The sequence below is a fragment of the Ursus arctos genome, unplaced genomic scaffold, assembly GCF_023065955.2.
Source record: "Ursus arctos isolate Adak ecotype North America unplaced genomic scaffold, UrsArc2.0 scaffold_31, whole genome shotgun sequence".
NCBI classification, from domain to species: domain Eukaryota; kingdom Metazoa; phylum Chordata; class Mammalia; order Carnivora; family Ursidae; genus Ursus; species Ursus arctos.
The window spans coordinates 8,746,945-8,819,033 of record NW_026622997.1 but is presented as its reverse complement, the minus strand read 5'-3'; the positions used below and the strand labels follow the sequence as shown (position 1 = coordinate 8,819,033).

General features: G+C 38.1%; 2 protein-coding genes and 1 long non-coding RNA gene across 13 annotated transcripts; 2 read left to right on the top strand and 1 right to left on the bottom strand.

The window, feature by feature from the left end:
• The first annotated feature begins 2,462 nt into the window (after positions 1-2,462).
• Positions 2,463-9,674, top strand: FAM217A (family with sequence similarity 217 member A). Its single transcript, XM_026511142.2, has 6 exons — positions 2,463-2,786; positions 4,633-4,717; positions 4,882-4,895; positions 5,498-5,572; positions 5,659-5,726; positions 8,165-9,674. The coding sequence occupies exons 1-6, from the start codon at positions 2,673-2,675 to the stop codon at positions 9,381-9,383; spliced, it is 1,575 nt and encodes a 524-aa protein (XP_026366927.2). The 5' UTR covers positions 2,463-2,672; the 3' UTR covers positions 9,384-9,674.
• Positions 9,675-13,354: 3,680 nt separating this feature from the next.
• On the bottom strand, positions 13,355-50,977 carry PRPF4B (pre-mRNA processing factor 4B). Of its 11 annotated transcripts, none has more exons than XR_008956698.1 (21): positions 50,778-50,977; positions 41,985-43,184; positions 39,071-39,247; positions 34,973-35,128; positions 33,505-33,586; positions 31,919-32,129; positions 28,483-28,556; positions 26,860-26,950; positions 26,061-26,208; positions 24,999-25,136; positions 24,228-24,381; positions 21,243-21,357; positions 20,496-20,647; positions 19,054-19,140; positions 17,716-17,993; positions 17,252-17,386; positions 16,698-16,743; positions 16,092-16,177; positions 15,699-15,834; positions 15,263-15,308; positions 13,355-13,532 (listed from the first exon to the last, which is right to left on the bottom strand). XR_008956698.1 is itself a non-coding variant. In XM_026511410.4 (15 exons), exons 1-15 carry the CDS (start codon positions 50,912-50,914, stop codon positions 17,790-17,792), a joined length of 3,126 nt encoding a protein of 1,041 aa, XP_026367195.1. In that variant the 5' UTR covers positions 50,915-50,977; the 3' UTR covers positions 16,493-17,789. The 11 variants fall into 11 exon arrangements, 2 of the variants coding, with proteins under 2 accessions (XP_026367195.1, XP_044244662.1); XR_008956700.1 differs by having other exon boundaries at positions 15,762-15,834; XR_008956696.1 differs by having other exon boundaries at positions 17,252-17,993.
• A 46-nt stretch (positions 50,978-51,023) lies between these two features.
• On the top strand, positions 51,024-62,574 carry LOC125283569 (uncharacterized). The gene is made up of 3 exons (XR_007191469.2): positions 51,024-51,072; positions 53,528-54,173; positions 58,536-62,574. It is a non-coding gene; the product is annotated as an uncharacterized LOC125283569 (long non-coding RNA).
• The last annotated feature ends 9,515 nt before the right edge of the window (positions 62,575-72,089 follow it).

Here is a 72,089-nt window from a genome sequence, read left to right as displayed (position 1 = left end):
TCAGAGAAGATGATTTGTGAGCTAGATTTGTATGGATAGGACTTAACTAGGTGGGTAAAAGGAGGAGGGAGGAAAAAAAGGAGGAGCTATTATAGGAAAAGAAAAATGATGTATGTCCTGGAGGAGACAGAGTGTTTAGAAAAATTGCAAAATATCTGAGGCGTTGGACATATAGCCACTGAAAATGATACGCAGACACTTAAAGCCTGGCTCCTTCTTTGGGAATAGGAGGGCATTAGAGCAGACCTGTGTTTTTTATCAGCAGAATGGAAAACAATCTGAATGAGGAGAGCGCCTAGGGGGGAGACCTCCAAGGAGGCCTATGCTAATCTTATAATCATTCTCCTATATTTACTGTGCTCCTACTATGTGCCTAGCACAGTTTTTTAAAACGATTTTATTTGTCAAAGAGACAGCACAAGCAGGGGGAGTTGCAGGCAGAGGGAGAAGCAGGCTCCCCAATGAGCAAGGAGCCTCATGCAGGACCCTGGGATCATGACCTGAGCCGAAGGCAAATGCTTAGCCGACTGAGCCACCCTTTATTATAAAGAATATCTCTGACATTTTTTGTATTCGTTTACTTACTTATACACATATATCAGTCATAAAACCTATTTACTTATGTTATATATGTATGTACATAATAATGTGTATATAATAATATATCCATATTATATATGTGTATATATATTCCTTCCCCTCCCACCCCACACACTTATTTCAGGGAACTGAAGTAAGAGATAGGCATTTGGAAGGCAAAATTGGCCTCCTATCATCTACATGTATCCCAGATAGAAAAAAAAAATCAGCTTTTGTTCTTATTGTCACACCAATAACTGATCTGGAACGGCCGGAGCTGGGCTTGCTTTCCGCTGGGATACTTCCTTCTTCCATTTTAATCATTTAAGTATTGGTACTATAAGCACAGCTAGAACTGTACATATATCCGTGCAAGTGCATACGGCTAGCTCTGTCTAGCGCGCTACACGCCCAAGCGCCTGGCTTTATTCGAACAGGTGCCAGGGACCCGCTGGGCGCCACGCAGAGCTCTCGGCTCGGGGTCAGGGTCAGGGTCAGGGCCAGCGCCAGGGCGGGAGAAGGCCTGGGAAGGCCCAGCGGCCGTGACCCCTGCCCGTGCGGAGCCCCCGGGCGGCCCCTGCACCCGCGATGGCCGAGTGGGCCGGGCCGCCGCTGAGGAGGCGCGGAGGGGCTCAGGGGCCCGGGCTCCGGCGGCCCGGCCCACTCTGCGAGCCTGGCGGCCTGGCGACCCCCGAATACCGGTGGCCCCGGTGGAACGCGAGGCCGTCGGGGGCGCCCGCGCTCTATGGTAGTTGCCGGGCGACCCGGCCGCGGGGGAGGCCCGCGGAGCCGCAGCCCCAGCCGAGGCTGGCCTCCCTGGGCCCGGCCTGGGTCCCCGCGGCCCGCAGGCGGCCCAGCGCCGCAGAGGCCGTGCTCCCGGCCGCCCGCCGCCCGCTGCCCTCCCTGTCCTCTCGCTGCAGGAAGGCCGAGTCCGAGGGGGCGCCCGTCAAGCCGTTCGCCCCGCACGCGGAGGGGCAGGGGCCTCGGGGCGGCAGCGCCCTCGGAGACGACGCCGAGGACGACACGTGGGCCTGCGGCGCCGTGGGGTAAGAGGCCGGGGCCCGGGGCGCCCCCGCGAGTCCCCCCTGCCCTGCGCTCCCGAGCTGCCCGGGCCCCGGAGGGAGGGGAAGGAGGGGTTGCTCGTCCGCGGGCTTTGGGCCGCCCACCTGCACCCCCCTGCTCCCCTGCCCCGAGGCTGCTTTCCCAACGCTTTGTCCCGAAGGCTCCCTTGTCCTCGGCCCCTCCTCCAGGTGCGGCGGCCTTTTCCAGGCGCCCTGCTCCGTGGCGCACACGGGGGTGTCCCCCAGGCAGCGCCACCTATCCAGCAAACTCCTTCCTCCTTCATTGTTGCATCCCAGGCCCGGCATAGAACAGGTGGAGCGATACCTACTGATTCCAAACTTCCCTGAACTGTATTTTCTATTCGGGATACACTTTGCCCTCTAGGAGGCAATACATTGTAAACGATTCGCAAATATACTGATTCCTGAGGTGGTTTTCATTTGTGATTCCGGATAGCCCTCCCTTAACCCAATGCTTGTTTTACCTGTTATCTGATAGTTCTCTGATACTTCTACCTTAAACAGTAGTGGGCTTAGATACCATGATAATTTGGCGTGGAAAGTAGCGCTTGGCCCGTTGGGCCTTTTAGTGTCCCTGAAACACCTATGGGGTGCCTGCGCTGCCTGTAAGGTTGACCCTGCTTTCAAACGGAGCACCTGTTTTGAATAGTGAAAAGCAGAGTTTATGGCCCTGCTTTATAAATTCCAGATAATTCATCATGTTTTTTCTAATTTGTGTTTTTCATCTTTGTCTGATAATGTCTCTGTTCTCACCAAAGACCTTAAGTTCCTAATCTTCCATCAGTCAGATCTTAACAATTTGCTTTTCTTAGTGCTTTTTTGTTGTTGTCGTTGTTGTTGTTTGGGTTTTTGGGGCTGGCTTGCCCCTTGTTTCTGGTTGATTTCATATTGTTAGCCCTCCTCTGCCCTCACAGTCCCGTTCTCCTGTGCTCCAAGCCTTGTTGGACCTCTTTTAGACAAGGAGCCAAAGCTCAAGCTTTTAAAACAATCGTTGTTGTACCTTACCCATAAATGTGCCTATCCCACAACCTATATAGGATTTTAAGGAAACAGAGGAGCAAACTGGGGAGAAGAAATGGTGAGAACAGTGGTACCAACCCACGAGCGTCCAACATCTCCCATGAGGTAAGGCTGATGCATTCCCTTGAGCGTTCGGGCGTCTCCCCTGGCCAAGACCTCACTCGCACTGAATCTGACTGCCCAGATCCCTGCTGCTCTCTCTCTCTTTTTGAGCATTTTGAACTGAGTTTTCCTCTTGGCACATTTGGAATATCAGATGGGAAGTTTTTTCTTTCTTTGAACAAAGGAAACATTAACCAGCTTCTCTCCAAATCTCAAAGCGGTTCTTACTGCAACTGGAGCTCCTGAAAGGTGCGACCTTGCTCCCTCCGGCTGTGCTCACCTCTTTTATTCTCTCACACACAGTCTGTGGAAAACGTTGGTAAGGCAGGGGGGACATCAGAAAGCGTAATCAATTCCCAAGCTGTAAGGAGTTTGCAATCTAGCAGACTACGTGTGTAGTTGATAGCCTCCCTCACCAGTCGACAGATTTGGTTATATTAATCTTATTATATGATCTCAACTGCAGTTTTCATCAGCTTGCCTTTACATGTCCCTGTAAGGGGATTTCTGTCACGTTATTTTGTATGTTAGCGGACCAGGGTCAGAGAGCTGAAAGAAGCCTGGTAAATCTGTCAGGGATGTTTTAGAAATATAAATAACTGAGACTTACCTTCATCCCACGGAGTCAGATCTTGTAATTTTTTTCAAGTGTTATTTTTTAACGATGTATTTATTTTATTTTAGAGAGAGAGCGCGCCCAAGTCGGGGGAGGGCCAGAGGGAGAGAGAATCTTGACCGGACTCCCCATTGTGTGCGGAGCCCAAACCAGGGTTCGATCCCACAGCCCTGAGATCTTGACCTGAACCGAAATCAAGGGTCAGATGCTTAACTGACTGAGCCACCCAGGCGCCCCTCAAGTATCATTTTTAAAACGCTCCCCAGGTGATTCTCGCGTAGAGACTAGACCTAATTACGTGTCATCTCGGGGAGCGGGGAATTAACCTCCAGAGACGGATAATCTGCAGCCTACCTTCCAATGTTCAACTACCCTTCCCAGCAGGACATACTTTTCTTGTGGGCCAGTTAAATCCTCATAGTGTATTTAAGCTTATTCTCCCTGCGCCTCCTTTAGTTTGGGGGATAATACTTAACATTTTATTTGTGTGCTGCTTAGAATTTAACTTACAAAGGATTTTCTCTTTTGAGACAGAAAACAACCGAGTTTGCTCTTAAAAAAAATTACTTCTTTTTTTTTTTTTTTTAAATAAACTCCTCACCTCTTCACTTTCCCTATTCCAGGATAAATTCTTACAATCTTCTCCTGCACGCATCCCACATTTTTTCCCCACAGCATTCAGCACAACGTCTGGAACATACACACTCAGTACATATCAGTACCTTTCCCTATCCATTTTTTGGCTCGCTTTTGAATATTTCCTGAGTGTGTTTCAATGTTTGGAGTCTAGAATGAGTAGTGGGGTAGGTCAGTGTTGAGTACGATGTGAAGATTAGGGAATTTTTATAGGCTATCACTTCTGGTGTTCAGCTCCAGAAAATTGGGCGAATGTGCCATTGGGTACCAGGGACACACTGAACTGGATATCTTATTATATTTTTAAAATCAATTTTGAAAACCTGTGTGTCATTATTTTTAACAAAATGAGAACGAAACTCTAAATTATTGTGAAAGCCTTTCTGTCTCCTAATCGGTGTTACCAAGCTGATAATAGTTTGATAAGAGAACACGGCATTCTTCTCAAAAATGCTGGTTGTGTCCTTATAGGAAGGAGGGTGGGTCATGAAACTCTGTGCCTTTCTCGTACTTCAGCCACAGACATGAAAAAGTATGTACTTGAACTTTTAAAGTTTTCTTAATGTTAAGTTTATCCTAAAACAAATATTGTTTTAGAACTTGTCTCACTGGAATTTGGATTCAGAAGTACCTGCTCCCGAAAATAAAAATCTCCCACCTGGAAAGGATAGTGCAGCAGGTGGTAAGAAATCCTAGATGTGTGTGTTTATCTTTATAAATATTGCAAATTTATGTTCATTCATATTTATAATATGAATAACCACTCATATTAAAGGGGGCTTGTTTTTAATACAACCAGTTTTATGTAACTATTAATTGTCATTTTTTCCACATACGTTCTTTCAGGCAAAATTAACAAGGTAAGGATAAATGTTTCGTTTTAAATAATTCACAAAACGTTATTTTAAAATTATATGCACGTTCATTAAAAAAAATTCTTTCTTTAAAAATTCCAATTTCATTTCTGTAGAGTTCTTCAAACAAGTCAAAGCCTTTTCTGTTCTACAGGGCTGCAAACTGGTCATTGAGTTAATATTTTATTGTATATTTTTTCAATACAACCATACCAGAAATGGAAATTAACATTGTAGTGACTACTGTGTTTTGTAGTCATCGCCAAAAAGATATATTGAGGCAGTTAAAATGGTTAATATTTTGTTTTGAAGTAGTGAGGAAATTAACCTTTCACCTACTTTTTTTTAATCAAAATATAAAACACTTAACTGTTAGTAAGATGATCTTAGTAATAGTCGAGGCTCATTTGTTGACGCTGTTGGTATTTGTAACCGATTTTGCTAGTCCCTGCTAAAGGCAGTAAAAACAAATGATATCTGTATGTATAAAAGGGAGTATTATATGCCTTTACTATATATTTCTCAGTTAGAACAAGAACTATACATTCTTAGAACAATAACAGGGAATAGAGATGTATTGTGTTTAAAAGTCTTCTGCTGCTTTATAGAACCATTTGGAAATTCCAGTACAGCAACTGATGCTAGAACTAAATTTGTCGGAGCACGCTCACAAAAGAACACAGGTGAATTTTATTCATCATATTCAAAGTATTTTTTTTTTTAACGCATGCAGTTACTAAAATGTTGTCCATGGTTTTTCTGTTATCAGAATAGTAAACAAGGGATATTTCAGCTATGGAGTTATCCTCTTAACGAAGGAAGTACCATGGAGAACAGGTGAGAGAACATTTATTTTCATAAGCCCCTAAATTAGTGAAATACATTTAAATACAAATGAGTTAACAACTCGTCTGAAATACAAGGAGAAAAAACAACTGGAAGAAAAAGTATTGTGTGCCACTTGTGGGAAATTATGGAAATTCACCCTAAAATAGGAAGTGGCTGGCATACACCACAGAGATCATCAGTATATGAAGAATTCAGAGTTTCCTGTGCCCTTACAGTGAGAGTTTCCATGGAAAGAGTTGGGCTTCTTGTCAAAGGGAAAAGGAACTGTAATAGAAAAATAATAGTCCATGGGGTAGGAATGATTTCTGTCCCTTGTGTATATTAATTCATTTAACCATCACAACAATCTTATAAGGCATTGTTGTCAGCATCCCTGTTTTACAGATGAGGACGTTGAGTCAGGGTGACAAAGTATGTAACTTGCCCAAAGTCCCACAATGAATGAATGGTGGGACCAGATTCATGGTCTTAAGCTCAACAGTGTGCTGCTTCTCAGGCCTTACTTGGGTTTAAATGCTTATGTTTTGGTTCTTAAACTTTAGTGTGTGTTAGAATCAGCTGGAACGCTTCTCACAAACACAGGTCACTACTACGTGAAGTTTCCATTTATTGGACACCGTGTCACTTCTACACACAGTGTGTTGTTTCACGGAAATCCCGAGTTCTGGATCAGAACTAGAATTAGTTGCTCAGTTTTGTGCCCACGTTTGACGGTAGGGTGGCTTACTGATAGCCGTCTCCCAGTCAGAGGACTTGACCTCGGTGAGGCTCAGGACAAAACTGACCCTAATGCTGAAATTCGAGGCGTGAATCCAAGAAGTGCTACAGGGACCGTAGTGACTAATGTCCCAAGGGAATGTCAGTGTGAGGGGCATAGGAAGGGCTACTTTTACTACAACAAAAACTCTGCTGGGAACAAGGATTTCAAGGTAAGAGGTCAAAGGAAATGAATTGAATTTTATCGTACTAACACACAACAAACGTAAACTGAGTCAGTGGAGGGCAGTGGCTGGGATTGCCAACGTGGGGTGCCACTCCGCAGGTTTAAATCCCAGCCCCACCACTTACTGGATGTGTGACCTTAACCATGCTGTGCCTCAGTTCCCTTACCCATAAAAGGTAGAAAATGAAAGTGCCTATCTTATGAGGTCGTTGTGAGGACTAACCAGAATAATGTGTTTGATAGGTATTTGTTACTAATACTGGGGAAGCCTAAGTCTGTTGCAGTATTAGAGGTCCAGTATCGGTGAAATATTCTATTACTGAAATTTTTCTCCTCGGTATGCCATCAAGAAGCAAAGAGAATAAAAGTGATACCTTTCATTTAGTGTTGAACATTTTATAAAGTACGTTCATGTAATCATCTGGCTTCTCAGGCTACCCCAAAGTCGGTACTGTCATTACCATTCTGCACACTGGTGGCAAAGGAGTTCAAACGTAGGTCCTCACCCCCAGATTCCATGCTATTTTCACTAAACAACATGGATTGTGTCTCTTATCAATTGTAGATTTAAAGTGACTTTTCCCTGGTTTTACAAAGACAAGTGAGTTTAATATTTAGCTAAATCAATAATTTTTTACGTTTTCTATAGAAATAAAAGTATTTTTCAAAATCCTTCAAGAATACTTCATTCTCTTTACTGTAAACTGGCATTAAAGGAAGCAAGAAGATAATGAGACTGTATATGTTAATTAATGCTTCAGCTCCTCCAATGTCAGTATTTCTAATAAGCTTTAAAAAAAACAAAGTATAAACTCAGTATTCTATGGCGTGGCTCTTTTGCAGTTTTCATTCTAATACACTACCTAGAAGTATTACTCATAAAATGAAAGACCATCGGATGAAAATTATTATGGGATAATTTTTTTAATTGTATACTTTCTTTCTTTTTACTATGGGATAATATTTGGTAAACATTGTTTTGCTTCCTTTTATATTAACATAATTTTTTAAAACCACAATGGCTGAAGTAGAAAGCTTTATTGAGTAACCTAATTATATTCTATCAGTTTCCTTTTATCTAATCTTGGGTCCATAAATGTTTCACTATAATTTCAGTTTGAGTTGGAGAGCCCCCTTCTCAGACATCATCACTCATGTACAATATATTCATAGGCAAATAGATATAATTAGCCATTTTTAACCTAGCAGCCATTCATAGACACAGCTAGCCGTTTGTGGGTAGAATGATCTAGTCACCTGTGCATGCCCAAGGGGGTGTCCAGTTAATATTCTAATCTATACTTTAAAAAATGTATATAGTTTTATATAATTGAGCATATTTGGAAATGAACATATATCTGTTACAGATAGATACACGTAGGCCATTAGAAAGTCTTTGATAATTTTGCTTATTGATTATCACTTTAACAGCATTTTAATTCTAGTCGACAAACCATTCACTAATCAAATCATTTTTTTAAAGGGATTTCAAGAAGTCTGCAGTGGAAACTGGCTTTAATGTAAACACGAATCCCATGAGGCTCTTCACTCTGAACCACTCACTGACAAGTGCTTCGGTTGATAAGCAAGTTGGTTCTCACCCTGGACTACAGATGCCATCGGGTCTCTGCTGGCCCTATGCTGATGGAGACTTTTTTAAGGACAGAAATGAGCCTTATATTAATTTATGTTCAGCTGTGGAAAACAATAATGGTGAAACGTTATCTGCCCCAAATTGGAATCTGAAATATGGAAACAGCAGTGTGGAAGAAAACTTAACAGATGAAAGTGATTTATCAGAAAATGAAAAAGCAAATGATAGTTTGCTTAGCTATTTTAAAAAGATGGACCTGAACTTAAAGCCAGAAACAATAGAAAATGTTGAGGAATCTTTCACAGAGGAACCAAGTGAAGTATTTCCATATCCTGATTTTCTCCCTTCTCCTTTCAATACTCTGGACCTGCACAAATTAGCCCTCTCAAAATCTGAAAACTGGAAAGCAACCGTGGAACCTCCAGAAAGCTCTATCGAACATTTGATAACTCGTTTACTGGAAATGGAAAGATTACAACATATGACTGTACAAAAAGAGAGGCCCAGACTACAAACTACCTTCTGTGCTCCAGCAGCTGCTGAACGACCCTTTTCCTCCAAAGCTATCCCCAAAATGAGACAGCCAAAACTTTCAGACTCTTTGAGTCTTCAGACAACTTGTGTAGATAAAAGTCGCGAAAAAAGAAAAAGCAGTTCTGGATCTTGCAAGCTGGAACAAAACGCTTCAAAATGGAATTGGAGCAATGCTGGCAGCACATACAGATGGACTTCTAGACCACCGTCTCTAAAAAGTCCATCCACCACCAAACAATTGATTACAACTTGTGATGACACTAGGAACCTCAAAAGCTCCATTTTAAATCCATGCCAAGAACTCTCAGCCAAGCCCACTACTTCCCAGACAACTCAATCGTTGGTTAAAATGGTCTCAACAAGATGTCTGCCACCAAGGTCCCCAATACCAGTTTCACCTATACCTCTGTCTTTTCCCGAAAATCAGAGAGAAGACATTAAGGCACCAAGGACCAAAAAGAAACCTTATCAAAAAAACATAGAATTGAACAAACCATTCTATATTCAGAAGTTAAACTGCTTGTCACCTTCCTTTGTAGGGAAGGATAAGTGTTCATCCATTGACCAAAAATAACTTCTGTCTCCTACATCTCAATGTGAGCAAATCTATTTCCAAGAAGCTTGGCTAAGATACGGTTCATCATGCTGAGACACAGGTTTTACACACATGTGATGTGATGTGGAGTGGAACTTGTGAGTGGCACTGCTGAGATGTCTATATCTAAATCCAGGGGTTTCCATCCTGACGTATTTGACAATCTTTTGCATGTCGTGTTTCAAAAGAATGTTTCACTTAGTAAACTATTCAAAAGATTATTCTTTTGTTGTGTTTCCCAGTAGAATTCCATCATCAGTAAATGCTGTAATCGACCGATCGCTGGTGTATTTTGTGTTCTGTTACAGTCTTAAGACTATATTACCTCTGTTAGCAAATTAATTTTTTTAGTTCTTCCCACTCTGGTACCTTTTTTTCTTTCCTTTACTATCTCTAAAATCTCCTTTGTCATCTTCCCCTATCTTTTGAGTATTTGCTTGACCATTCAAAGCTAAAATACTTGTGATTTTGTTGAATTAATATGCAAGATCCTCCAGATCGTCTAGTGAATCTTAAGAATTTTTCCTTTCCTGGGTCCTTTTTGTCATCTCCATGAAAGTGAGATCAGTTCTCTTGGGGCCTGATGGTAGATGTAGGCATGAAACAACCCTCTTCCATGCAGACCTAACGGTTTTAGAATGTCAAAGGAAAAAATGAGAAAAGGTTGCTGTCCATAGAGCAGCTAAAATCTCATGTGAATGTAACATTTTCCCAAAGTTCTCTGTTGCTGCAAGCCTTAACCCCAGTTAGTTGAAACGCGAACAGCTAAAGCTGCTTAACTCATTTAAAAAAAAAAAAGTGTGTGTGCGTGTAGGGGAGCCTATCTGACTGACACACCTTACTGCACCTAAGAATCAGGGAAACAAAAAAGTTGAGTCCGGGGTTCTGTCGCAGACCCCTGGACACGGAACACGAGAGTAGGGCTCAGGGACCTGCATTGTAACAAACGTCCCAGGGGATTTTAAAGCAGGTGGTTCTTGGATCGCACTTGGAAAAACATTGTCGAGGAAAGAGTTGATGTAAGATGCATAGCTCAGAGTTTGGATGTTCGGCGGAGGGGATAGTGTACTTTGGTTTCAGTGGATGGTTGGTGAATTCAACTGAGTTTTTCTTAAACATTAAAAAAAAAAATAACACAATGAAAACTTAAAGCGTTGCCCAAACGAAAACGAGAAGTAAAAGCCCAGCCCCCTGCCAAGGCATGGTCAATATTGTGTATTGTCTTCCCTGCCACAAGCAAGATGAAATATTCGAGATGGGGATGGGGGAAATCAATTAAAAGACAATTCAAATACATGTTGAAGAGAGCAACTGTGACTTCAGTTTCCTCTATTTTTAGTAAAAGAATAAGGCTCAAAGAATTTTCTTAGCAGCAGAGGTCAAAGAGAATAGGCTTAGTTTTTAGATAAATTTCAAAGAATTTTCTGGAACTGCATCAACACGGCAATAGAATAAACAACTTAGCTGTTCAGGATAACTTATCATAGAACAGAATTTTACCTAAATCCCATACAGTTGGTATCATTATACAAAGTGGTAGAACATTCCTTTCACAGAACAGAATGTAAAAATGGACTCACGCTTTCACTCCATCCCAGCTTATAATGGTCTCTTGTTTCCCCTGTCAACCACCTTTCCTCTCATTCTTAACAATTCTAACTTGAGTCCTGAGCCTTATTTGGCAGCCCTTGTACCCATTCTCATTTCTACCTTCCTTACCTGCTTGATTTTATCCCCTCACCTTTAGGGTTGTAATGATGTAATTTTTATCTGTAAAAGCTTCAGGAAAGGGACATGCCTGTTCTGTTCACTCTGTCCTGAACAATCATTGCCTGGCACGTAGATACCCTCAAAGTATTCGACGAAGGAAAGGACGTGGCCCAGCCTTGGGACGTTATGTGACACAGCAGCGACAAGCACTGGCCCCACAGCCGGGCTCTGCCACTTAACGGATCTGCACCTCAGGCGGGTGCCTTAACCTCGGTTCTTCACTTTCCTAATGTGTCAGGTGGGCAGACGATCTTTTCTCTCATATACTCATGTCAGGATTGAGTCAAGTGCCTGGCAAATTACAAAAATAGATCAGGGGGAAACAGGAATGACACAGGAGGGCACACTGGATGGAATGAGCTGCCTCTCCTTGTAAGGCATGTGCCCGGCGCCAGGAACATGCCATGGAGTGATGAAGACACAAGCCCTGGTCTCCAGGAAGACCAGGAGTGGGAGTGGACATGGGAGATGGGAAACGATGCAGGAAGGAGTATTTTAGAGGTAGAGTTAATAGAAGATCCGCGTGTCAGCAGTTCCAAGAAACAGATGCCTGTATGGAAGGACCGCTTTGTGGGGTGGGAGGAGACAGATTCTGGGCTTTGATGTCTTCGAGAGAGGTAGGGCAAATTTCTTACTGGAAGCATAACCATGCTACTTTATTTAGGATGCCATTAGACCTAAAAAAGGAGCTAGTTACTGAAACACCTATCAGAGTTCTCAATTAGTCCCAAATTGCTTTAAATATAACTATGTAAAAAATGCATTAGCAGCAATGCTGACTTCAATTATGACGCAAAGGTACTTATTTTAACGTTATGATCATTAGTAAAAATAGTCGAAATTTTTTATTTAAATGGAGTCCCTAAAATGAGGCCAGAAGCAGCACATACATAGGAAGTATATGTAGCCATCTTAAGTTCATCTTGTAAAGTGATGGGAGTAAAACAGGCAGTATTTGGCTAAGAGAAAAACTTATCACTGGGGGTGGGCACTGTAGTTACCAACAAACTCGAAAGACTTGGCTATCTTTCAAACCTGTTGGAAGCAAACTTCTACCACTATTTTTGAAGAAACACTTGGCAGCTCTAACAGACACATATAAATTGAAGTAATTCTGTTCAGAAAATTTTAGTTGAATTTGGCTTTCTGGCTTGCTCATAAACTCCCCATGTTTTGGCTGTCCAGTACTGACACCTTTTCTTAGCTCCTTTTTGGATCTTACCCAAGGCAGATTCTTTCTCATAAAAGAAAGCACACGTAGAAAAGTTCTCTTCAAAATTTGCCATAACCCCCTCCTAAACCCAATGCACCCTGCATACTACCTTCCCTAATAAACAGGATCTCACGACCCTGGTCAGTTGCTTTAGACAGAGGAATATGTAGGTCTTAACACTCTGTCAGCCCAAGTAGAGAACTACAACTGGGGCCTTTGCAAGGCAGCTGTCCAGAGCCACTGCCGTTATTTCTTACAAAAGCCAGGACTCGACCACTACGTGAAGGTAGCACCTGCTAGGTCAGGTGTATCCCACACGGCTGGACACTGGCCCTGCCTCCTCCAGTCCTGCTTTGCATTAAAGATTCCCTCAATCTCCCCATCCCTCAAGTATTTTACAGTTTTTTAAGTGAGAACACTTCCTTAAAAGAAAATGAGGTGTGGACAGACTAAGGATGTAGTCCAATATTTGTCAGGCTTCCCCATCTACAATGAACCAATTGATTTCAATCATTACAGAAAAGGGAGTTATGGGAGTTATCTCATTACTTATGATGTTTCTATTATTAGGATAACCAAATCAGAAATACACATACGACAACAGGAACACCCCACCCTTGGGCATGCGCTCTGCACTTAGTTGCTAGGAAGCACTTTGATGTTTCTGTAAGGACGATCATGGAAACTGGTTGTTTCCATGCAGCAGGTTCCGCTTCTCTCTACACCTTTCTCCTTCACCAAGATTCACAAACACACATCAGGTATCTTCTGAGAAGTTTTAACATAAATATCTAACTTTAGTCTGGCAGCTGCCAATCATATTTGGGCACGGAATACCTTTCAAAGCACTTCTATGAACACCAGTGAAATAGCATCTAAGAAACTTTAGGTAGGAAATGGGTGTTTTAACTTAAAACTAAATGTAAAATAGCAAACTCCAGAAAGGAAAAATCAGGAAACAATACGGTAACAAGAGGCATATTTTATTAAGTTTTCCCAATAACTGGAAACATTACTGCTAAATTGCAAGTTACAATTCAAATGATACCATGAGTAACTGGGATACATATTGAGTATTTTCAGAGACCAGCTTCCAAATCTTGATCACTAAATGGAAAGATTCTTCAGAAGAACAGTCCCTTACCCTACATACAGAAGGAGAAAAAAAAAAAAAAATTAAAGATGCCATGATGATACCTATCAAATAACTGGAAAACATTTTAAAAGTCAATTTAGTGTACATTATTGACATGTAAAAAAACACAAATGAATTTGTAGTAAACATTTCCATAAAGAAGACATTCCATCTAGGAGGATGATAAAACTCATGTTGAATATATGCTTGAACTAGGATACTACAAGAAACTTTCTATGAAGCCCAATTTCTAATGATGTCATCATAACTAATCAAAGGAAATTACTTGAGTATATACTTCTTTCCTATCTCCAACATTTAAAAGGGTATTCTTTAACTACTTGGCCTAAATTTGAAGATATGGGATTCCTCTGTTTCATTCCAGAGATTGTATTTTTACCTAGCCATCTAGCGTTACAAAATGATGACAAAGAACAGGTAAAGCATAGGAGGAATGCAAATATGAAACAGACCTGAGAACACTACATTTCTCTGCCTCTACCACATACCATAAAACATACATTTTTTGTATTGTAGAAATGTCCTGAGTATTTGTTTTGGAGAAAAAAGCTGGTTATTGTAATAGTAAAAAAAATCAACTTATTTTGAAAGTAGTGGAGTGGAATGAATTATATACTGGGGAATAAACAGGATGCAACTAATAAGGACTAGGGGACGAATATGAATACTGGGAAGGTCTTTTTTGGGGGGGGGGTCTTTAAAATTTATGACAAGATGCTCCCCTCCTTCAAAACCTCGATACTTCACAACCTGATGTCTGATACTTTCAAGAATAAGGTCCATATAGAGAACAGGGTCTACAGTGTATCTGTTTTCCAGATCTCACCTACCCTGATTACAGAAAGAACTATGACCTTTTTGAGGGTTATGTCCTAAGACTTAGGAATGCTGACATCTGACAACCACGTGGTATTTTGAAGTATAATAAAACAAATACTTCATCAGAGATTAACTTATTTGAAAACTATACAGCTACTTTGAAATATGAATGCAGGCTAAAGAAATTCACTAAATTATGACCATCATCTAACAGAGGTCTTACAAAGTTCCAAATTTCTGCCTCAGCAAAATTACTAATTCAAATAAAATCATGTATATGTATATAAAGAATGTTTACAGGGTTCCTTTCCAGTAGACAAATCTAGAATTCTAAATTTGGGAACAAAATCTACTTCTCTCACTTAAGAAGAAAAACTGACTGTGGGTCTAAATATTCTGCCTATCTTAAGACCATGACTGGAGCACTTGCAAAAACAGTTACTAAAAGGGAAAGTCGGGGAATAGAGTATTAAAGGAGTTGAATAAAAGTGTTCTTAAAGTTTCCCTTTCTAGTCTTTTGCATCTGCAAGGAGATAAGATACCTAAAGACTACTTTTTGATGTGTGTAATTTTGGTGGTTTCTATTTTCCTAGTAACCCCTAGGAACCAATTTTGATGGCCATGTGTTATGTGGAATCTCACCATTCAAGAATCTTTCATAGTATCACTAAATTTGACCACTGTTTATACTGGGGGAGGGGAGGCAGGAAGCATGATAAAACAAGCACTTTTACAAACAGCACAATAGCACTACTACTCTAAGTGCCAAACATTAACAAAATCCAAATCATAATGCTGAAAACTAAAAGTAGACAAAAAATTAAATGGAGAATTCCTTTTTTTTTCTTTTTCTTTCTTTCTTTCTTTTTTTTTTTTTTAAATCTTTTATAGGACAGAAACCTTAGCTCATGTCTTCTGGCTGTCATCATCTTCCACTGAACTGCACCTAAAACACAAAGAACAAGTAACAAGCAACTTTGTTTTTTAAATAATAGGTAATAGTTTTGAAGGCATAAGATGAACTGTTTCTAGTGGAAGTTAACTTACTTATTAAATAATTATACAAAATGAAGCCATGAAAATCACCAGAAGCATCAAAATGTAAACTATTTTGAGTGAAAATAACTACAAAAGACTTGAATATGCAGCATATTATCACCAAAATAAAGTAAGTCATGGTGGGAAAATCACTACCCATTTTGGTAAGGTAGACAAGCTGCACCTGTGATGCCTTATTTAAAAGGCTTCACTCTACCTGAAGATGGAAACCACCTTTTATTTATTTTTAGTAAGTCTAAATCATGAAGGGACGGGTGTAGACTCAAAGTTGGCTTACTATATCATCTATCACCTTCCTGGCTGTAGTTCATTTCATGTCTTTAAATGGAGCAAAACCCACCAGAAGAATGCTGCTATTCTGATTTTCCATTCTTGAACGCACCAAAATGTGCATGCTTGTTGTAATTAGGTGCCTGGGTGAATAAAAAAATCCCATTTACAATTTAAAAATCTTATTTAAACCCCCAAAATCTGGTTATTTTCCACAATGCTCAGGAAGATAAGCATTAATTTTACCACCCAAACAGAAAAGATGTACATACATTTCTGAAAATTCTCTCCTACCATGTTAAAAATACAAATTCCTTTGTGTTGCAAAACCAAGCTGATTTACATGATTTTGTTTTAAATCGTTGCTAAATGTTTATCTACACATGCTGTCAGAAATAACCTTGTTAAGAAGGTGAAGCTGGTGTCTCAGCAAATCAGACCCCTTGGAGAAGGCGGTGAGTGGCCTGTGCCCCGTTTTCCTTTTCTCTTTCCGCACCATCAAAAGGAAAAGTGAGAAAATAGCAGAAACATTAGTTAAATCCTGAATTACACCCTGCAACCTACAGGAATTATCTCACTACACTGAAAGCTGACACTATTTGTAGGATTTTTTTTTTTTTGATGAAATAGTTAGGATCCTGACTATTAATAAAATAATCAACTTGTGGCCAAGCTTACAGCTTTAACAAATAAATCTTTCAAAGACTTAAAGGAAGAAATGAAAGGTTGCTTTTTAACTATTTATGGTTTACCTGACTTACCAGCACTGAAGACAAAAACTTTTAAAAATGGCTACAAATGCCTTGTTCACAAAAGACTTTATTATCTAGTGATGCATACTGAGAACATACAGAAATCTGCATGGTCCACTTCACATGCAGGAGCACAATCTTCACTTTACAGTAAGTGAGTGTCAACTGTTTTATGCAATAGACAACACTTTAAAGTCACATTCTTAAAGAAAAGCTTCATTTACAAAAGAAATAAAAGGTAAAGAAGCAATTACCGCTTTTAAAAAGCAGCTGCTTTGTTCAAGAGTGGAAGGTTTATGCCTGTATTGAAAGACAACATGATCACAAATAATGAAAACAATGAACAAATGAAAAACACTTTTACCATAAAGCAGTACACTTTCAAAATGACATACAAATAGTTAAAAATTTCATTATGTTGTCTAACTTTTAAATATGAGGACTTTCAGAATTAGGCCTCAACATGTGTAATTAGTAAAGGAAAACTATGCCTTTTTTCTACGTCACTACGAACTGTATTTAACAAAATGTATATAAAGTCTATAGCAAGTTGATTTTAAAAAATTAAAGTTAATAAGAAACAGTACACTGAAGGCGCTCTATCCATCAAGCGCACACTCTTCCAATTTTAAATGTGATGAACACAACAGAAACTGTAACTATGCCACAGTTGCAATGCCAAAAAATAAAACAAGATCAGTTATCACACATGCAGGGAATTCCGCCACAAAGCTAATATCCCTCATTTGTCAACTGTTCCAATAAAATAACATCTTAAAACACCAGTGATGTTGATGGTTTAGCTTACCTTCAGTGTACTGAATGTTGTACACAACCTGCTTTAAAAGAGGAGACCATCCCTGCAGGCAGGCTCAAGAAGGAACAGACCCCTTTCGGCACTGACTACACCAAGGGCATGCTGCTGTGGCCTGCACACACACACCTAGGAAAACGTGAATATAAACAGCATTTATGCTGGCCATTTTATCTGAAGACCAAAATGAAGCCAAGTTTGCTAAAAATAAATCAACCACCCAGTCTTACTACTCATTTTATAACAGATGCTTTTGTCTTTTATGTGAACTGCAACCATATACATTAGCACTGTAATTTTGTGCAGTCTTGGCAATTAAAACAGTTCTACAGTGAAATTTCACATAAGACACAAAACAGATTAACTAACATTTCTAAAAGAAATATCACCCTTGGTGTTAATTCAAATATATCATGCTTCCTCAAATTTGCTGGAGAAATATTTATAAGTTTATATACATTAATAAACTGCTGTGAAATTTCTTCAGTCTTTGTATTTAATTACTCAAACCCTTGGAGCTTCTTCATCTCATTTAAATTTTTTCCTGGATGAAGGCATGCTGTAGGGCCTGGTTGATGCTAATTCGTTTAGCTGGGTCCAACATTAGGATCTGGTCCAACAAGTCCTTTAGCTGGTGTACTTTTTTACGTTGGTCTTCAGGAAGTCGCTGGCACCCAATCAAGTCAGCCAACAGGTCCTTGGTTGGATTAATGGTGCTCATGACAGTAACTTTCTCCTAAAAATAATTTTTAAAAACGTGTACGTCTACATGAGTTACTAAGCATATGTACCTTAAATCAGACTGCCTGGTTTATCAGAACTTCTAATATATATATCACATATATATATCATCATCTACTCATTTCAAACTTCTACAAGGCTTCCTCTATTCTCCACATCTTTTTAAGAAGCAACCAAAAAACTTGAATTAAAAAAAAAAAAAACAACCCCAAGTTAGCTATGATAGTTTTTAAAAAACATACTGTAAGTTTGTAAAAAGATCAAAATGCTAACAGAAAGGAAGTCTACGAAAATCCCCACACTGTTAAGTAAGTAATAATAATTCACAGTAAGCACTTATTGTTTGAACTGTCCTCTCCCTACCCCGAAATCGTGACAGACAGACATGGAAGTGTTTGTTGTTAAGTGCTCTGACGAAGTTAGGAACAGACAATATAATGGGGCAAAAACAGAGAAGTCCTTACTTCAACCTGGAGGATTTGGAAAGGCTCATATAGAATGTGTATTTCCCCTGAGGCCTGAAGTTGGATAAATTATTTTTAGGGGATGAGGAAGTAGAGGAGGCAAATAAGGTCAGGATGGTCTGTGAACAAAGGCAGAGAGGTATGACACAGCACGCCCTTCAGCTGACTGCCAAGTGTGGACGGAGGGGGTTTACAGAGTACCATGAGGGGGTGTGCAAACTGCTCAAGACGGCAGAGTTCAGAGAGGAACCCAACGAATAGAGAATAACATGATCAGATTTGTTTTCAAAAAGATCACTCTGGTAAGCAGTCCAGAAGCTGGATGGGAGGCCAGAGAAAGAAAATGATCTAAAGAACAGAGGAAGAGGGCCTAAGCATGACCTATGATAAAAATAGACTCATTATACTAGACAAACATTTTTAAATCCTTTCCTCTTTCTCATAACCTCATTGTGTTTTATTCAGGAATTGGCCACCAGGAAAAAGGAATTATTTTTAGTGTTTTAACTATTCACACCTCCTAGTACCACCCAGTATTCAGCTCATTCACAATAAGACAATCATTTAACGTAGCAGTTAAAAGAGACTTACCCTCTCTGTTACTTTGTCAACTTCTATATACATGAAGTTGAGGTTTTGATCAAAATGTTGGTCTTTGAATACGCCTTTCCGAATCATCTGGCAATAAAGCAAAATAAAACTTGGGTTTTGAACTATTATGAAACAGTCTGGCCTACCAACAATTTAACATAACAAGTCACAAATAAGACTTATTTAGTCAGTCTCTCTGGGTTTGTCTTCTCGTTTAAGGAATCTCTTAGATTCCTTGCTCTGGAGAGCTCAACATCTTTGAAAAAGCTAATATAAACGCTGTGCCTGAAACTACTTAATAACTTGAAATCATATTTTCCCAGGCAGTGACTTAACCAATGATAATATCACGTTGTGCTTTTACTATTCAAAATTGAGACTCAAAGACAAAATCATTTGTTCTTAGACAGGAAAAATAATACACATTTGGGACCTTTTCTCTTGGCAGTTTAAGAGACCCGACGACATTTTACAAATTACGTTCCAATAGCCCTGAAATGATACAGGTCAGATCTCATTAAAACAAGTACCAACAAGTACCGATTTCTGTGTAACTTATTCTAAAGAAGTCCAACATGAAAGAATTTGGACAGTACCTAAAAAACATAATGGCTTCTGACCTATAAGGTGAGAAATCTGTAATCTCTCAGAAATTCAGCAAATAAGCGGAAATCATCAAAGTTTAAGATACGGCCCTCAGGTTTATAAATGCCTAAAGTTTCTGCTTCATTTCTGAAACTAATTATTGTAGCTGAAGCATTAAGGGTGAGTTTTATGTTAGAAAGAGGTCAATTTTAAGTGAGTTTTTCTTGGTACCTTCCTTTCCCAAACAACTTCCAATCTTTAATAAACTGATGGCCATCAAGTTCCTTTTCCAGTATTCACCCGTCATTCTCTGACAACTGAGCCCTTCTTCATATCTGAACTAACCTGACCTGCATCTTTTTTCATTCCACCTCTCAAGCATGTTTGGTGCTGTTACCAATAACGGTGTGCTCCCAAGGCTGCTTCTCTGCCCATCATTAAAGGATAATAAATGGAACAAGGGAAGAACAAAGATATGAAACAGTCATATATACAAGTATGGTGCTTAACAAATTTATGCTGATCAATCCCTTTTCCTAAATTCCAATTCTATTCTAAATTATAGGCCCCTACCCTCCTGCTTAATTTAAGAGAATAAAGAAAAGCAAAGAGGGACATCAGAGGGGAACAGGAAAATGGAGTTCTTTTATTCACTTCTGATAGCTCTTGGCTGGTTGGAACCACTGTTTTTAAACAGCAGAAATGAAAAAGAGCTAAGGAATCACAGTAGCCATATACCTGCCTTTCTGAAATGGTTTTATAGCCACTAGTGATGAGTGAAGTGTCAGTAATCCACTGGTCTACTGTAAACTATGGCTAAGACCTTGAAAAAAAACCAGCTCACGTTAATGTCCTACCTTATTCGGCATCTTTCCTTTGAGATCCATGGCGAGCTTCAACATATGGTTATTGGTTTTGCCAGGAAATAAAATTTTTCCAGTGTAGAGTTCATATAAGGTACAACCTACAGACCACATATCTATACCATAATCATAGCTTTTACCTATAACTGAAAACAAAATGGAAGCTTAATACAGGATGACAGAAACAATCAACTACTTATTCTCGTTAATAGGGGATTAATTTAGCTTGGCCTACATAACTGCAATCTTAATTCCTCACTTTGGCATTAGCTTCAGGTTTTTTCCCCATTAATTCTTAACAGACTCTTAAACTTAAAAACCTTAAAAAAATGAGGGAATGCGGAAGGAACTGAAGGAGGGGGCAAAAGGAAATGTGTACGTCTTTTCTCATTTCACCTTTGGTGGAGGTGCTAACCAGCCTCAACCAAGGCAACAGGAAGAGCAAAAACAAAGGCCCCATACAATCCATAAATGTGATAATCAGACCTTGAGTAATCAAGAGCAGTCTTCTAAAGCCGAGGATTTTCCACAACTGTTTTGCTACTCTTGCCAGACATGATCAAGACTCCTGTCACAACTACCACCATTCCACCTGAGGAGGATGAACTTGCTACGGTTCCCTTCCTCATCAATGACCTCGTGCAGCTGCTGAAGTGCGATGGAAAACGGTACTTAGACATTAAATATGCTGTTTCCACTGCATAGGATGGCCCAGGTCAAAGAACATTTGAAGAAACTTACTGATTTCAGGAGCACGATAAAATCTACTGACAAGATAAGGTGTTATGTCATTATCCGCAACATGTGAAGCTGACCCAAAATCGCAGAGCTTTAAAATAGTTTTTGATTCATTAACCTGCAAAACATTTTATCATGGAAGTTTAATTCATGCCAGAAATAATTAAAACAAGTAATCAGATAAAAATAATTGGCTTTGAGAAGTTACTTCCAATACTGAAAACAAAGTTACCCATTTTATAATTCCTTTTCTAATTATAACTCAATTTCCTAATTATAAAAAATTAAGAGCTATCAAATATTTGATTATAATTAGTAAAAGAACTTTTTTCAGTGAGGAAATATGGGATAATACCAAGTACATTTAATTTTAACCAATGCTACTTTGAAAAGGGAGGGGTAGTAAGAGAAAAATCTCTTTGAAGCAAAGCATCTTCTAAAAAATCCCCAGAATACCTGAATAATGTCAAGTTACTATTTAAAGGAACATGAAGACAACTCATTAATAAGGGATCAGACCTAGATTAACTTTCAGTTGACTGATATTAACTTTCAGTTGCCAGAAAATTATGATAGCAATGAAAGCAGAGGATGATTCAGACCGAATCTGGACAAAAACAGAATGAAAACATTCTTCATCCGAAGCTGCTAGACCATCCCAAATTTAGCATTCACCTCAAGTCTAAAAAATATTAAATCCCTTAAATATAAAGAAGGTATTAGTCAACAAAATGTTAAATATATTTGGCACAACTGATAAATATGAACTCTATATTAGTTATTTGTTTCTTTTTTCCTTTGTAAATACTTCAACATACACAGTAACAGTGACATCTGCTGAGAAAGGCTGGAGTTGCTCCCATGGCTGCTGCCACTCATGAGTCAGAAGCATGTTCAGGATTAACAAGTGAAGATAATTCATATTCCAGAGTCCCTTCCCCCCTTCAAAAGAGACACACACAAATTCCGAGTTGGGACTTGAACTTGGCCTATAGTTCCCACCCCAAAGTAACATAATACTTTAAATAAATAGTCCTAGGAACTTTCTACTGGGATATCATAAAGCTTGGTCAGTGTTACCAATTGGCCCATTACAGATGATATCCACAGAATTAAGCTATTAATGGAAATGATTATTTTACACTGCCATATCCATAACCATTCTCTTCACCTGGGGGGATCAGGAAAATCAGGATCTTCAAATGCAAAAGTATTTCTGAAGCTTCTTAAAGTCTGAACTGCACTTAGCTACTTAAGATGCAGTTTAAAACCCAGAGAAATCCCAAAACAATTTTAAAATGAGAACCTATCAGTAAGACTCGGGCTGGCTAAAATGCCTTCAACAGTCATAGGGTATCCACACTTATGCGCACTTCTCCAGTTTGGCTACACAACGTCTGTCCTCCATGAGGAACGTGGTACTCCTACCACACTGATGGTTGAGATCCTGGGCTAAAAGCTTTGGATTTTCATTCACAAACAGCTTGCTCTAGTTTCTGATGTCTACTTCCTCCTTTCTCAGGAAGGAGACAACAGCCAATGTCTGAAGTCCATGTGTAAACCTACACTACAGTAGCAGGAACTCAACGAAAATGAAGTTTTAAAGACAAGAGCTCCTAAGACACTGGTAAATGTCTTATTCTTTAACTTCTACGGTGGTTACACAGATGTTCACTGCATAGTTATCATTAAATTTTACATATTTTATACATTCTTTGATACAGATGGTGTATTTCACAATTTAAAAAAGAGAAACAAAACTGAGGTAAAAATTAACTATGAAGTTGACAAGTCTACAATTCATTCCTAACATGAAGTCTATAATTCATTTATTTCACTGTAATTACTTAGCTCCTCTAACCCCAGGTTATATAACATATGTAACACATTGTAAAGTCAAAACCTATTACGATGGAATGTCTCATCATTAACGTGGTTGTCTGGAAGGAAATACTTTAAGATATTAAAAAAGAAGAAAAATCTGAACCAAGAGCTAAGCTACTGATGAGGAGTCCTTAACAAACTTTAATGAGATCATAATCTTCTAAAAGTGTAGAATATAGGGTACCTGGGTGCCTCAAGTCAGTTAAGCATCTGCCTTTGGCTCAGGTCATGATCTCAGGGTCCTGGGATCAAGCCCCGAGTTGAGCTCCCTGCTCAATGGAGAGTCTGCTTCTCCCTCTCCCTCTGCCCCTCCCCCCTTGCTTATGCTCTCTCTCACGGTCTTCAATAAATAAAATCTTAAAAAAAGAAAAAAAGTGTAGAATGTTACTAGTAGACAAGCTAGGAATTCCCCAAGCTGTGAACACACTCCCAACTCTGAATACCTCAGAACAGGGGTGAAGAAATAGGGCCAGGGAAGGAAGCGTTGTGTGCATTTATCGCTCCCCTATGAGAACGTATTACTTCTAAATTTAAATAACACAAACAAACCCTATGAAAGCTGCGTATTACCTACCCAGAAGTCTTTAGTTAAGAGATGAAGAACGTGGAAGGAAAGCCTTTCAACGTAACACCTAATCACAACTGAGCTCTGCTGTCTTTGGGTCCCTCCCGAGCACCTAAAAAACACTACTCCATACATCTATTTAAGAGATAGTTCCTTTAAATGTCTCCTAGCCTGTCAGACCACAAATCAGAGAACAAAGAGCTGTAAACACTATTTCGAAACAGCAACATGCGCATTTTTTCTGTTTAAATACCAGAGGAAGCCCAGTGTTAATACATTAAGGCACTCTTGGGATTTGTGTGTACTCTAAATCCATCAATCTAAAGGAAAAAATTAAGACAATAACCTATTCTCTCTTTCTTCATACTTTAAAATTTCATGGACCAACTTCCAAAAAAGTAAACACTGGTTAAGTCCTTTGTAATGGGTAATTAATATGCTGAGTTATTACGACATCATTTCTAGAATAATACAGTGGTTATCACATTACTGGTAAGAACTTATATGGATGTGCAAGGCACCCTGATTGTTTGACTTACCAGGATATTGTCTGGCTTGATATCTGCATGAAGGATATTGCATCTTTTAAGGAGTTTTAATGCCAAGAATAACTGCTGACTGTAGGATCTTACAGCTTTAATATGAAGACCAACATCCTTACCATATTTTTTTAACACCTCTCGTAAATTCATACTTTTAGGAGAGAGAAAAAAAAAGCCCACAAAATTAGGGGTTACAATGCAAAATGGAAATAAAAAAGGTAAAAACATGTTCAAGCATAAAGTAAAATCAAATCCAAAATATTAACTAAAAGGAAAGTATCTGTTCGTGAGCACCCCCAGATGTTTAATAAATTATTCTACATGGAAATGAGAGCACAGGAACATGAGTATATAAGACAGTTTTCCAATAAAACTCAATTTTCAAAATAAATGGAAGGGAAGACATACAATGGTAAAATTCCTATTGATTTTAGAATGGGTTTACATTTGAAAGCCCAAAACTGAAGCCATACTTTTGAAGATCAAAACTGTATTTCTACTCCATTACTCTCATTTCATTTTATTACACTGTGATTCTTCCTGGAAGTATTTAACTTTCAGAGAATCTCTGTTGAGCCGAAGGCTATATGAGGTTAGTGTCTGACATGGGATGTGGTTAATCACTGTCTTTACATTAATGATTGTCACGAAGCTAGTTCTGAATCAAAGTAAAAAACAAAACCAGAGCTAACCGGAAAAAATTAACACACAGAAATTTGTCATGGTGTTTATCTAAATTTTTAGTAATGTACAAGTTTGACAGCATACCTTAGAGGTTCAAATACGAGACAGAGATGCTGTTTGTGGTAAAAGTGTCTGAAAAGTCGCAAACAATGAAATTTGTCATCAGGATCAGCATCATTGAGTTTTTTCAGGAATTCTAGTTCTTTTAAGCCAGTTTTCTGCCTGAAAAGAAAAAGAAAATTAGTTCAAAACTGAATAGAGAAATTTAAGAAAACTAAACAATATTTACTAGTTCCAGTCTGATGTATCATATATGATAACTAGTTTGGATTTTTAAATTACTAATGATAAATCTGCTGAGGAATGACAAATCTGTATGTAACTCACACAATACATTATATTTAGTCAAATATTGTTTCCATGGAGCTTATTTCCACAATTAACAGAAAGAAACACTGGAGGAACAAACACACTTTGCTTGAAGGGAATGCAATCTTGCACATTTTCTTTTTTCTTTCCAGGGAGGGGGGAGGGGCAGAGGGAGCGGGAGAATCCTAAGCAGATTCCACGCCCAGCGCTGGCTGACCCAGACATAGGGCTCAATCTCACAACCCTGAGATCATGACCTGAGCCGGAATCAAGAGTTGGACGCTTAACTGAGCCACGTGGGTGCCCCCAATCTTGTACATTTTTATTTCAAAAACGTCTTGATGTAAATCGGATTTTAACAAAAATGGAACCACACTACATGGATGTCTTACCAAATATTAACATTTGGTTTTCCTCTAAAATTCTAGTTACAATTTGTCAATAGGTCATATTTTTAAAATGGCTTTGAAATATTTTCTAAGCCTAGGGCAGCTGAAGATGTTAATATACATCTGTAACAGTTCCTTCCAGTGTTTTAAAGCCGATGGCAAGTTGACTTTAACATCAGCTCAGTGTGTGGTATAGACTGTGCTTATTAAAACCTATGGGTATGGCAATTACCTCTATTACATAAAAGGAAAAAAGGCAACAGATTCGCTACCAGCCTTCTGTGATTTTATAACTGCAATACTTTTACAGATTGTGTTACTTTTTAAAAATGTTCATTTGTGAATACCTGTGTTTTTAGGTTTCATTACATAAGTCTTCTGAACTTACATGAGTTCATTGTTTCTGATGATTTTTACAGCCACTTCTTGGTTGGCTCTTGCATTATCTCTGGCTCGTACAACATTACTGAAGACACCCTGGCCAGTGTAGCCATACACATTGTAACGCTTATCTAGGACTTCACCTATGTTCACACCTAAAAAAGTAAATTAAGAAATGGGAATTCTGACTATAATTAATACTCACTTAACAAAATGATGAGATACACGTAATAAAGCAAAAGAAACACGGTGCAGTCACGTAAAAAAATGTGTCAAATCTCTACTGTGTGCCTGGTTCTCTAGACGCCACGGAGTATCAAAGACGAGCTTCCATCAGTCATTCTTTCATAATGTGGTTCAAGCTGCATGCCCACTTCCTATCAACTGCTGAGGATTTTAACATTGAGTAGGGAAGAAATGTGCTCACTGAAGTGTTTCCAACTGTAGTCCTGCATGACAAATACTGCATGACTGGCATCCCAAGTTCCTTGTATGTCGTTTTTCTTGGTTTCAGATCAAGACGAGCAAGTGACGTTCCCCCTTCCTCCTGGAGGATTATCTCATGGCTGAAAACAACTTTGAATAGATTTAAGTTGCACATCAAGTCTTTACCTCACTTCTTTCACGAAGCTCCTGAGCTGCTTACTAGAATACAACATGGGTTCATGCAGCTATTAGATGTGCCACACATTTTAAGTGATGGCACTGTGATGTGACTTTCAGAGATCTCCAACGTGTGACTGCATCAAGCAACATCCACAAGATGTTGTAATGAACTCTAAAATTAATCAGAACTGTGAACTTACGATAATAGCCTTCTGCATCTGTCCAGTTATCCCTGAGGTTGGGATTCTCTTTGAAATCTTTTCCAATGCCAGCAGCCCGAAGACGAGCACTCTGAAATGAAGGAGGCAACAAGACAGCCACTGACTTACTAATCAGGCAGACATTTAAAGCACTTCCTTTAAAGCCAAAATGGGGAAAACCAGCTATAATTTAATAAAAACATTTTAGCCAAATTAAGTCAACTCTTATTGTCACCTTTGTAAATGCAATACAGCTGGAAACATGATTACCAAAGGCTCATACCACAATAATGCTCAGAAAAAAAATTAACAAAGTTATCTTCAAAAACTCTTAAGAATATGACTAGGGGATTATAAATGAAAACAAAAACTCAAAACCAGATTTGATTTTCTATAGCTATTAACAGACAAAGGAGGACAAAAATTACAGATGGGCACTCAGTTAACAGTGTTCAATTCTCTCTCCTACCAATTTTCACTTTTACTGCTTTGTCCATGGAACACCCTTTAATTTCTCTTCTTATATACGTTGCACTAACAGTTTGTGTGGGAAATTAAGAGTATTTGGCACTTCTGAAGAGTACGACACCTCGCTTTCCATGATACCTGGAAGACCCTTCACTATTGTCCAAGCAAATGACAGGTGCTGATACTTTCACTGGCTTAATCATCATTTCATCCTCTCTTAACCTAGCTTTGTTTTCCTCTTCCTGTTGCAAAATACAGATACATTACTTAAGCCAATGACCAATGTCTTCAGGGTCCTGGACACAGACTGCTTAATTTTACTCTATTTTTATGTTTACCCCTCCGCTTTCCCTTGCCAAAGCCTCCTTATTTCTCATGTTCTCTTGAATTTATAATGAAAATGGTCTCATACTTTTAAACATGTTTTTAAGACTTTTTCAAGAAAAGTCACTAATAGCTAAAAAACGAAAATTTCTTAACCTCTTCCTTGTAATTAACATTCCCAACTCTTCGGTGAATGATCCAAGTCCTAAGTTCTCAATCACCCACAATATCGAAGCCCTAAGTGGACTCTGTCCTAATATGGACCTGGAAATTATCATCATCTTGTTTCAACTCACTAAGCACCACCGCCCCGGTGTGTAAATCCAAAAAAATGTTTCAAAAAAATAACTACATGTTTAAGTCATTTGGTGTTTAACTTTTTTGAAGCTCTCAGCTTGTTCTGCCATACTTGTTTTTAAAATCTTGACCTAATTTTAGACTCAGAGAAATGTTGCAACACTAGTACAAAGAGTTTCCAGATACCCTTCACTCAGACTATCCAAATATTACCATTTACTCATTTGCTCTATCCTTTTCTCTCTCTCTATACAACACAGACATAATTTTGTATATATATATATATATATTTTTTTTTAAATAAATATTTTATTTATTTGACACAGAGAGAGGAGGAGAGAGCAAGGACAAGCAGGGGGAGCAACAGGCAGGGGAGAAGCAGCCTCCCACTGAGGAAGGAGCCCGATGTGGGGCTTGATCCCAGGACCCTGGGATCATGACCTGAGCCAAAGGGAGATGCTTAACTGACTGAGCCACCCAGGCGCCCCTATATATATTTTAACAGTTATGTTTTTATGACTTAAAATTACTTACATCAAAATAGGCAGCAAACATATCATCAGATTCTGTAAACATATCAGGTGCCAAGAGCTTTTTCTGAGATGAACCTTAATGGAAATTAACAGTAATATTTGAAAAACGAAGGGATACAAATTAAAACACAAATAAGTCATCAATGTAATATCACTAGCAATTAAACTTGCACATGAGTTTTTCATTAATACCCAACTTAAAGTCACTTTGTAACACTTAAGATATATAAAGCTATACATTTTTTAAAAAAAGGATGCATTTTAGAAAGTTGGAAGACCTAACGTCAGTACTTTCTCCATTGTTAAATTAATACGCTACCTTTAAATACCGATTATGTATTAAAATAAAAAGTGCCTCTTTAAAAAATTCTATTTCCAAATTGCAACTTAAATCTCAAAAGATTACTAGCCCCACTATAGATCTAGATCTCTATGTATTTCTCCCCTAAAAAGTCCAATAACCTCAGAAATAAAAGGAGTTCCTTAAAGAAAGAAAGAAAAAAAGAATGCGATGGCTTTAAGCATATGAACATACACCCGATCTCACTTACAGTAAGGGAACTACAAATTAAAATTACAATGAAATACCCTCTCTCTTTTGAGACGGGCTAAAAAAAACAAAAGTATGACAACATCCTGGTAACAAGGCCCTGATAAGCAAGTACTCAGACATTACTTGCGAGAGGCAAAACGGTGCAAGCCTTACAGACTAAAATTTGGAAACACAGCACAATTATACTCTTCTGGCCCAGCAACCCTACTTCTCTAGGAAATAATTTCAAAGACGCAGTGGTAAGCATTAAAAAAATGACTTAATGCGCAACGTCATTATAATTAATCCTTCAATGAATAATCAACAACTGGATACAACCCAAACATCCACCATTAGAAGACACAGTGAATAAACCTTACCACATTCATTACACTGCAATAGCACAGAGCTGTAAAAAGGAATGAAGATCTTTTCATATCAATGTGTGTGTCTATTTTTGTGTTTGCCTGTGTAGGCAGAATACAAATACACACACATGAAAGACATTTTAATAATCAAACAGAAAATTCCTAAAAATCAAAAGCAAATAAAATAAGCCTAATCTATCAAATGAGGGGTATACCACACAGAAGTATTTCAAATGACTTCACGAAACCTTGGAATGTATTCCAAGGATAAAAAGAGTCATTAAATTTTCAATTTGCATTCACTACATTCAATATTGGTGATAACTAAGTAAATAAAAGCTTCAAAATAACCTAAATAATCACGTTATTAGGAATCACGTTTTTCACTATAAAAGAAACAAATAGAAAGTCAAAGACGTTAATAAAAACCCGTAATCTCAAGTCTGATTTGGCGATTTTTCAGTATGAACCTCCCCTCTCCAAAAATGTATGTACGTCCTAGCTTTGTCCACTGAAAAGTCCCATGAATAACGGGCACTCCTAAGTGCTTTGTGAAATCTAAATGGCACTTCCTATTAAATGGAACTACGGTTCCCTGAAGCAACAGCTGCTTCTGCTCTGGGGCAAGATATGCACAAGGTGAGCCTGGGATATCTTACAATGTGGTAGAACGGAGCTTGCAAACAAAACAGTGGGGTAAATTTGGTCCCCTGATTGTTTTTATATGGCCCGTTTTTACATTTTGAAAGGTTTTAGGGAAACACATAAGAATATTTTGTGACATATGAAAATTATACGAAATTTAAATTTGTGTCCACACAGTTTTTTTGAGAACACAGCTGCCTCTGCGTTACAACAGAGTTCAGTAGTTGGAGCAGAGAAAAAAATGCATAAATTACAAAAGCCTAAAATATTGACTACCTGACCTTAAAAAGACAGTTGCCAACCTCTCCTAGAAAGAAACATATTAATAAATATATTAATACCAATAAATCTGTAGGGTTTGGATCAAAAAGACACTGAAAACCAACTCAAAAATGCTTCCTCTTTCCCCATCTAGCTGGAGAGAGAATTTAAGTACATAATGATACCAAATAATAAAAGCCTGACAAAAACAACCCGAACCTCACTGGTCATCTCCGGAGGTTGTTAATGTACCAATTCTATTCTATGCTAAGTATTAGTCAGTAAAAGGAAATAGCCAAGCATTTATCCTGACTTTCCTGTACAAACTGTATTTCTTGGATAACCAAAGAATGGAAACCTCTTCTCTTGTGGAATTATACCTAATACAAAAAGAATTATGGAAATTTAAGAATCACCACTTTGGACTGTGCCCACCGCCTGTCCCTACTCCCCATGAAATAGTGGATCTAACGAATGATCACCAATGGCTGATGAAACTGCCAGATGAACAGCTGAAGGACAACTTCATGGTGGACAGATGTGATCATCTTATCTCAACACACAATCTCAGTATCAATAAAAATAGGACAAGCACACACCACATGCCACCTGATGTGATACAAGAACACCCACCACTTAGGCAGTGTTCTTGCCAAAAAAAATTACCTTAAATCTACTCAGGTCTCTAACACTTATATTAGTTTTCAAGAAACATGGAGGATAGAGGAAATAAATGAAACAAGAATGATGTGGCAAAATCAGAATGGAAAGAAAAGTTTATAGGACACATGGCCTCAGTATCTTCACAAGAAAATGGAAAGGGGGAGAGAGAAGGATGAGAATAACTATTAAAGATTCTGGGAGATTAAGACATACGTGCATCTTATTTGGATTTTGATTCAAAACAATCAACTATAATTAGAAAGATATTTAAAATGATCAATTCTTTAGATATGTTTTTTAATTTTTATTTTTTAAAGATTTTATTTGTTTACTTAGAAAGCACAAGCAGGGGGAGGGGGAGAGGAAAAGAGAGAAGCTTCAAGCAGACTCCCTCCTGAGCGTGGAGCCCAAACTGGGCTCAATCCCACGACCCTTAGATCATGACCTGAACCTAAATCATGGGCTAGCCACTTAACTGAGCCACCCAGGCACCCAAGTTATGTTTCTTTTAAAAAGTCCTTATCTAGAAGAGATACACAATGAAGTATTTACAGATGAAATGGAATCATGGCTGGGATTTGCTTTAAATTACTCTAGCAGGCAAAAGAGAAGGTAATGACAATATTTTATTTATTTTTTTTAAATAAGCTCTATGCCCAACACTGGGCTTGAACTAACAAACCCAAGATCAAGAGTCACATGCTCTTATCAACTGAACCAGCCAGGTGCCCCAAACAGAAGGTAATAAATAAATGAGATTCAGTATAATACTGTTTAGGTTATGTGAACTAATCAAAAACATTTATAAAGGACATTCACTGGGACACATTTAATATTGTATTACCCTAAGATTTAGCAGGGGCAACATTTCTATCCCTTTCACTTTTACCCATCCCATAACAATCTCTTTCATTATTTACAGAGCTAAGAATTCAGAGAAAGCGTGTCAAAACAAAAATTTAACTTACCATTATTCTGTTCAACGGTCATTAGATTATGCTTGGCTTTTACTGAAGCCTCAAATGTATCAACATTTTCCCGTTCATACTCTTTCACATCAGCAGCTACCCTTTCCAGAATGTCATCTGGAGAAGGTGACCGTGTACAGGTACTGCTCTGGGGGCTGCTTGGTTCAGATGGCACAGACATATTGCTATCTTCAGCAAGATATTTATATTTCTGTAACAACAATACAACGTATTATTTTCATAAAATCTGATGCATATCTGCTAACAGGTATTGCACTGAAAAGACTGTCAATGTTAAAAATTTTAAAAAGGTATTGATGTCTTGATTGAATCAGATCCACAATCCCTTACATATATTTCTAAAATCCACAAAACTCTGAAAAAAGGTGTTCTATGTTTGGTGCACATTCATTAGGTGACAAAACCTCACCTGAACAGATGTGATACTATTTGTAGTCTTATTTTTATCTCCCCCAGTGTGAACATAATATGTCTCACTGCAGAAATACTAATGTGTTTGATAGTGGGGTACTGTTCTAGACCCCACTGATGGGGGCTATATAATATACATAGATGCACCATATTACCTTTCTAAATTCAAATAGTTCTGAGTTCTGAAGCACATCTGGCCCCAAGGGCTGGAGATAAGGGATTGTGGACCTGGGCAAGAACAAAAAAAGATTCAACCAAGTCTCTAGGGATATCAGTTTAATAACAACAATTTCATCAGTGCCCCAGAAAAGTTTCCCTGGAATTCCAGTTTTGCCCTACATCCTCTGGTGATTCAACTTCTTTCCTTTGCTCTGACCTACCAGTGCCTGATTTATGATTTGCTCTGTATGTGCAGGTAAGCTGGCACAACTGCTCTTTCCTTTTGCCTGCTATCTTTCTTAACAGCATCTAAGTAATTTTTCGCTTCTTCCAGAATGTGTTCTCAACTCCATCACTCACCTTCCCATTATTAGGAGAAAACGTTACACTTTACAGGGACTGCCATCCACAAAGGTCTAATGGCCATGGCTTTATCTCAGGATGGCCAAGGCATAACGGACAATCTTCCAAGGCAGGTAATCTTATCATTAAACGACTATACAAAGACCTATGTACAACACCCTCTCCCCACCCCATTTTCTTAGTCACCTACCTCTAAACTACTTTAAATTATTTTTGAGATGTTGCATTTAAGCAATCACATTTACACAAGAAAATCTGCTATTTTTTAGACATTAAAATGGTTTTTCCCCCTATATAGAAACAGGTATAATTGCATAATTTTTTTTTGAATGAAATTCCTCCAATTTATTCTATACTCATTTATGAGGCTTTTCTTAAAAAAAAAAAAAAACCTTCAAATTTTATCTTATAAAAGGTTTATATCTGAATCCTATATAAAACAAAAAAAGGGCAACCATTTCAACTTAAGAAACTATTATCTTTTCAAATCTCATAAAGATAATTTCACATATATGCTTCTTTAAGTCTTACTCAAATGCTACTACCCATCGATTCTTTATTAAAGTAAAAACCCTTTCACTAAGAGTAAATATTTAAAAAGGATTGCATAAACCCTTACTAATATCACATACCTGAACAATTGCCTGTCTCTGTATTCTTCTCTGTTCTATTAGGGCTTCTTCGTCTTCTTCCTCTACATCAAAGTCTTCAAGGCTTAAAAAAAAATTACACATATATAAACATTAATAATTTCACATATACTTAGAGAGTCACAAGCCATAACTATTACACAGTTTAAAAATAAAAGCTAGAAAACGTCGGTCATCTGCCAGTTCCAGCAAAAGTCTTAAGCCATCTTACTCTCTTTATCCTGTTTCTGAACTCTCAGTTGCCTGGTTTGGAATCCTGGCAAGTAATTTAACCCTGTGTGTCCCATTTTTCTCCTCACTTGTTTCATGGCACCAAACTAGGGAACAAAAGAAAGATTCTTAAGTTCAAAAAAGTGACCCCTGGCTCTACCATGACTTTGGTATTACTAAAATCATGTCACCTAGCCAGCCTCAGTTTTAATCCCTACAGAACAAGAGTGAGACATATAAGAAAACTAGTACCTTCTCCGGGTCACAGAAAGCTATAGGTTCTTGGAAAGCTATGGATCCTTTCCCTATCAAAAATGCACATGTAAATATTCGCATACAATCTGACGGGGAATGTGGCTCCACCTCCAGACACTGCCCCTGACTGGTCCCAATTTCCTCCCAAAGAACTCCAAATCTTTACAATTCCTCCCCACACAGCCTCTTTTATGATCTGCTGAATTTTCAGTGCAGACCAGAAAGCAAACTGCATTCTCAAGGTATCAGGATCTACGTTTAACACCCTCACTTACTTGCATATCACCTAGCTCTGATTGGGCTTTCTTGACCTAGGCACTACTGACATTTTGACAATTCTTCATTATGGAAGAAGGCGCTGTCCTGTGCATTAGCAGATGGTGAACAGTATCTCTGGTCTCTAGCCACAAGATGACAACCAAAAATATCTTTAGATATTGCCAAAATGTCCTCAGAAAGGCAAATTACCCCGGCTGAGGACCACAGCTCTAAATTATCTTATTTTTTGAGACATTCCATCTAGACAACTAGATTCACATTAAAAAAATTTTGTCCACTGGACACTGAAATGTTTCCGTATTTTTCACACTGTAACAGACATACCTAACACCAGTTAGCCTCAACTGCAAAATATGTACCATTTTATATGAACTGAAAAGTTTAAAACTTACTAAACCCCCACACTCAACCACACAAAACTGGTAATCAAGATTAGTACAGCTATCTAACAGACCTGTTGTCTCTAACAAAAATGAAAAAGGGAAGGCTCAGGATATTCACTCCAGCCAAAACTGAAACCTCTAAATTCAGAAAACGATGACCTCTGCCACATAACCTATAATATATGCACAAAAAATTAACTTTTAAATTCAGAACCTAATTAATAGATTCACTTACAATGTCCAGGTGGAAATTAAAAGATTTCCAGGTCAAACAGTACTTGTCTAAATTGGAAAAAGGAAATTATGGGAAATTTCATTCTTACTTATCATCAGATGAAGATTCTTGTTCAACTTTCATTCCTTCAGAAAGACTTCCTTTAAATTTATCTTCCTTTACTTTGCTCCTACTCCTACGTCTACGACCACCCCGTGATCGAGACCGCCTTCTCAAGCGTGACCGGCTCCTCCGACCTCTGTCCCTATTTGGGGAGGAAAAATTATAGATACACACATTTTAAAGGTCAACTAAAGGTAGAGAAGCTGTGGGTGTTTTGGGGGCACGAGTACACAGGAACTCTCTGTACTTTTCAAAAGCTCATTTTGCTGGGAATCTAAAACTGTTCTAAAAATGAAATCATTTAAAAAGGGGTTAATTAAAAATTTGAAGTAAAGTAACATCAGAAAGATTGGAGCAACCAGCTTAATTGACGATAACTAAAACACAGCTATTGTTCTTACTGGACTGCAAAGGGGCACAAAAGAACTTTGGGGGAATGGAAATGTTCTTGATTATGGTGATTATGTGATTATGTGTTTGTCAAAACTCATTTACCTTTACACCAAAAAGGGTGAATTTACTTTATGTAAATATGTTTCAATAAAACCAAGTTTAAAAACAGATCACTGCTAATAAGGTATAGGAAAGACAATGTGACAAAAATTCCCAGTCTAATTAATATGGCCCTCAGACATTGTTATAAGTGCATAAAGGTCTTGCCTCACGTGTAACAAAAACTGCTATTATAGCTCAAGCATTAAAGGTGAAGTTTATGTTAGAAAGATGCTGTGGAACTCCAAACAGAAAAGGCTACAAAGAATTGGCAAACTCCCAGTTAATGTCACATCTAACTACCATGCTTATGTCACATTTCTCAAGAAACCTTACTAAAATAACATGAAATGAACAATTGAAAAGAAAATCCTCAGGCAAAGAGAATGCAAAGAATTATACAGAAATGTCAACAAAATCTTGATGTGCAAATTGGACAGAATAGTAACAAATCAAATCTAAATTTTAGTCCAACAGGAACAGACAAGGTAAGTAAGAAACAAGTAAATGCATGCCACAGAACCCAAGAAAGCCTCAAGACTTGGAGACACCATGTTCTGTTGGATGTGGTGTGAGGTAAAAGCTAAAAAGAACTGGTTGAAAGCCTTAGGAACAGCCTGACTCTGTAAAGTCCCCTTCCTGACTCAGTAGAAAATGCCAACGATCCCCCTTCACATTCTGGCATAATACTTAAAATTTATTTTATTTTATTTTTATTTATTTATTTATTTTTTTAAAAGATTTTATTTATTTATTCAACAGAGATAGAGACAGCCAGCGAGAGAGGGAACACAAGCAGGGGGAGTGGGAGAGGAAGAAGCAGGCTCATAGCAGAGGAGCCTGATGTGGGGCTCGATCCCATAACGCCGGGATCACGCCCTGAGCCGAAGGCAGATGCTTAACCACTGTGCCACCCAGGCGCCCCTTAAAATTTATTTTATGGAGAGGTGTTGGGTGTTATAAAAACTGACCCAAGGTAGCAGGGAGGCATAGTACTGAACATTAAAGGATTAAGGGGAAGTCTACATTAGGAAGAACCACAACTCTCCTGGCAGCCATGTCAATATTCTCCAGCAGATAAGAGGATTCTAGAAAATCACTAGCCCAAAAGAATAGGGCTACAGTCATTGATATGCTAAAGAGATTTAGTTACACTGAAATGATACCCACTAATCCACAAATTCTACATTCTCAGAAGGGAAGAAAGCTTCCATTCAGCTTTCACAGTGGCTAAGTTTTAAAATAGAATAGGCAACAAGAAGGATCCAGCTGTTTATGAGTAAAGTTCTCAAATGAAAAAGGTAAAGAAACAACAAAAGGAATCTGGGAAGAAACAAAGCATAGGTAAGAAAACTATCAAGAACAAAAACTCCATAAAATAAACTCATTATCATCTCTGACTTAAGAGATGCTATTTCTATAAAACATGAATAAAATGGCATAAAAAATTAAACAGCCAGCAAGTTTTAGAAATAAAAATAAATATACAAGAGCAGAGGGGGAAAAAAATCAACAGAAAGGTAAGAAGGGAGAACGGTAAAATCTCCTAGACTGAAAGTAGAACAAAACGACAAACACAAAAGATGCCTGTGTTGTGGGGGCAATTAGTGAACAATACAGAAGGGTCCAATGGCGGGGAAGGACAATGGGCAAGAAAGCAAACCAAAACCAAAACAAAAGAGAGAAAATTTCCCATAATAGGCAGCCATAATATTCCTGCTTTAAAGGGCCTATTTAGTGCCCAGCAAAATCAATGAAAAGAAAAGAGGCATGTACCATGGCACGTTATAGTGGAATTCCAGAACACAGGACATTTTTTATAAAAAGAGAGGGTGAGAGAAAAAGCAAGTCCTCTAAGAAATGCCCAGGGATCAGAACAGGATTTCTCAATAGCAATCTGGAAACTAGAAATCCATGGAATAACAATTTCAAAATTCTTAAGAAAAAATTATTTCAACTTGCAATTCTACTCCTTGACAAATCAAATTAGCAATGGGGATTAAAAAAAAAAAGGGCTTTTAAGAAACAAAGGTCCCCAAAAATGTCCTTTTCATAGGAAGCTATTGGAGATGCATTAACAAAGCCAGGAAGTAAAACCTGAAGATGCTGAATACAGGAAAGGGAAGCACAAAGTAAGACCGAAACGAGAGAATCTCCAGAGCACAGAAAAGGGAAAACAAATTCTCCAGTAACTGTATAAGCAGGCCTATTAGTCAGTTTGGAGCCAGAGGCTAGAGGCATTAGGAGGAAGATCTTTCCTTGCTCCCTTCCCCAGACTACTTGGTCAGCAATGAGCAATATGCAGAAGAGCATAATGACCGTAACATTACACAGAAATGTAACACCATTAGAAGAGAAAGTGTGATGGGTGGAAGTAAAAAAAGTAATTGTTGGGGTGCCTGGGTAGCTCAGTTTGTTAAGCGTCCAACTCTTGATATCAGCTCAGGTGCTGATCTCAGGGTTTTCAGTTTAAACCCCACACTGCTCCACTATGAGCGTGGAGTCTACTTAAAAAAAAAAAAAGAAAGAAAGAAAGAAAGAAAGAAAGAGAGAGAAACATAATTGTCCAAAGTAAGAAATCAATAGATAATATGGCAATAACTTAAACAATTTCAGCATACACAACCTCAGACAAAGCACTTCTACTTCAAGAAATCTAGTATATAAAAATACTCACAGATAATGTACAGGTGCATTCACTGGTTGGAACATAAGCCTTTGGTGCACTGTCTTTTTAAACTACATTCATGTATTAGTTCAATTAAACATGTTAAAAAATTGGCAAACGGAAGTCCACTTATGTTTGAGTTAAAAAGTTTAACACATAGGGCTGCCTGAGTGGCTCAGTCGGTTAGTTGGTTTCTTGGTTTCAGCTCAGGTCATGATCTCATGGAGCTTGAGGCTGGCTCTGAGCTCAGCAGGGAATCTGCTTGAGATTCTTTCCCTCCGCCCTCCCCACTACTTGCATGCTCTCTCTAAAATAGATACACCTTTAAAAAAATACTTAATGCATATATTTTAAAATGATTCCTGCTTTACAAACCAACATTTTGATTAACCAACTCACTAAATATGCTTCACATAAAATGGTTTCTACTACTGTGAATTAAACAAGTGTTTGCCCAGGGAGTCTTTCACAACAACTAAGAATATCATCTTGAGGTCATGTTCTAAGGGGACAAAATACAAGTTAATAGAAAAATAGAGAACTGCAATTACATAATGACTGAAAACTGGGCTACTTTTATTACCTTATGATCTATTCTGTTTAAAACAGAACAAATCAGCAGGCATAGCACATGTAGTATTTATCTTTCTTAAGAAGTAGGAAAAAAAAGCATCTCCCTTTCCAAAGACTGAGTTTTTAATGAACCACTGATTTAAATTTGAAAAAAAGATAAAGAAAAATCAGTGTGTGTGAACTATATCACATGCTGGTACAAAAGAAACTATATGGGATCACAGCTACGATTCTTCACAGAGAAAAATGGTCTTTAAGAAAACCCACCAAATGAGCTAATACGAAACTTCAGAAGCATACAGAGTTTAATGAATTTTTTAAAAAGGTCAACATATGTAACATTATCTCTACCTCCTCCGAGGAGACCTGCTTCTTCTCCTGGGTGACCTACTACGTCTGAGTGGGGAACGAGACCGTCTTCTAATGGGAGATCTACTTGCTCTTCTTCGGGTTGGAGACCACCTATTGATTGGGCTGGCATCTTTTGATCTTTCACGTCTACTGAGGATATCATCTCGAGGTCGTGTTCTTAAGGGGACCAAATACAGGTTAACAGAAAAATACATTAAATTAATGAATTTGTTTTGCATATAAAAAACGTCTTAAGAAAGGGCACACTAACCTGAAGACAGTACACACAGATTAACATGTTTTGCAACAAAACACGAATTCAGAAAATCACAATGACGTTTTGGGGTTATGGCACGCTCACAGACAGACCACCTCTGGTCTCACAATTTGAAAAATTACAAAGGTTATTCACGCTGTTAAGCCACTAATTCTAATTCCAGATAAACAACTCAAATAAAACTTTTCTAAGTAACAGTATTGCATCTCCTCAGTTTGAAGACTTTTCATTCTAAGTTTTGGCACTTTTGTAATACAGAATCTTATTTTTAATATATTACATATAACAGCATCTTACAGTAACTGTTGACCTTAGAACAAAGGAAATGTAAGTAAGGGTTTAGAGAAAGGGACAGTTCATCTAGTCAAGGAAATACATACTGGTCATACTGGTATAACTTTCCTGGAAAGACTTTTGACAACACTTTATCAAATGTAAACATACATTACCTTACACTTTGTAATTTTACTTCTGTGACTCTATCCTACAAAAAACTTCACACATAACCAGTGGACATCTTTGCATACAATCCTGAAAAACTGGAACCAACCAAAATTTTCATGTTTCAGTAAGGGAATGATTAGAGGTGACCCTTGAACATGGGTTTGAACGGCACAGGTCCACTTACATGCAAATTGTTTTTACAGTACAGTACTGTGAATGTATTTAGTCTTCCTTAGGATTTTCTTACCTCTAACTTACTTTATTATAACAATACAGTATATGTGATATTAGAGCATATGAAATATGTGTTAAGTTATTGGTAAGGATTCCAGTTAGCAACAGGCTATAGGTAATTAAGTTTTGGGAGAGTCAAAAGTTGTATGCTCATTTTTGACTGTGTGGGGGACTTGGTACCCATAACCCCTGTGTTGTTCAAAGTTCAACTTTGTCTATCTATACTGCGAAATATGGTACTGCTATATAAAGAGCTAAAAGAGATCTTTACTGTCACAGAAATGTCTTATGAAGAAAGCAAATCACATTTTAACATGTAGGACTCCATTTCTGTAAGAAAGAACATTCATATAATTTTATGTACATAAAAAAAGAACTAGAAGGACATTCTTATGACTGATAGTGGAGAGATGAAAAGGGAGACTTTACAGGCTTCTGCCTTATCTGAATCTCTTTAATTAGTATCTTTTCTGTAATTAAAAAATTATGTTTCAAATATTCAACTCTAGTCCTTAATAAACTGCTCAGAATTTCCTTTTCAAATGGAAGACAAATTCAAAGATACAAAGATCATTTAGGGACATTTTAGAGGACATAATCAGCAACACTAACAACTGTCTCAATTTAGAAAGCTAAAGGAAGAGGGGGGCCATTTAATTACAATGCCACTTGGAAGAATTAAGAGTATCTAAGATACAGCACTTGGTGAAAATAGCATTCTTGAAGTTTTTCAGAAAATGATTTAAACTTCAAGGTCAGTTTGTATTTATACTCACACACGACACGTAGCTAGGAATTTATATACATAGTATAAGCCAACCTTCTTTTAAGCTAAACTTGGCTGATAACTTCAAATCCAATTACTCAATATAAAGATACTAAAAAATCAATTTCTGAAGTAGTTTAGACTAAACAATCCCCACCCACTCTGCTAAAATCCTTCATATGCCTTAATTACCTATTAGTTCTAGGATACTAGGTAAATTGAATAATCTCTCAATCTATTTTCTCATTTATAAATTGAAGGAGAGTCACTCCACTTTATGAGGTGAGATAATCACGAGAATTTGAGGAAAAAACCGATGGGCTAAAAGTATTATACAAATATGAATTATTTTCATTTTTATTGGTAAAAAAAAAAAAACATTTCTTATACTATTCTTCCTAAACTTAAGACATACTATTTTTTAAAATAATGAGATTATAGGTATATGAATTAGTAACAAAAAAATGTCTACTTTCAATTTAACTTTATTTTTCGGGCAAAAAAAATTTCATAGATCCAATGTACATTGTTAGAATTCAAAATCATGCCAATTCAAAAGAATGGACACATCACAATCCTTAAATTGATACCTCCTTTTTTGAAGTTAAAAATTTCAGCCTATACTGTTCAATGAAGTAATCCTTGCTCTAGAAATTCCCCTCACTTCCCATAAATGGGTATACATAGATTTATCAGCCAAATTACTTGATTTAAAGGAGTGATTCTGCAAATTTGATACTAAACTAAGAACTTGAAAAAAAAAACAACTTGATTGTCACCAAGTTCAATATTTGTAAATCTTTTAGTCAAGTTCCTCATTGAAAAAAGTACAAGTATTAATATAGTTAGTGGACAGGATCTACTTAAAACCATAAAACTGGTTAAGCATTTGCCTTTGGCTCAGGTCATGATCCCAGGGTCCTGGGTTCAAGCCCCACATTGGGCTCCTTGTTCAGATGGGAGCGTGCTTCTCCCTCTGCTTGCTTCTCCCTCTGCCTGCTGCTCCCCCTGCTTGCGTGCTCAATCTCTGACAAATAAATAAAAACTTAAAAAAAAAACTAAACCCATAAAACTACTTAAAACCATTAAGACTGATTACACTATCTCATTTTTTATTGTCCACAAGTTCTAGTTTCTCCTTTTAAAAACCTGGTGGATTGGTAAAAAGCATTAACATTTTGAAAACAAGTTACCTTGGAGAAGAAAGTCGTCTCCTTTCTGGTTCTCTTCGTTTTCTTTCCAAGGATCGGCTCTTGGCTCTTCTACCAGGAGACAGAGTTCGGGAAGGTGATTTGCTTTGTTTAGACCTTCTATCATTTACAAGTGGAGATCTACTTCTCCTTGACTTATCCCGTTGTTTTGGAGACAAACTTCTTCTTTTAGGACTTCGACCAGGTCTTCTACTGGGTGACCGATTTTCCTTCCCAGAAGAAGCATCTTTAGAAGGAGATTTAATTGGCTTCTTTTCTTTATCCATGTCAGACCGTTTTGATTTTCTCTCTTTGGACCGTGATCTTCTGTCTTTGGATTTACCTCTTAAGTCAATTGGGGATCTGGATTTTTTGCCTCGATCACGACTTCTACTTTCATTTATAATTGGGGATTTTTTTCTATCTTTTGACCTACTTTTATCTTCAATTTTAACCTTGTCATCAGTAGGAGATCTGGCCTTCCCAATTTTCTCTTGAGATCGCCTTCTAAGGGTAGGAGATTTTGATTTCCTTGCTTGATCTTGAGACTTACTTCTCTTGGATGGACTTTTGGACTTTTTCCTCTCCTTTGACTTGCTCCTAGTTGGCTTCTCTTTAACTATTTCAACACCTCCCTTACTTTTCTTTTTATCACTCCTATGTCTAGTCCGTTCTTTGGATCTGCTTTTACTTCGCTTTTTCGTACTATTTTTATTATCCATTAGTTCAAGTTTCCCCTTTGTACTTGAGGATCTGGTACTAGACCTATTTCCATTTCTTGCTTTTTCATGAATCTCCCCCTCTTCTTCAGAGCCAGACTCATAACCTTGCAATATGAGCCCCATCCCAGATTGGACCTTTCCTTCCATTAACTCATTATCAAGTTCAGCTTTAATCAAGGCTCTCTGTTTCTCCAAGTCTTCCAGCAAAGCTAAATCATCGAGTTTAGTTCTTTTTGCTGGAGACATACCTTCTTTGTCAGAAGCATCAACAACTTCTTTTCTTTTGTGTTTCTTATGTTTATGCTTATGTTTATGTTTTTTATCCTTGTCTTCTTCTGAGGAATGTTTATGTTTCTTATGTTTACTTCTGTGTTTATGCTTCTTTTTTTTGTGACGACTGTGCTTATTTTGAGACTGGTCTTCTGATACTTCTCCATTTTCTTCATTTATACTCTTTTCGGAATTATCAGCATCTTCCATCCTATTAATGTATCAAACACATTTCAAAATTATATCACTTATCAAGCATTTAGTCACAATAAAATAATGATAAAATACATCTCAATGTAATACATGAAGTTAGTCACTGAAATATTTTCAGAATAGCCTCAGACATTTTATTGCAAAGATATCTGGCAAAAACTTAGTGATTTAACTTTATTTTGTTTCTAATGGTTGAACTCCAATACACAGAATACATACATTATGAGGGAGGTTAAAATAATCACACTTAATTTAAAAAAATCCAAAACTAATCAGTAAAATGTTAATATTGATTTAAAGTCACTCAGCAACTTGTTTTTAAACCATAATTTCCCACATAGCCTTAACACCAAAGCCACCCCCATTTTCTTTTTCCATAAAACATACTGCCATATATTGGGAGACTAATCTCTTTCTCCACTTTAAATTAAGAAGTATACTTTTTCTTTTTAAAATCTTTACAACCAATATTCAGCTATCGCCAAAATAAGCACTCTATTAATGTGCACTGGTGGCTGATGTTGAGTGTAACACACCCTCAAGGGTTAAAACTTCAAAGTGAGCTGACCAGGAGTAAGGATGCTCAGCCTGTAGTGGCCACTGAATAACCATGCGGTATTAGACTGAATCACATCAAAGGGTCTCCTGCAGGTCAAGAATAGTCCAATATCAGCAAAAGCCTATGCTTCAACCAATATTTGTTCACTGGGTTATTTAATCTCTTTAAATTTCAAATGAAAGATTAGTTTCCCAGAATATGCTCATATTGGTTGCTGCCATTCAAAAAAAATATTAATAAAATTAATTACACCAAATGGTAGCTTTTGTGCTTAAATGTTTAGACTATGCTGAAAGAATTTATGATTCTAAATTATTTTGCTAAATCCTTGCTGTTCATTAATCGCAGATTAAACACAGACTACAGTAACTTTAACCTTCTCCTTTAAAATCATTCTATACTAAAACATCACATCCCAGAATATGAGACTAACACCAGAGTTTAAATCATCTGGATTCAGACCATCACATTGTTTTTGGAGGAAGATATGGATTATTTTGTCCAAGTCCTTCAAGTTATGTGCTCCTGTACTTTTAGTAGATTTATTATTTGTGCCAAAGAACTAAGGAATTCAATTTTTTTTTTTTAACAGAAGGAAGGGGAGAGAGGGGAGAGAGGGGAGAGGGAGAGAAAGAATCTTAAGTAGGTTCCATACCCAGCGTGGAGCCAGACGCGGAGCTCAATCTCATGACCCTGAGATCATGACCTCAGCAAAAATCAAGAGTGAGACCCTTAACTGACTGAGCCACCCAGGTGCTCCGGAATTCAATTTAATATTTTTTTAAATCACTACACCTAATGTAGGCATTAAGAAAGGTAGCAGGAAAACAAAGATGTACAAGACCAGTATCTGCCACCCTCAAGGAAATTTTGGTCCAAAGGAAAAGAAAGTCATATGAAACACTGGAAGAATGCAATGACAAAGACACAAATAAGGGCATTATGGGAACACTGAAGGACCACCTAAAATCATTCCGAAAATGGTCAAGGAGATCACAGAAAAACCCAAAATATTTGTTAAGCAGAGAGGTTGAAAGGGGAGAAGGAATGTTTGACAAGGTACTGGATTATAAAATAAAGGCTAAAAATTTCCTAGAGAATGAATAAGAAATTGACCAGAAGGGAAAACACTACTTTAGATAGGGAAAAAAAAAAAAAGGTGACAAAAGGTACAATTATAAATAGCAAACTATAAGCAAATCAGTGTTGCCAGAGCATCAAACTTGTGAAGAAACTGGTCTAATGGTTAAGATCTCAAATGGACCAATTTCAGGAGATGAAAAGATATTGCAGGAGGTTCTGGGAGTGAGTGGTTGAGACAGAAGCTCACTGGGGTCAGAGGCCCAGGAACTGCAGGGTTGGGTTGCTAGACAGTGGTCTGTAAGGACACTGCCATTACAGCAGGAGTCAGAGAAGAGTCTGGTCCTCCGGCCAGGTCTCAGTCTTCAGTAAACTTAGAAGGGTTGGAGGAGGGAGGGGACATACCAGAGGTATGCTTGAAGTTGTTAGTTAGTAACAATGAGGTGGTGTGGAGAACATGAAGAACATACAAGTACTACATGGCAAGAACTTTAAATTTTTGTCAGACTGCCAATCTCCATTCTGGTACTGTGGACTGTGAGAAAGAAGAAAGTACTGAAGAAAGCTGCAGAGAAAGCTATATCTTCTGGTTGAGAGGTTTTGGTTTGGACTGACTTCTCTCTAACGGGGAACAGAGATGACAGAATAAATACAGCAGGGTTCTCTGGGTCATCAAATTTTCTCAAAGACTTAGAAAAAGAAAGTGTAATATCTTAATGTGAAAAAAACAAAAAACAAACCAACATGGTTCCATTATGGGGGGAGGGGAGGGGAAATCACAGATTTAAGTAGAAGACACAAAGACATTTCTTTTTTTTAAAAGTTTTTGAGAGAGACACGGAGGGAGCGTGAGCATGCGCGCATGAGCAGCGGGAGGGACAGCAGGAGGTGGAGAGGGAATCCTTAAACAGACTCCCCGATGAGCACGGAGCCCTACACAGGCTCGTCCCAGGACCCTGAGATCAGGACCTGAGCTGAAACCAAGAGTCAGACACTTAACCAACTGAGCCACCCAGGTGCCCCAATACAAAGACATTTCAATTTTGTTCCTTATATAGGCTATATTCTCATATAAGTAACCACATCCCTTCCCCTGAAATCTCCCATCACACAACCTAGAAAGTGGTGGTATATGTCTTTTTTTCCTGAAACTTGACTCACGGGGAAACGTGTGAGAAAAACTGAATTAGGCTAAATCAAGATACGGAGACAAGTATGGAGAACCTGTTTAAAGGATGACAATGATTTTCAGGTATATAAAATCTCAGTGCCCCAAGTACAAAATTCTAGTCAATAAGCTAAAACTCAAACTATCTAAAGATCCTCTAATGTGAACCAGTCTCCAGAGCCAGACTATCTGGGTTCAAATCCTGATTCCAATACTTACAAGTTGTGTAGCTTCAGGCAAATTTTAAGATCTCTGGTCTGCAGGCACCTCATCTACAAAATGGAGAAAATAGTCCTACCTCAAAGCAAGCTGTGAGGATTGCATGTTTGTTAACAGATGTTAGTAAGGCTCGTAATAGTGCCTAGCACAAACCAAGTCCCTCAAAAGTAAGAGATCATTCTTCCTCAGAGACTGGATAAATAGATTTACTCACCATGACACTGTGGAGCTGTCAGGGCTGATACTAAGAATGTTATTTTCAGTAACATGGTCAAAGAGCATGGATTAAGTCAAACTACCTTGTTCAAATGGTGTTTCCAACATGACACACCTAGTGTAACCTTAGGCAAGTCGCTCCTCCATGCCTCAGTTTCCTCAACGACGAACTGGGGAAATAACAGTTCTGATAGGCTTGTTGTAGCAATAAGTTCATATATAAAAGGCTACCACACAAAGTATTGACGAAATACTGTGTAAGTCTCCAGGATAAAGGAGACTAAGTTTCAAGGAAGCTAAGGGTCCTGCCTTCGGTCAAACACACATCAAGCTAGTGAGAAGGCTAGTATTACATTCCAAGTCAGTCAAGGGCTGTTCCATTTGACTGAAGATGCTTTGAATATGTCAGATCATATCACTACTCCGTGTGAAACTTGATTATTGCTTCCTATCACATTCAGAGTAAAAATAAAAATTGTTTACAATGCCCCATACTATCTGCCCAACATCCCCAACACATTGATCCTACTACCTTCCGCCCACACTCACTGTACTTCAGCCACCGCTCCCCTTAAACAATAGATAAACCCGTACCTCAGTGCCTTGGTACTTGTACTTGCTGTTTCTCCACCTGGAATACTTTCCCCAGACATATACATTGCTGGTTCCTTTCCCTAATCAGGTCTTTGCTTAAATTACTTTCTCAGTCAAGTTTTCCTCACCAATTCATTTTAATCACAACCCTCACCTTACCACCCACATACCCCTTTCTCTTTTTTTTTTCTCTAAAGAGAAAAAAATTGGTGCCATGACTTAATTCTTGTTTGTCTCTCCGTATTGTAACATATGCCCTATGAGAGCAAAATTTTTATTTATTTAGTTCACTGTTCTATCTCTAAGGCCTAGTAAACTTTCTAACCTATACTAAGCAGGTACTCAAAAAGTAATTTGTTGTGTCAATGAAATGATTTGTATAGAATAACACATAAAAATTATATTCACTAGACTATAGCTGGGCTTATACTGGCTATACTACACTCATCTCTTGACAGGAAACATTTTGTTTTTGCTCCGTTATATCTCCAGTGCCTCGCACAGTTCACACGCCTATCTAGTGAATGCAATACCCCGAAATGATTTAAATTTAATTACCTCCCTTCCCAAGAAAAATCTACTTTTTGAACCCTTTTCTAGTGCTTTCTACAATTTACAAGTCTTCAAGGAGTTGCAAATCAAAATTCTTAAGAATTTACCCACAGAGGAAGTAATTTCCTTCAAAAGAAAATCTACCTCCTAAAGCTTCTAAGAATCAGAAGCTACATCATTATGTCCAGAGTCACTTAAGAGTTATTTCCAGGAGTGACCCTAGTTTCTAATGTAACTTAATGAATGTTATCTGAAGAAATGACATTACTGATAAAGATGCTATAAGCACTTAGGGCCTATTAGTCTAACCTTAATAATTCTAGAGTTCTCCTACACTGCGGTTAGTAGACATTCACCCTCCCAAGTTGCTCTCTCAATGCAAATTCCATAGAAAATACCAATTGAAGTCTGACTAGGTAAATCAGGAAAACGTGAACTCAATGATTGGGTGGCATATTACACATAACAAGATTGTGTTAAAGCAGCTAATTAAGGTTCATCTTCAACAACTTTCTTCTAAAACTTTAGGGAAAGGTACCCTGATAAGAAACCTGACAGTCTTTTTGCATAGTTCACATTTACAATAAATACAGGTATTTAAGTTCCATATATGTAAATTTACATTTTAACATTTACGTTTTGCAATTTAACACTTTTGCAATGTACACATTTAGCAGGTCTACGTTTAAACCAACGTGGTCTACAACAAGTTTGTCATAAAACAGTACTTACTGAGAATTGAGTAATATCCTTCAAATCACAATATTTGGAAACGAAGCTGATTTGAAGTGCAGACTATATGGAAGTGTTAAGAGTGCTTTTACCATTTATTTTGTTAAATGCAATGTGTAGTTACATCCTTCAAATAAGGGTCTCTGGGCATCTGGCACAATGAAACAACTTTAAAATAAAGACTAATTACAAACCACTAGTGTTATTTTAACTTCCTCTTCAAATTTTTAAAAAAGATTACTCTTAATGACATCTTATTTGGGAGGAATTCAATGTATGCTCTGGAAACAGAGAATGGTGAGCAAAGTGAATGCCATTACTTCTTTACAAAGAAAGTAATTAAGCCGTTTCTCTGACAACTTCAACTACCTTAATACAGAATTAATGGAGATGTAAAAATAAGAATGGATTCAAAAGACCAACTAGTCTTAAAATGAACTCCTCCACCCATCCTTTTCTAGATCGGGTGTGGAAAATTAAGCTTCAAAGAATTAGAACCGTCACATCAAAAAAATGGACCTTTCTGGGACACTGGAAGTCAATAAAAAGGATTTCAAACCTTAAAGGCTATTTTTAAAAGGAGCCACATTGTATAGTGGGCGACTAGACAGTACAATAGTTAGGAGCAGGGCTCTGGAATTAGACTACCTGGGTTTAAATCCTGGGCCTGTCACTTAGTGTGACCTTGAGCAAGTTAACTTCTCTGTGCTTCAATTTGATCATTTGTAAAATATAGGAAATAACAGGATCTACCTTCATAGGGTCGTTATAAGGATAAAATATTTGTTCGGTGCTTTGAACAGTACCTGGTACTTGGTAAGTGCAAATAAGTGAATGCAGATAAAAATTTTAATGTTTAAAAGCCTCAAAGAGGCTAAGCTAAAGAGATGGACAAGTGCAAAATCCACTAAAAACCCTTCAGGGAACTTAAATACTCCATTTATACCAAGAGTTCTGTGGGGAGGCGAGGTGGAATTAAGGGCTATTTCTTTCAGGGGCATTCATATTGCAGAAGCATAAATAAATGCTAATTATTAAGTCTAGTATTTGAATATACATATAAAATATGACCCAAGCACTCCTCAAAATTAATCTGAACGGTCCCTGAAATCAAATAAATGGACACGATACTACAGAACGTTGAAGAGATTGCTAGAAAAAAACAGCTGCATAATATTTGTACTGTACTGGCATAAATACTGGAACATGCCACACTGTGAACTTGATGAGAAACAAAAAGAGATGAAGTCTAGCTAAAACTTTAGAATCCATCTGCTCTCTTCTAAGTCAAATTGTGAAGATAAAAGAGCAGCCTTCAAAAGCCCTTAATGAAAAACTTAATATAATTCTCTGAATAGAGCAAATGATTGAGAAGCCCAGAACTGAATGCACAGCAATGAAGTGCTGGGGCCCCTAGTAGTGAAAATCTCTCCTCTCAGTCGTTAGTTGCTGGGAGACTGTATCTACCTCTTAACTAAAATGGATTTTTAAAAAAATCAGATAATGCTGATGCACAAAACGATCGCTCTATGAATTGTTTTAAAATCCACTCTATTTTGGATTCTTGTTTGAGTTTTCCCAACAAGAACAGAAGAACAAAATACTGCTTTTATACAACAATTAGAATTTGCAGCATATACAAGTTATGTTTTCACTTGGCCGCATCGATTCTTACGTTAGCTTAATTATAGACATAAAGTGCTTGGGTTTGGAAGTAGCTACTACTACTTCCCCTTGTACTTCCAAAGAAGCCCTACAAACTCAGGCCAAAAACGTCAGGTCTCAAAACCAAGAACTTGATCTTACTTTGCCTCAAGTTTGCAAGTTGGCAAATAAGCTGCCAAAAGGCAGAGGGGGGAAATATATCGAATGATGCTGGAGTAAGAGCACAGGGGTGGGGAGATGAAGTACCCCGCTAGCGACAAACTGTTATATAGCTCTGGGATCGTCAGTGAGGGTGGCTCTAGCATCCCTTCTCCTCCCTGCTTTCAGGTCCTAAAACTGACACCGGCAGCAGGACGGCAAGAAGTCTTACGACTTACAAAGTCTTATGGCTTGCCCCCCTCCCACCACTGCTCCTTGGGTGCCCAACACCGATGCCACTGAGAGCTGCAGCTAGGGAGCTCCGCTCGGTCCCAGAGGGAGGAATACGAAGGCGCGACCGCACAGTCGCGGCAGCCACCTCGCGCACGGGACCTGTAGAGGCCGCTCGCGCGTACGCCTCCCAGGGCAACGACGCGCGGCAGGCCGCGGCCGCCTTCGACCCAACAGCCACGGCCTCCGGGAGAGCGAAGCTCGAAGGCCGCACTCCCCCTACGCCTCCCGCCCAGCAACGTATCGCGCGGGGAAAGGCAAAGTTTGGCTCCCGCCGTTAGGCCTGAACTTTCCCGCCCGCCCGTGCAGGTCTCCGCGGTTTCCCACTCGGCAGTCTCCTGGGCGCCGGCCTTCCGCACCGCTCAGAGACTACTTACTCTGGCTGTTCCCGCAGCGACAGAGTCTCCGCGGCGGCCATCTTGAACTTCCTGACTCCTCCGCGGCGGTGGCGGCGGCTTCCCGGACGGCAGAAGCTAGTGGAAGTGGAGGAAGAGGGAGCAGAGCCGTCGCGCATGTGCTAACCGCGTAGGGAACCGTGGAGCTCTGAGTCCGGTCTAAGAATCCGGATATAGAAGTGCATCCGGGGACAGGGCGCGCGAGCGCCATGACGCAACTTCCGGGACGGGGGTTGGGAGTGAGGAGGTATAGGCGGCATCTGCTGAGGGTTTAGGGGTGAGTGATTTAGGCTTACCCGCTAGTCAGTGTTGGCACCGAATATTTGGTTCTGAAAACTTGCTAGGGAAGGGACAGAGGGAGTCGGATAACGGTATTCTGTGTGCGGTTCCGAGAACTAGTTTTCACTGAGGGGCCCACAAGTTGAGTTAATTCTCCAACTAGGGCAAACAAGATGATTTGCTGCTGGGCTGTGTGGGAGGCATAGTAAATGCCTTATTACTGGCTAGATAACCCAATGTGAAGTAGCATTAAGGGAAAGTTTGTAGAAAGACATTTTGAGAATACTGGGAAGTTAGGACTGTATCTAGAACGTAAATGTCTTTTAATATGGAGTTATTATTAATACATTTATTTGAAACTTTTGCATTTCCTTTCAGCTTTTGCTTAATTTAGGGGTATTGATTCAGGAGTCGTTAGGTTCGCTGGTTCAGTAATATTTTTGGTCCAAATCACTTTATGTGATTTTGTTTTTCTATAATGAATTCTATAGTAATCGATTAAATGAAATATTTTATGAGAAAATATTTACTGGCTCTTGGAGAGCTTTTAACACTACGTAGGTTTCTTTGTATTCTTTCAAAAATATCTTTCTTTATACTTTGGAACCTGAAATCAGGGTGACGATCGCTTTCATTCTTGTAATCAACTGAGTTTGGTTTCACCATAGAAATTTGACCTCAGAATATCTGGGCTTGTTACATATCTTGGTTTTCAGAGGGGAAAATATACAAATATTCTTACACAATGAGTCCTTCGTTGGCTTAATCCTAAACGTGTTTAAAATGTTAAACGTTTTGTGGCGCCTGGGTGGCACAGCAGTTAGGCGTCTGCCTTCCGCTCAGGGCGTGATCCTGGCGTTATGGGATCCAGCCCCACATCAGGCTCCTCTGCTAGGAGCCTGCTTCTTCCTCCCCTACTCCCCCTGCTTGTGTTCCCTCTCTCGCTGGCTGTCTCTCTCTGTCAAATAAATAAATAAAATCTTAAAAAAAAATGTTAAACGTTTTACTTTCGTGGACTCTATTATATGGAACACTAATCCTTGGATAATTACTTATTTTTGTGGATTCCCTCTCCTCCCCGAACTCCACTATAGCATTTCTTTCTATGGTTTTTAATTTTCTTTGCGAAGGATTTTTCTCTTTCTCCTTAACAATGAGATTCAGGTATAATAACTTGGAAGACTTTTTTCATAGGAAAAAGTTTTCAGAAATATGTTAAAGATGGTTTATATCTTCAACCATATATCTATTTATGTACTAATAGTGTGTAGGTTGGGATTTCAGAGTTCTGTTTTCTGCCTCTAGATTCTCATCCCTATATATCTTTTCAAAAGTAGTGTGAATTCAGTCTTATATTTATGGTTTATTATATTCTCTGCCTCACCCCCCATGAAGGCAAGGCCATGTGTTATTGTATCCAGATTGGCTCAAATGTTATTAAAATTAAAAAAAATTTAAAAATAAATTTTAAAATTAAAATAAACATAGTGTATATGTGCAAACCTATTACAGATTTATTCTTGGAAATAAGTGCAAACCTGTAACATCTCATCTTGGATATAAAGTAGAATATACATTAAGGCAAAAGAAGCCTAGCACACTGGCACCAGGAGGTAAGGTAACTTAGGATGACTCAGTTCCTAAGTGCCAAGCCAGGATATGAAATGAAATCTAACTCCCGTCTGTGCTCTGTCCTTACCCTGCTACTTCCCACAGAAATGCCATTTGTTTAGCATCTACTTGTTGAGCCACCCACCCACACAAGTCTTTGATATTCAAATGTGTTTTGAGTTAAAGGTAATGGAAAGAGCACTGGAAGAGCATCCAGATTATACTCTATTTTCTTTGGATCCAAAGGCTGTATAGTCTCTTCCTTATTGCTGAGTAGCTTATTGCTGAGAGCTCATAGGCAAATCTCAACTTCCTCAACCACAGTATTATCTCCCTTGTCACCTCTGCTGTAGGATTCTAAAAAATTTCTTAATTGAAGTGTAATTGACATGCAATGTTTTATTAGTTTCAAATGTATAACAGTGATTTGACAATGCCCACCATGCTGTACGAGTGTGGGTAAGAATAGGTGGGGAGAACAGACGCTAAGCTCTTCATGTTTGACTGGCTCATATTTAGACTTGGGCAAATCCTTCAAATTTTTAAAAAAGAACATAGTAAAAACGAAAACAAAACACTTCAGAAAATGATGCTGGCAAACTTTAAGATTTTCTCACCAACTCGCTTTCCCTTGCACGGTTACTACCAGTTTGGACCGCACTAGGAGGGATTTGTCAAGGATTCACCCAAAACTGTGTTGCAGTTTTGGAAGAATGGGGTTTAGGGAAGGCGGAGTTAAAATTAAGGCAACCATCACTTACTACTTTAATTAAAGTCAGCAAACATTGATTGAGAGACAAACTTAAGTCCAAGTTTTCACTCTTCCGCTTTTCCTCCCACAGTTCACAAACCGGCACACCGAAAAGGTGCATACACAGCTATACCCGGTCCGCGCGGGAGTGACAGCGTAGCGGCTGAATCCACCGGCCGGAAGTCCCCGAAGAGGCGGGGCCTCACCGAGCACGCGCTTCCCGACCTTAGGCGCTCTCTCCGCGCGCCCCAGGAAGCGCGCGCGTGCGTGCGTACGTGCGTGCGTGCGTGCGTGCGTGCGTGTGTGTGTGCGCGCCTGGTGAAAGGGGTGGGAGTGCTTGAGGGGGGCACCGGCCCGCGGTCCCCGGCAGTTCCCGCCCTGTAGCTGTGGCTCTAGGCTGAGAGCCGATTTTCTCTAACAGCGCCTTTTCGTCGCGCCTGGAGGAGCCGCCCAGCCTCTGCGTTTCCTCCCTCGGGCGCTGAGTCTGCGCTCTTTTTCCCTTGTCAGCCTCGCGGCTCTTGCCACCTTTCGATCCGAGGCGGTTTTCCGGAGCCGCGGGGCCGGCCGGACTAGTCAATAGATCCGAAAGCCGCGGCCTGGGGCTCCGGGGACCTGGCACGCTTTGCTGACTCCCGCGAAAGCCAAATTCAAAAAAAGCGGACGTTGACTCTGGTTTGCAGGCAGGGAGCGTAAAACCCACAACGCTTGGAGCCCCACTACCAAACAATACCAAAAAGGTATTTTGGCCCGGAATCAAGGTTTTCGGAACAAGCACGCAGTTTTTTTCTTTCTCTTTCTTTTTCCCCATCTTTGCTTCCTTTTAAGTATTATTATTTTCGTGCAAGATACACACTCCAGGGGTAGTTCGAAAGTGCTTTTGAATTATATTCCTCCTATGGAAAGAGATTATTACGTTTGGACCACCTAAACTACACAGTCATCAATCCCGATATGCTCGTAATTGGCTTATCTTAACGGAGGCTACAAACAAAGAGTATCATAAAATCCTTTGAAGAAAACTACTGGTCCATGGAGAGTTCTCAGATGTCAGTTAAAAGAATATAGATCGCCTTTTCCATAATACTCAAGGTTTTATCTAGTTTAGATCTAGACTTCGAATCCGTAGCTGGGAATACACTGGAGACTGAATTTTCTTTTATCACTAAACTAAAACTTTTACTTTTGTTCCATGAAATTTAGTTTTTTGTTGTTTTAAAAACAGTTCTGATCCATTCATAAAAATCTGGAAAGTACAAAAAGCAAAAGAAAACAAAACCAAACCACCCAGAGTTCTGTTGTCCAAACTGAACCAACATTAATGTATTGGCTTATTTTGACCTATTTCCAAATGAAATTAGTTTTCTTGTACTCATGAGTATAATGCGATAGTTGGCTTTTTCATGTAACACACCCACCTATTTTTGCATAATTCTAGTTTCAGTAAACATTTTTATAACTAGGTGATGTCTCCTTTTTCCTTTGTTGGTGGATGTGTATGTCATTTCAGTTTTGCACTATTATATATGACTATGATGAAGCAATATTTAGAATAGTATTTAGAACATGACCATTCGAGGGGAATTAACCTGGGCTTCACCACTCTTCTGGTAACTTTAAAAAAATTTTTAATTTACTTTGTCTTATACAGCAATTCCAGCTGTCCAGTGGTTGCTGCTTGCATGATAGATCATTGTGGTAGTGTCTCCTATAGACAGCACATAGTTGGATCTTATATTTTTAGTCTTATCTGATGACCTCTGCCTTTTGATTAGAATGCTTAATTCATTTGCATTCAATGTTATTGGTGAAGTTGGATTTATGTCTGCCATGTTTCTTTGTTCCCCATATGTCTAATGTGTTTTTGGTTCCTCTGTCCCTCTTTTACTGCTTTATTTTGCAGCAGGTGAATATTTCCTAATGATTTTTTCTCTTCCTTTTTTTTGTAATTGAAGTATAATTAACATACAGTATTGTATTTGTTTCAGACATACTACATAATTATTCAGCAATTCTCTACATTACTCAGTGTTCATCACCATAAGTGTACTCTTAATCCCCTTGATTTGTTTCACCCATCTATCCACCGCCCTTCTGGCAATCATCAGTTTTTCTATTTAAGGGTCTATTTTTTTCTTTGTCTCTTTTTTCTTTATTTGTTTTGTTTCTTAAATTTTGTATATGAATGAAATCATATGGTATTTGTCTTTGTCTGTCTGACTTATTTCACTTAGTATTATATCCTCTAGGTCCCTTCATGTTGTTGCAAATTGCAAGATCTCATCCTTTTATATGGCTGAATAGTATTCCATTGTATATATGTACCACGTTGTCTTTATTCATCTATGGATGGACACTTGCATTGCTTCCATATCTTGGCTATTGCAAATAATGCATAGGGGTGCATATATCTTTTTTTTTTAAAAGATGTATTTATTTTAGAGAGAGAGAAAAAGAGAAAGCATGCATGTGGGGGGAGGGGCAGAAGGAGAGAGTCTTCAAGCAGACTCCCTGCTGAGTGTGGAGCCTGATGCTAGGCTTGATCTCACCACCCATGAGATCATGACCTGAGCTGAAACCAAGAGTTGGACGCTTAACTGACTGAGCCACCCAGGCGCCCCTCCATATATCTTTTTAAATTAGTGTTTTAATTTTCTTTGGATACATACTTGGTAGTGGAATTACTGGATCATTCTATTTATAATTTTTAATCTTAAGAGGAACCTCCATAATGTTTTCTACAGTGGATGCAACAATATACATCCTCACCAGCAATGTACAGAGGTTTCTTTTCTCCACATCCTTGCCAACACTTACTATTTCTTGTCTTTTTGATACTAGCCATTCTAACAGGTGTAAGGTGATATCTCATTGTGGTTTTGATTTGCATTTATGTAGCGATTACTGACGTTGAGTATCTTTTCATGTATCGGCCATTTGAGTGTCTTTTTTGGAAAAATATTCAGGTGCTCTGCCCATTTTTAATCAGATTGTTTGTTTTTTGGTGTTGAGTTGTATGAGTTCTTTATATATTTTGGATATTAAGTCCTTATCAGAAATATCATTTGCAAATATCTTCTCCCATTCACTAGGTTGCCTTGTCATTTTGTTGATTGTTTCCTTTGCCATGCAAAAGCTGTTTCTTTTGGTATAGTCTCAGTAGTTTTATTTTACTTTTATTTCTGTTGCCTAAAGAGACATATTTAGCAAAATTTTGTAATGGCCGATGTCAAAGAAATTATTGCCTATGTTTTCTTCTAGAAGTTTTATGGCTTCATGTCTCACATTTAGGTCTTTAATCCATTCTGAGTTTATTTTTGTGTGTAGTGTAAGAGAGTCCAGTTTCATTCTTTTTCCTGTGCAGTTTTCCCCAGCACCATTTGTTAAAGGGACTGTCTTTTCTCCACGGTATATTCTTGTCTCCTTTGTCATAGATTAATTTATGATATAAGCATGAGTTTATTTCTGGGCTCTCTATTTTGTTTTATTGATCTATATGTCTATTTTTGTGATAGTTCCATACTGCTTTGATTACATAGCTCTGTAGTATAACTTGAAATTCTGAACTGATGATACCTCCAGCTTTGTTCTTCTTTCTCAAGGTTGCTGTGGCTATTCGGGATCATTTGTGTTTCCACACAGGTGTTAGTATGATTTGTTCCAGTTCTGTGAAAAATACTGTTGGTATTTTGTTAGGGATTGTATTGAGTCTATAGATTGCTTTGGGTAGTATGAATATTTTAACAGTATTGGTTCTTACAGTCCATAAGCATGGAATACCCTTATTTTTATTTGTGGCATCTTTAATTTCGTTCATCAGTGTTTTTTAGTTTTCAGAGTACAAGTCTTTCACCTCCTTGGCTAGGTTTATTAATAGGTTTTTTTTTTCACTTTTTTAAAGCATTTTTTTTAGTGGTTGCTCTAGGGCTTACCATAAACATCTTAATTTTCTAGACTCAGCTTTAGATTTATGCTAACTTAATTCCAATGAGATTAAAAACCTCACTCTAATGTGGTTTTATTCCATATCGCCCTCTTTTTTTGTGTGTGGCAGAATTGTTATACATATTGTATATATAGATGTTACGAACCCAACAATACTTGTTATAATGATTACTTTATATCTTTTAAAGAAGCTGAAAGGAGAGCAAGTACATATTTATAGCTTTTGTTATATTGACCTTGACTTTTTTTTTTAAGATTTTATTTTTAAGTTACCTCTACCCAGCTTGGGGCTCAAACTTAACAACTCCAAGATCAAGAGTCACACGCTCTACCAACTGAGCCAACCAGGCACCCCTGACCTTGACCTTCTTATTTATGATTTCTGGTTCTCTTCATTTCTTGTCCTTCTGAGTTCATGTTACCATTTGGAGTAATTTCTTTAGCCCAGTACAGCTTTGCTCCTACCCACCTCCTTTAGCAAATATGTTATATTTCCATGTGTTATAGGCTCAACAATACATTATGATTTACTTTTTCATTAAATTCATTTCATTCATTCAATAAATTTCATTTCACTAAAATTTTTAAAATTTAATAAATCTGCCTAGAATTTAAAGTACTTTGTATTTAAAAATTTTTTAATTGCACCAATTTTTGAAATAGACATCTGTATGTACTGTATGCTATGCTCTCAATAGGCTATGTTCTTCTTTGGCTATGTTCTTAGGTAGGTAAATGGATAAAGAAACTGTGGTACATCCATACAATGGAATACTACTGAAATGAAACTAGTGATAGAAAGAAATGAACTATGAAGCCATGAAAAGACATGAAAGAATCTTACGTGCACATTGCTAAGTGTGCTAAGTGAAAGAAGTCTTAGTATGTGAAAGAAGTCATAGCATAGTATGATACTATAGTGATGGATACACATCATTATACGTTTGTCCATACCTATAAGAATGTACACCACTGAGAGTGAAGCCTAATGTAAACTATGGACTTTAGTTAGTAATAATTCATCAATATTGGTTCATTAATTGTAAAGACTGTACCACACCAATGCAAGATGTTAATAATAGGGGAAACTGAGGGTGGGTGTGAAGAGAGAACACAGTAGTCCTCCCTGCCCCCATTCATGGTTTCACTTTCTACAGTTTCAGGTACCTGTGGTCAGTCATGGTTCAGAAACAGACGATCCTCCTTCTGATGTATCTTCAAAAGGTCAGTAGTAACCTAGCACTATGTCACAATGCCTACATCATTCACTCATCACATGGATATTTGATCATCAAACATCATCACAAGAAGAAGGGTGAGTACAATACAATAAGATATTTTGAGAGAGAGACCACATTCACATAGCTTTTATTATAGTTATTGTTAATTTCTTACTGTGTCTAATTTATTAATTAAATTTTACCATAGGTATGTATGTATGTGTAGGAAAAAAACAGTATATTCAGGGTTCAGTACTATCTGAGGTTACAGGCATCCACTGTTGGTCTTGGAATGTATTCTTTGCAGGTAAGGAGAGACTACTGTATATGGTGAAACCGTACTTTCTGTTCAATTTTTCTGTAATTCTAAAATGCTCTAAAAAATAAATCCATTAAAAAAAAAAACAACCCAGCTAGCAAATGGTGAGGTAGACCTGTATATGTTATAAGTGTATCATTGGGTTAGTGGGTAGAATCACAGATAACTAGATGTCATTTCAGCAACATTATTCCCTTCACATTCATAATAGATTATTTTTAAAAGATTTTATTTGTTTATTTATTTGAGAGCAAAAGAAGAGCAGGGGAGGGGAGAGGGAGAAGGAGAGAATCTCAAGCAGACTCTGCACTGAGTGCAGAGCCCAACAGGGGGCTCAATCTCATGACTCTGAGATCATGACCTGAGCTGAAATCAAAGAGTTCGACGCTTAATGGACTGAGCCACATGATAGATTATTTTTTAAATTTTATGCCTTGTAGTGAAGATTTAACATTAGCCCTTTTGTATGTTAATTATATCTCAACAAATCTGTGAGAACAAAAGAATTTAACACCAGTCTTTTAAAATGCCTTACCATACATTCGTTGCTTTGTTTTTTTAATTTGTAGGTCTGTGTTGTTAAATTAATGAATTAAAATTTAAATTCTAGTAAATTTCATGTGATCCTGACACTTATCAGAGGACACATAATGCCCAATCCTTTTTCTTCCCTAGGGAAGGATTTTGAAGCTCAAGTTGCAACTGGTTGAAATACTTTCATTAGATATAAGGTGTAAGCTTTGCCCGTTTACCAGCAGCACAAAGAAAAACCTCAAGAACCACATTTTAATTTTCTTCTAGAGAATAGGTGGCATTACTGTTTTGAACTAGAAATGAATTTTGACTCAGATGAAATATCAACAATTTCAGAGTGTAGATTAGTCAGAAAACAAAGAAAACTTGAGAAAGAGACCTTTTCTGTTATCAATGTAGAGTACACCCAAACCTGAATTCTGTGTGCAGATTCTAACCCCAGGTGGTCAGAACAACAGTCCTCATGTACCCCACACACGTGAAGCAAGCACACTGTTTGCAGAAGCTGGACAATTCCTGCTTAAGGGCTTTTCTGTCTTGTGGCTAATATCCTCTGAGCTAAAATCAGGTTGGAAAGATAAAAGACCTAGTCTGAGTGCTTTACAACTGTTGGTTTATGATGAGTCTATAGTATACTATCTCAAAACCTTGGTACACTTAAGTGTCCAAAGTAGTTTCAAAACAGAGAATTAGTAAAAGGCAGAAAAGAAGGAAGAAATGACAAGAGTTCACCTGTTAAAATGTTATGATGAAAGAAGCATTCTATGTAGCCTGATATCTTAGACTGAAGTTGTACTTACACTGTGAATGTCAAAAGAGACTTTTTGGATTTGTACATTTCTATTTTAATTGACAAAAGACTGAATAGAACTCAAAGGGAAGACACTTAAAATTTCACATGCTAGTAAGAGTGCTAGATATGGAAAAAGTTTTCTTAACACAAAAGGATTGGGGGGGGGTTGCATAGGAATCAGTTACCAAGAAAAGAAATCAGTCATCATAGTATTTTTTAGTGTCCAGAATGTTTAGCTTTCTGTGAAGCGGAGCATGTAAGTAATCTTGGGAGACTTCTCATTATGATAACCTATTTAAATCTGCACAGTAATTTTACTGGTAAGTTTAGAACATTTCTTTTTGTTGTTGCTGTTCTTATTTATCTTGGATGATATTTGGCAAATTGTATTTTAGACATGAACAGTCATGGCACCTGCCTGTCTTAGTGCAACTGTATGATTAGCCACTTGTCGTTTGCATAATTTCAGGCAGTTTGATACAATTAGGTATAATCAAAGTACGTGGGAGTAGAAAATGATTTTCTAGTGTATGTATTACACTGTCTCCTTTTAATCTATGTTTGTATATATGTCCCTGATTTTGTAGAGTTAAAGACATATCTCAATAGAGTTACAGTCTGTTTATAGTGAATTAAAACTGGTGAAGAATCCAAGAATTGCTTGTATAGTTTGGTGCCACTGCCTTGATTTGTACTAAGGTGCCAGCAGTTTTTCCACCTTTGATTTTGTGCCATCAGTACAATGTCAGCACAGCCAAAAGCAAACAGCATCTTGGTATCAGGTATTCCTTGATTTTTGAAAGTTTGCATTAAGCCACCTTGCATTTATGAAAAAACCTAGGTTCTATTCTTTCCTTACTAACCGAAAAAAAGCCATAGAGGATTTCCACTTTTATGTAAAGCAAAAATAGTGGTCAGCATCTGTTTTGCAGCGAGCAGTTTAGAGGCTGTGCACCCCAAGTAGGAAGGGTAGCACCGCCAAGCCCTTTCTCCAGGAACTACACTGACCATCTCTCTGCAGAGCCGCTATAGCTTTGAACTGTGTCTGTGAGCACCTGTGCTGTATCTCAATTTATTTTGTGCACCCATTAGCAAGATGTGTTGTAAAGCATCAGAAAAGGCTAAGAGGGTTTTATTGGGTCTGGGAACGCTTAAAACATTTTTTTTTTAATTAATGGTAATCACTTCTGCTTGCCCCATTTTGCCTAATGGAAGGTTTCATAGGAACGTTCTGCTTTCAGATAATGAGGGAAACCTGTATTATGAAAGTAGTTTTGACATTGTCAACCCCACAGAAAACTTTTGGGAACCCTTAATGATTCATGGACCATACTTTGAGAACTACAATGGTAGTTAGAAAAGTTAATCAAATAGACAAAACAGGAAAGGATTACTTTTGCCATTACTGTTAAGCAGAACACTGTGTACTGGTTGCCAATGCCAGGAGAAGACTCCAACTATATGGAGCATAACAAAGCTCATCATTCTGCCAGCCACCAGGAATAGAAGTCCAAACACTTCTGCCTGCTGCATCTTAGTATCAGAGTCGCCAAGGAAAACACAACACAGTCAAGCACTGGATGGAACAATCCTTTGATTCACGTATAGAAGAGGCAGAACAAGATCAGCTTTAATAGTGTGCTTTGGTTCTGCCTGGCCAGTGGGTCCCCTGGCAGCCAATGCAGGACAAATGGCCTGCACCAACCCCTCGTGTGCTGCGGGAGAAGGACACTGACACCTCCCCTGTGGAGACGGAAATACTGAAAGCTGGGGGCATGTCTGAGGGCCTTTGAGGTGCCCACTTCAGCAGAACAAAGGAGCACACACTGAGCCTGAAACAGAGGTATATATTCCTACACAAGGTGCTAAGATCAACACAGGCTATGTGGACTCTTTGCCTTGGTAAGGAAATGTTCCCGCCCAAGGCCTGTTCTTATGTGGCTGAGTGGGGTGGAAGGACTGTGGGCATGAGACGCCTTCCCAATGCTTATGTCTTCCCTGCTGCTTCTCTTTAGTAGTCTATGCTATGTGCTTTACTTTATTTTCTGTTAAATCATTTTGCTTTAATGTATTCTGTAATGTTTTCTTGTTGAAATTATTATAAAATGTAATTATATAGATGTTTGCGGGGTGCCTGAGTGGCACAGCGGTTAAGCGTCTGCCTTCGGCTCAGGGCGTGATCCCGGCGTTGTGGGATCAAGCCCCACATCAGGCTCCTCTGCTATGAGCCTGCTTCTTCCTCTCCCACTCCCCCTGCTTGTGTTCCCTCTCTCGCTGGCTGTCTCTATCTCTGTCGAATAAATAAATAAAAAAAAATCTTTAAAAAAAATTATATAGATGTTTGCTTTTAAACTTTTTAAATTAGTAGGGGACTAGGCATAATTTAAAATTTATAACCTAATAGCTGTGAATCCAAAGTAGTGAAGAAATGCTAGGTAGCTACGAAGTACAAATGTCCTCGAGACCAAGGAAACCATAAAATCAAAGCTTCTGGGACATATGCCATTTTTATACATTGGGGAAGCATGTTGTCAATTTCTGTCACTGCTTCTTCAAGTTGTTTTCTGTCTATTTATAGCCTTCTGCTACTCCAACAAACTATTTAGAATAGATACTGCCTCCTTTTACTGCTTATTAAACTGATGACTGACATTCTGTTGTAGATTTTTAGTAGAAAATCTGATTCTTACTGGTAGAGAGTCTGACAGATTATCGGTGAAGAGATCTGCTACAGAATTGGATTATTCCTACAAGGGAACTGTTTTTGTACTTTCCCTGTATCTTGAAGGAGATACTGGCTACCTGACTCTCCCTTTTCACTTGAGAGCTCCTTCCTCTTTTTGTAGCAACTTTGGTGTTCTCTGTGGAAGGAAGTCCACTCTTTCTTTTGGTTGGTTGATTGGCACTGCCCCAAGTTTTAAATCCTAGATAGTATTTTTGGGAAAATTGGAATTGCTTTGTATTAAGTGTCCTAATATGTACAAAGATTAACTATTGGGACTACACCAAAATAAGAAGCTTTTGCACAGCAAAGGAAACCATCAACAAAATGAAAAGGCATCCTACTGAATAAGAGAAGGTACTTACAAATGATATATTCAGTAAGGGGTTAATATTCAAAATATATAAATAACTTCTACAACTCGATATCAAATAATCTCATTAAAAGTAGTCAGAGGACATGGATAGACATTTTTCGAAAGAAGACATGCAGATGGCTATCAGATACATGAAAACATGCTCAACATCACTAATCGTCAAGGAAATGCAAATCAAAACCACAATGAGATATCACCTTGCGTCAGTCAAAATAGGTATTATCAAAAAGACAAGAAATAAATGTTGGCAAGGATGTGGAAATAAAGGAACCCTTGTGCACTGTTTATGGGAGGATAAATTGATACAACCACTGTGGAAAACAGTATGAAGGTTCCTAAAAAATTAAAAATAGAAGTATCATACAACCTAATAATCCACTACTGGATATTTACCCAAAGAAAAAATCCCACTAATTCAAAAAGATATGTGCACCTTTATGTTCAGTGCAACATTATTTACAATAGCTAAGATATGGAAGCAACCCAAGTGTCCATCAGTAGATGAATGGCTAAAGATGGTACGGTATGTCTATACACAAGGAAATAATACTCAACCATAAAAAATGAGATCTTGCCATTGTGACAACATGGGTAGACCTAGAGGGTATTATGCAAGTGAAATAAGTCAGACAGAGAAAAACTTTGTTTTTCATATGTTTACCATATGATTTCCCTTATATGGAGAATCTATAAAATGAACAAACAAATGGAAATAGACTCATAAATGCAGAGAACAAACTAGTGGTTGCCAGAGGAGGGGACTGGAGGGAAGGGCTGAATAGGTAAAGGGGATTAAGAGGTACAAACTTTCAGTTATAAATACGTCACAGAGATGAAAAGTACCTAGATCTCATGACCCGTGATATTACAACTTGAGCTGAAACCAAGAGTTGGACGTCCAACCAACTGAGCCACCCAGGAGCCCCTAAAATAAATAAATCTTAAAAAAAAAATAAAACTTAGGTAGAATCAGTGAAGGAGGGCAAAACTCGATGGATGAAATTCAAATTTTTTTTTTTTATTTATATATTCTGTATTACTGTTTTAAAAATGGAACTTGAGGGGCGCCTGGGTGGCTTGGGCCCCTGGATGGCTCAGCTACTAAGCGTCTGCCTTCGGCTCAGGTCATGATCCCAGGGTCCTGGGATCGAGCCCCACACCGGGCTCCCTGCTCAGCAGGAAGCCTGCTTCTCCCTCTCACACTCTCCTTGCTTGTGTTCCCTCTCTCGCTGTCTCTCTCTGTCAAATAGATAAATAAAATCTTTTTAAAAAATAAAATAAAAATAAAAATGGAACTTGAATTTGGAAATAGAGGAGTATAGAGCCCCTCCCTAGTTATATACTCTCTTGCCTTTTAATCAGTATATTTTATGAATAATTTGATAATTCTGAGACCTATGAAAATGAAGAGATTCAGAGCCTGTTGTTTTTCACTTTATTGATACTAACATATTTTAGACGGTTTTTTTTTTTAAGATTTTTTTATTTTTGTATTTGACAGAGAGAGAGATAGCCAGCGAGAGAGGGAACACAAGCAGGGGAGTGGGAGAGGAAGAAGCAGGCTTCCAGCGGATGAGCCTGATGCGGGGCTCGATCCCAGAACATCGGGATCACGCCCTGAGCTGAAGGCAGATGCTTAACGACTGAGCCACCCAGGTGCCCCATTTTAGAAGGTTTTGAAATTCTTATTATAATAGTTACTTTTTAGATACTCATATATACACTTGACACCATAATATGTGTCTCTCCAAATCTTTTAGTTGACTTCTTGGCTTTCTTATAACATTTTTCAACCCTTTTTATGTAATTAATTTTTGTTTGGATTAGTTCTTCTCTCTTTGGAAAACCTTGCATAGAAGGAAGACAGACCCCACCCAGAATTTGGTTCTGATGTTGAGATTGAGGACAGCACAAATACACCCACCAAGCAGGTATAGAAAAGTTTATGCACACAGTGAGGCTTTCTGGGGAGAATATAGCTAGCTCCTAACCTGGTTAGAAAATGGCTTGAGAGAGCAGGGAAAGAAGACAGACTTGGGGTTATCCTGGTGGCTAAGGGGTGGAGTTCCCATTCCAGGTTCCAGGCTGGTGTGGTCTGAATTTACACCAAAGTAGGGGACATTTGGAATTTATCATCTTGCTCAGATGTGGGACAAGGAGGATAGGGAATGTCAGGCTTGAAAGCTATAAATAGTCAAACATCAAAATCAGCATCAGACTCTATGCTGAATCGATCTTTCTAACCACTTTTTGTGAATAATTTTGAAAAATCTGCTTTTACTAGCATTTTCCAGAATAATAATAATGTAATGATGATAGGAAACACTTATACTTGTATGTACTAGACACTGTAATGAGTGCTTTAAACAATAGTTCATTTAACCTTCATAATAAATCTATGCAGTAGGCAATATTGTCTTCAGTCTACAGATTAAAAATCTGCAGAACAAAGAGGTTAGGTAATTTTTCCAAGTTCACATAGCCAGTAAGTTGGCAGAGACAGGATTTAAAAACAAGTTTTTTAAGACATACTGCATTTAATTCTCTTTTCTTTCTGTTCTTTTGCAGTGGCCACTGATATTCCATGGTAATTAAAGGGGTTTTGAGAATAATGAGGTGTTTTGAATCACTTCCAGTTTTTCTGTATGAATTAGAGCAACTTTTGGGTCCTAGGAATTACTCTTCCAAGGGAACCTATATTCTATGTCACTGAAAAACTTAGCAGTGTACCATTCCTATTGAATGGTCTAGCACAGCTATAATTTTGTCACGTTTCCACTTTGTGTTAGGATTTTATACATATCTCTTTTAATTTTAAAAATATATTTAGGGGCGTCTGGGTGGCACAGTCAGTTGAGCGTCTGACTCTTGATTTTGGCTCAGGTCATGATCTCAGGGTTGTGAGATCCAGTACCGTGTCCGGCTCCACGCTCAGTGCAGTGTTCTTGGAACTCTCTCTCCCTCTGCCCCTCCTCCCCTCCCTCTCTAATAAATAAATAAATCTTTAAAAAAGAAACACGGGAGAAGCAATACAACTACTCACTTCTTTAATTAATTTGTACTATCCTTGAGTTGGTAATTTATGGAGGAAAAAAACTGGTATGATCTTTTATCTCCTTAGTTATGTGATTTTCTTACAGATCCTCTTTCTGTTCTTTTAAATGTTTAACTGCTGTCTAAATATCACTCTTGGGAAGTTTGTTACTTTTAGCTCTGTGATTTCAGACATAATATTTGATAAGAAAAGTGGCTGATAATAGCTTTTAGGTATATATCTAACAGACTTTTAAAATAATAGTTTAACTTCTCTGAACTTGTTATAAAAATAAATTAATTACGAAGTGCTTTGAGAACTTAAAAAGCATTACTGAAAACAGTTGACTGCTTTTAGGGGAGTATCTTATTTTGGCTTTTTGGGCTGCCTTGAAATAGCTTTTGTTTCAGTGCCCCTCTAAAGTCATATTAACTATATTTCTTGAAATCTGTTACAACACATACAGTTTCTGGGGCACCTGGCTGGCTCAGTCGGTTAAGCGGCTGCCTTCGGCTCAGGTCATGATCCCAGGGTCCTGGGATCGAGCCCCACATTGGGCTCCCTGTTCAGCTCGGGGCTCTGCTTCTCCCTCTCCCTCTGCCCCTCCTCCGTGCTTGTGTTCTCTCTCTCTCTCAAATAAATAAAAATCTTTCAAAAAAAAAAAAAATAAAACACCACATAGTTTCTTACACAAGAAATGTATTTTCAGTGAAGGAAACCTTTTTCTTTGATGTTTTGTTTTAAGCATTGTGTAATTTTAGCTTGTCGAGGTGTGACTTTTTTTTGTTACAATGCGAGATAGGTTTTTAAAATTTTTTTTCTATCTTATGACTACCCAGTTGTTCCAGCACACTAAATTACCTTGGTTCTTGTGCTGAGAAATCAAATGGATATATATGCATGGGTACGTTTTTGGACTACCCATTCTGTTCCAGTGATCAATGTGTCTGTTCTTATACTAATACTGTACAGTCTTAATTACTGTAGATTTATAGCAAGTTTTTTTTTAAAGATGTATTTTTATTTATTTTAGAGATGCGGTAGAGGAGGGGCAGAGGGTGAGAGAGAGGGAGAGATCAGGACCCTGAACTGAAACCAAGAGTCAGATGCTTAACCAACTGCGCCACCCAGGGTCCCCACTTTGTAGTGAGTTTTGAAATCAGGTAGTATAAGTCTTCCAACTTTGTGTTTTTTCCAAATTGCTTGGCTCTTCTGGGTCCTTTCCATTTCCATATGAATTTTAGAATTCATCAATTTTTAGTTTTCTGAGTAACTATTTTTCCTTTTTTTTTAAACAGTTTTTAAAATTGTGAAATATACATACGATGATATTTAACATCTTAACCATTTGTAAATGTACAACTCAGTGGCATTAATTACATCCACAGTGCTGTGTACTCATCACTACTATTCATATACAAAAGCTTTTCATTGTCTCCAACCTTTTATTATCAACATAAACCGTATTCCCATTACACAGTAACTCCTTTTCTTCTTCCCCAAGCCCTAGTGCAACCTTTATTCTGCTGTTTGTCTCTATGATTTGCTTATTCTAGCTACCTCATATAAGTAGAACCAGACAATATTTGTCCTTCTGGGTTTTGTTTATTTTATTTAGCATAATGTCTTTGAGGTCCATTCATGTTTTCATTCACTTTTGTGGCTGTAGAATATTCCATTGTGTGTGTATATGCCACAGTTTATTTTGTGTTAATTACCCAGTACTGAAATTACTGGATCATGTGGTAGTTCTAGTTTTTAATTTTTTAAGGAACCTTGATAATGTCTTCCACAGTGGCTGCACCAGTTTACATTCCCACCAAAAGTGCAAGAGTGTTCCTTTTTTCTCTACATCCTCACCAACACTTGTTTCTTGTGTTTTTTATTTTAGTCATTCTGGCAGGTGTGAGGTGATATCTCATTGTGGTTTTCATTTGCATCTGATTTTGTATCATGCGACCTTAGTGAATTCATTTTTCAGTTCTAGTAGTTTTTTGGTGGAATATATGGAATCATCTCATCTGCAGATAGTTTTACTTCTTCCTTACCAGTTTGGATGCCTTTTGTTCCTTTTTCCTTTCTGGTTACTGTGGCTAGAACTTCCAGTACTATGTTGAGTAAAAGGTGAGAGTGGACATCCTTGTCTCATTCCTGACCTTAGGGTAAAAAGCTCTTAGTTTTTCACCATTGATGATGATGTTAGCTGTCCAATTAAGCATTTTCAATCTCACTGTGATCCCTAAATGCATTGACCCTTCCATATTCTCTTTTTGCTCTTCTCTCTGCCTACTTTAGATTCCATGTTCCATCATTTCACTTACTCTTTCTTGATTATGTGCTTAAGTCCCTTGTCTATCTGCCCTTCATAGCTTCTCCCTCCTAAAATCCTCACCCTGAGTAAACTCTGCTACCTACCTTCCCTGTTTGGACATAGGAGGATACACTTTCTCACTTTTCTTTGTTTTTTAATTTTTTTTAAAAAAGATTTTGGTGTTATATGCAACTAATGAATCATGGAACTTTACATCAAAAACCAGGGATGTACTGTATGGTGACTAACATAATATAATAAAAAATATTATTATAAAAAAATAAATAAATAAAAAGAAAAAAAGATTTTGTTTATTTGACAAAACATAAGTAGGGGGAGCAGCAGGGAGAGGGGGAGGGAGAGGGAAAAGAAGGCTTCTTGCTGAGCAGGGAGCCCGATGCGGGGCTTGATCCCAGGACCCTGGGATCATGACCTGAGGTGAAGACAGCCACTTAACCAACTGAGCCACCCAGGCACCACAATTTTTTTAAATTAAGTTTATTTAGTTAAGTAATCTCTACACCCAACATGGGGCTTGAGCTCAGGACTTGAAGATCAAGAGTCACATGCTCTTCCAAATGAGTCAGCCAGGCTCCCCAAGCCTTCTCACTTTTGAAGAATAATTTCACTTGATGTGGAATTCTGGCCTGGTGTTTTTGTTTTTGCTTCTCCCAACATTTAAAATATGTCACTGCACTCTCTTCATGATTGCATGGTTTTTGGTGAAAAATCTGATGTAATTAATATCCTTGTTTTGCTATAGGCAAGGTATTCTTTTTCTCTGGCATCTTTCAAAGTATTCTCTGTATCCTTGATTTTCTGCAATTTGAATATGATATGCCTAGATGTATATTTTTATAGTATCTATCCTGCTTCTAGTTCTCTGCATTTCCTGGATTTGTGGTGTGGTATCTGTCATTACTTTTGGAAAATTCTCAGCTATTATTACTTCACATATTTTTTCTGTTCTTTTTTCTCTCTTCTTAGCAGTTCCAGTACACATATATTATACACTCTATAATTGTCTAATAGTTTTTGGACATTTTCATTTTTTTCAATCCTTTTTCTCTTTGCATTTTAGTTGATCAGTTTCTGTTGATATGTTTTCAAGCTCCTGATTCTTTCCTTGGCCTTGTCCATTCTACTGACAAGCCCATTCATTCTTAATTTTTTTTGCAAAATTTTATTTCTTATTATTTATGAGAGAGAGAAAGAGAGAGAGAGATAGAGAGAGCATGAACTGGGGGCTGGGAGAGGTAGAAGAAGGCTCCCCACTGAGCAGGGAGCCTGATGTAGGGCTCGATCCCAGAACCCTGGGATCATGAACTGAGCAGAAGGTAGACACTTAGCAGACTGAGTGATCCAGGCACACCTTTTCTTCATTTCTTTCACAGTGTTTTTGATTTCTAGAATTTTAAAAAATTCTTTCTTAGCATTTCCACCTACCTACTTACATTATCTATCCTTGCATGTTATCTACTTTTTCCATTATGGCTTAGTATATTTATTATAGTTATTTAAAATTTCTGATCTGATTATCCCCAAATCCCTGGCATATCTGGCTCCAGTTCTGATGCTTGCTTTATCTCTTCAGGCTATACTTTTTTGCCTTTTTAGCATGACTTGAAATTTTTTGTTGAAATTCACAGGTTTTGAAATGAGATAGATAAGCCTTTATTATGAGGTTTTATGTTTATTCGGCTGAGAGTTAGGCTGTGTTTACTGTAGCAGTGGTGTCAGAGGTTAAAATCCTTTAGTGCTTTTGTTTTTGTGTTCCCTGTTGTCTTTGGGTATCCTTAGAGATTCCCTAAGTAAGTCCTGAGAGTTGCAGTTATTTTAGCTGTAATATCCTGTGATTATACAGGAACTCTATTGATATGGCAGTAAGTTATTGGTGGGGGGAGCATTCTATAATCCTATGATTAGGTCTCAGTCTTTTAGTGATTTGATTTGGGTATTTCTCTTCCCCCACATTGAAGGCTATAGGAGGATAGAGTTATTTCCCTCCCCTTAGGAGGCTAAGGTACCCCTTCCCCCCCACCAAGTCAGTTATGCTCTGATAAAATAATTTCCCTTGAGGGCAGAACTTGTTAAAAAGAACAAAATGCTCTGGGCACATTTTTTATATGGTTCCTTTTCCAGTAAACTGTAATCACGGGAATTTTTCTCTGACCTTCACAGTGGTAAGTTTCTCTTACCTTCCTGAAGGTAAACCTCTTTTAAATATGGAATTCCCCCCCTCCCCCGAAACAATTGGTCCTTCTAGGTATTTCAACCCACACTAAGCCTCCAGCAATTTGTCAGTTACAGTTTAAAGTGATTCTTGCAATGTTGACTCTAGCTACCAGCTTCTCCTCAGCCTTTGTTCTCAGTAAGCTATGATTCTTTGTATCTATTTGTTTGTTTCTTCAGTTTTGGGGGCAGCAGTTTACCCTGTGATCTCAATTCTCTGATATAGCAAAGAAGAGTTCTTGATTTTCAGTTTAGTGTTTTTCTTGTGAGGATGGGAGTGACAACTTCAAAGCACTTCATATATCTGACTAGAAACTACAGAAGTGTACTTGTTGATTTTTCAAAAGGTCTTGCTGTGATTTTGATTGGAATTGTGCTGAATCTATAGTTCAAATTGGAAAGAATTGACCTGATAATAATATTGAGTCTTTTGGTCCATGAACATTGTATAGATTTCCATTTATTTAGATCTTTTAAAATTTCTCTGACCAGTATTTTCTAGTTTCCAGTATACAAGTCACTTTGTTAAGTTTATCCTTACATGTTTCACATTTATTGGTGCATGGTGTTTGTTAAATATCAGTTTTTAATTGTTTACTGTTGTATATAGAATATGGATGATTTCTGTATATAGACTGTGTGTCTTGCAACTTTGTTAAACTCATCGTTTCCAGTAGCTTTACTTTAGATCTATTAGGATTTTCTATATATAAACATCTTGTTTTCCAAATAAAACTTTTACTTCTTCCTTTCCAAGTCATACTATTTTTAAAATTAATAGTTGTTGTTGCTTAGAACAGATTTAAATTTACAGAAAAATTGAGCAGACAGTATAGAGTTCCTATATTCTTCTGCACGACTTCTGCCATTAACATTTTGCAGTAATGTGGTACACTTGTTACAATCAATGAATCAATATTGGTACATTATTATTAACTGAAATACATAGTTTACATTGGGGTTCACTATTTGCATCTTATAGTTTAAGGGTTTTGACAAATGTTTAATGTCATGTATCCACTATTATGGTATCATGCAGAGTAGTTTCACTGCCCTAAAAATCTCCTATGCTTCTCCTGTTCATCCCTTCTTTCCTTCCACAGAACCCCTGGCAACCATTGATCTTTTTACTGTCTGCATAGTTTTGTGTTTTCTAGAATATAGTCTTTG

What these genes read in the sequence shown, in the direction of transcription:
- FAM217A (XM_026511142.2), top strand. Translation starts at nt 2,673, where the DNA reads ATGTGCCTATCCCACAACCTATATAGGATTTTAAGGAAACAGAGGAGC. An exon ending in CGTCCAACATCTCCCATGAG is followed by an intron (nt 2,787 to 4,632) that starts GTAAGGCTGATG and finishes ATATTGTTTTAG; the next exon opens with AACTTGTCTCACTGGAATTT. An exon ending in ACGCTCACAAAAGAACACAG is followed by an intron (nt 5,573 to 5,658) that starts GTGAATTTTATT and finishes TTCTGTTATCAG; the next exon opens with AATAGTAAACAAGGGATATT.
- PRPF4B (XM_026511410.4), bottom strand. Translation starts at nt 50,914, where the DNA reads ATGCGCGACGGCTCTGCTCCCTCTTCCTCCACTTCCACTAGCTTCTGC. An exon ending in GACCGTTGAACAGAATAATG is followed by an intron (nt 28,557 to 31,918) that starts GTAAGTTAAATT and finishes ATTTCCATTAAG; the next exon opens with GTTCATCTCAGAAAAAGCTC. An exon ending in AAGGAAAGATGCCGAATAAG is followed by an intron (nt 19,141 to 20,495) that starts GTAGGACATTAA and finishes CTTTATTGCCAG; the next exon opens with ATGATTCGGAAAGGCGTATT.